General features: G+C 36.1%; 4 protein-coding genes and 1 long non-coding RNA gene across 11 annotated transcripts; 2 read left to right on the top strand and 3 right to left on the bottom strand.

The window, feature by feature from the left end:
- Window positions 1-10,124: 10,124 nt before the first annotated feature.
- On the top strand, window positions 10,125-11,956 carry LOC122300351 (probable WRKY transcription factor 48). The gene is made up of 3 exons (XM_043110933.1): window positions 10,125-10,719; window positions 10,997-11,140; window positions 11,285-11,956. Exons 1-3 carry the CDS (start codon window positions 10,301-10,303, stop codon window positions 11,700-11,702), a joined length of 981 nt encoding a protein of 326 aa, XP_042966867.1. The 5' UTR covers window positions 10,125-10,300; the 3' UTR covers window positions 11,703-11,956.
- A 21,100-nt stretch (window positions 11,957-33,056) lies between these two features.
- Window positions 33,057-58,098, bottom strand: LOC122300349 (flowering time control protein FCA-like). Of its 6 annotated transcripts, none has more exons than XM_043110926.1 (19): window positions 57,521-58,098; window positions 52,162-52,232; window positions 51,979-52,057; window positions 46,441-46,523; window positions 46,310-46,361; window positions 44,743-44,810; window positions 44,417-44,483; window positions 43,956-44,035; window positions 43,801-43,865; window positions 43,560-43,619; window positions 43,205-43,367; window positions 36,299-36,370; window positions 35,627-36,211; window positions 34,974-35,180; window positions 34,683-34,895; window positions 34,571-34,609; window positions 34,222-34,287; window positions 34,103-34,139; window positions 33,057-33,388 (listed from the first exon to the last, which is right to left on the bottom strand). In XM_043110926.1, the coding sequence occupies exons 1-19, from the start codon at window positions 57,657-57,659 to the stop codon at window positions 33,381-33,383; spliced, it is 2,154 nt and encodes a 717-aa protein (XP_042966860.1). In that variant the 5' UTR covers window positions 57,660-58,098; the 3' UTR covers window positions 33,057-33,380. The 6 variants fall into 6 exon arrangements, with proteins under 6 accessions (XP_042966860.1, XP_042966861.1, XP_042966863.1 ...); XM_043110927.1 differs by having other exon boundaries at window positions 34,103-34,148; window positions 34,222-34,263; XM_043110929.1 differs by having other exon boundaries at window positions 34,222-34,263.
- On the top strand, window positions 38,042-39,758 carry LOC122300350. The gene is made up of 2 exons (XM_043110932.1): window positions 38,042-39,268; window positions 39,544-39,758. The coding sequence occupies exons 1-2, from the start codon at window positions 38,329-38,331 to the stop codon at window positions 39,579-39,581; spliced, it is 978 nt and encodes a 325-aa protein (XP_042966866.1). The 5' UTR covers window positions 38,042-38,328; the 3' UTR covers window positions 39,582-39,758.
- A 1,565-nt stretch (window positions 58,099-59,663) lies between the features above and the next one.
- Window positions 59,664-61,685, bottom strand: LOC122294588 (protein SINE3). 2 transcript variants are annotated; one of them, XM_043103472.1, is made up of 3 exons: window positions 60,894-61,684; window positions 60,665-60,790; window positions 59,664-60,306 (listed from the first exon to the last, which is right to left on the bottom strand). In XM_043103472.1, the coding sequence occupies exons 1-3, from the start codon at window positions 60,987-60,989 to the stop codon at window positions 59,869-59,871; spliced, it is 660 nt and encodes a 219-aa protein (XP_042959406.1). In that variant the 5' UTR covers window positions 60,990-61,684; the 3' UTR covers window positions 59,664-59,868. The 2 variants fall into 2 exon arrangements, with proteins under 2 accessions (XP_042959406.1, XP_042959414.1); XM_043103480.1 differs by lacking the exon at window positions 60,665-60,790 and having other exon boundaries at window positions 60,894-61,685.
- Window positions 61,686-66,261: 4,576 nt separating this feature from the next.
- Window positions 66,262-68,077, bottom strand: LOC122300348. The gene is made up of 2 exons (XR_006239987.1): window positions 67,838-68,077; window positions 66,262-66,570 (listed from the first exon to the last, which is right to left on the bottom strand). It is a non-coding gene; the product is annotated as an uncharacterized LOC122300348 (long non-coding RNA).
- Window positions 68,078-72,089: the final 4,012 nt, after the last annotated feature.

Raw genomic sequence — 72,089 nt, 5'->3', positions numbered from 1 at the left:
TTTAAAACAACTCTGTCTCCCAAATGCAGAACAACTCATTTGTCATCTCCATCCATTACTGACTCCCCAATTGGTTCGTATGCCACTAAAGGGTGGCCAACATCACCAGAACTAGAACAATATATGTTATTAACTTAAAAGGTTTATGTGATGATTTAATTAATAATGTTTTAAAAATAAAATACTAAACTATATTATATGCTTTAAATACTGTATAGTTGTTGTAAGTCATCGTTGAGATCGAGGTATTACTAAAGGTGCCTATATAGAAAAAGTGCGAAAATAAAAAAAAAATTAAAGTTGATATTCTTGATAATCACATCGGTAGCTCTGGGGATCTGGCAGCTTGGTTTGCTTCATTTGTTGGTACCCTTGCCCTTACTAGAACTTTATGTCTTTTGATTTATTTTACCTTAATGCAACATTTAAACATTTGTGATGTTTTAATTATAATATTTGAATATGGTTTTCTTATTTTAAATTTGTGGTTTACTGTATGATGATTACGGTTCGAATACATTTTCGTCACTGTTCAAACGAGCAACCCAAAACCATTTGAAAGAAACTGAAAATTCATTACTTCAGTTCTAATAGATTAATGTAGGTTCAAATGCTATGCATTTTTTATTATTGTACACATACTATTATGTTCGAACAAATTCGTTATCATTTGAACGAAAAATGTACCGTTCGAACAAAGATTGTCGAACAAATTTTTTAATTTTAACATTTCTCAAGCACATTAGATCAGATTACTTATGTTTGAACACTAACTGAGTTGTTCGAACAAATGTAAAGCATTCAAACACTTTCTTCATTCAAACAAAATTAAATAAATTTGTGTCATTCGAATTAAATTTCTATGACGTCTGACCAGATACCTGATTTTTCAAACATGATTTTTTTATGTTCAAACAAAATTTTGATTCGTTCTAAAAAAAAAAAATCTTTAACGGGTCAGACACATTTCATCCTTAAAAGTATTTTCTTGAGATAAAAAATTATCTCCAAAAACTTTTTTGAGACTGACTTTCTTAGATGAATTAGAGATAAAAAATTTTATGTTTCTGGCGACCTTATAGGACGAAAAATGGTATTTTTTGGAATGAGATTGTTCGATCCAAAAAATCGGAATTCTTGAGTGGCCAGAATTTCTTGAGTGGCCCAGAAAGTTGGCCGGGCCTACCCTTCTCATGGAAAACAAAATTTATTATAAGAATTAGGCTACTTTTAATCATAAATTAAAAATTAAATAAAATATTATTAAAATAAATCAATACTTAAAACTTTTGACTCTTTCTTTAATAAAGTACAAAAACATGCATTGAATTTTTCCTAAAAAAAAAAAAAAACACATGCATTGAAGAATCTTAAACTTCATCTGCTTCCACGCGTGGACTAGGTTAGTAGGTTAGGCACATGACTGACTACGTACCAACTAGTCTAAAGACAAATGATACGTGCATATTTTTTTTTTTTAAGCAAATGATACGTACATATGTTGTCAAAGTACTTAATTTTACTAGACTCTTCAATAAAATTTTTATTATTATTTATTGAATACAAATTCATTGAAAGTGAAACAAAATTTTAAAAATAATATTTTCTTGAAGATCTGTTTAAAGGTTATAAAATAATTATATCTATAGCAATTTTTCTAGCTAGTCTACGAGGCTGGCCAGCTACGTGCACACGTCGATGCATACCTACTGCAAAATAGTTTGCAAAATCATCCATCTCTTTCGAGGATGAAGACGAAACTCTTCGTTGGTAGGATTTTCCATAGAAGAATATTAATTTGATATGGAATAATAATATATACAATTATAAAGTATTTAAATATTATATAATTAATTTAAAAAATTAATTTTATTATTAAAAAAATTAATTAATTTTTATATAAATCTCAATTTTTTTTTAAATAATTATACGATACTTGCATACTTATTACTGCAACTATTATTTTTGTTTGACATAAAATTTTATACAAACATAGCATTCTACAAAGAAAAACAATCGCGTGTGGATATTGTATGGGTTGGTGTTTTAGTCTATAGAGAGAGAAACTCTCTCATCTCTCTAGAATCAAAAAGAAAATCTCCCCGAGGCTCCTCCCTCCCTCCCGCTCATTTGCTTTTTTTTTTTAGTTTTAGTTTTTTCCAATCTTTTTTAGCTTAGCTATGGTGTTGCTAATAAGATGAGACGGTCTCTTGTCTTCATGGCTGTGGCACCGTGGCTCAAGGTGAGGTAAAACCTCTCAAGCGCAACTCAGTCATAGACCTCCCCAGATCTTGATGCGGCTGCCATTCCAAGTATTCAAACACCCCAGTGAGGGCTAAACTCTTTTTTCTTTCATAAAAACAAAGGTGGAATTCATGTTGAGTGCTAGGAGGCACTTCACATGGAAACAGAGGTGGAATACACGGGAATGGCTGCAGCTGGTGGCTACCAAGGAATTTCACGTGGGGGTTTTTCTGGATTGCGGTGAGGGTGGCAACGTCGTGTATTTCTGGGATGTCGGCGTAAATCCGTGGTGGCTTCTGTAAATCTCAAGACTGGGGTGGAGTGCTTCGGTTCGGCACAGAATGTGGAGGAGACTCGCCTGAAAACATAGATATTGTTAGGTGCATACGACCAAAGTCCATCATTTTGTGTGTTATATTGTTTTGCATTTAGTTGTGTTGCGAGCCCTGGGCGATCTCACGTGGATAAAATATTCGAAGAAGTAAGTGGTGCAGTACCAAACTAGAGGAGAGCCCTAAAGCTCAGACTCAACCGTCGGCAAAGTTAACTTCGTTACCAAACTTCAGAGTTGAGATGGACAATTGAACTCTATTTTTAGCAAAGAAAACAAAGGAGATCACCAAAGGTTAACTCTAACGTTTATGAAGGTTGTCGTCACTAGCCACGAGCTTGTAGCAGGAGATACGTGTTTGTCGCAACCGTGGAAGGTGGTGGTGACTCTGATTTACTATTGGGCTTGGAGTCAAGCCGTGAGGTGTGGAGTCACGTTGTGAGATGTGGAGTGGACGTAGAGGAACGTTGGGTGTTCTGATTGAGGGAGCTGGATTGCAGCCTACTCACGCATGCTTGCTGCAGAGAACGTGGTTGTTTGGCAGGCACTCACGGATAGAACCTGATGAGCAAAAGATAGTGGCAAGTGTTGCGGCGTGGGCTAGACAAAAGACATCACAACTGGCAACCAGTTGGCAGGACATTATGAGTGTTTTAATATTTTAATGTTTAATATTGTAATATTTTTTTTCTATTATAGTTAGGTTAAATAAATAGAAATAAGTTATTGGACTATCTGTTCACAGCAGGCTTGTCCCTCTCCTCTTTTGGAAGATGAGGGTTTCCCTCCTACTCTTCCTTTGGAAGGTGGGGTTTTAGATGTGTCTTTTTAAATAAGTTGAGATGGACATATCTATTATTTATAGAGTCTCACATTTCAAAAGGTATTGTCACTAGAGAGTTTATTTGAAATTTTAGATAATGTCTATTATAAAAAAATTTATATAGAGTGAAACGTCAAACAGATAAATAATTTGGATTGTAATCAAGATTTTTTTTTTCTTTTATATTTATTAATCATAGCTGTCAGTTATGTAATGAATGAATTGAAATTTATTTTTAAAAAAACAGTCGCATGTGTAATTGAAGAGAGAAAAAGTGAGAGCCAGGGATGTAGCCCTACATAATAGTACGAATAGCGACCTTATATCAATCGTGTACAGAGTACAACCTGAGGACACCGAGGTTATGGGTTTTTTTGTAGCTTTTGCCCCCATAGGCTAAGGTGGTGTAGCACACTCATGCCAATGGCCCATCCTTGAGCCTGCTCATTCTCACTCGGTAAATCAACCAAACCCGTAAGTGTGAAAACCCGATCCGGGAAATTTAGACATTATGTTTAGATGAGTTAAATTGATACGAAAGTATAGAATAAAATAAAATATTATCAAAATATTATTTTAATATTATAATTATTTTAAATTTTAAAAATTAAATTATTTATTATATTTTAGATAAAAATTTAAAAAAATTATAATGATTAAATAAAATGAATCGAGATAAATTAAAATGTTTTAGTATTCAAATTGGACTTAGGCTTGGTTTTTATTCAGAAATGAGATAATATAGTTTTAGATAAAAATTGAATAAAATATTATTATAATATTATTTTTTAATATTATTATTATATTAGTATTTAATAAAGTTAAATTAAGATTTAAAAATGTTGAATTGTTTATTATATTTTGTATGAAAATTTAAAAAAATTATTATAATCAGATGAGATAAAACGTTTTTCAAATTCAAACGGAGCCTTAATTGCTTTTATCTATTATCTATTGTATTTGTGTTCTTTGCAAAAACAAAAAAAATGATTTGATCATGGTCTTAAATTTCTACTATTTTATTTTAGATTTACACATACACTTTATTATGGTATAAATTATTACTCTTCATTAGGATAATCTCTACCTTTGATGTATTTCTCATCATTTATAACTTTATTTTGGAAAAGAAAAATAAAAGATGAAAGATATATATTAACCCACCCACACGTGAATGTACATTCTTTATTTATTGAGCGATGTCTGAGTAGTATCGTTCTATTTAATTGTTAATATATTTTATTAATTTTATTTTTTATTTTTATTTTTTTATATTTTTAATATATTTAAATAATTTTAAAAAATTAAAAAAATATATCAACATATTAAAAAATATTTTTTAATTATTAAATAAAAAAAGTTAACTAACTATCACTTTTGATAGGTAAAGTAGTATTTTTCTTATTTATTTGTTCATTTTTTAATTTTTATGTCTGGTGTCGCGGAATAAACAAGTTTAGTATTCAAAGCTTTGATCTTTGACCACTGCATTTCAGAACTTCGGATCCCCATGGCCCATGGTTCCGTGCGAGACGCAGGAGCCTCGGTCACATCAGAACCAAGCCCTACTATAGAGCGTGGGGTATACTTCACCGAGGGTCGAGATTAGGTGCCTGCCACATGCCCAGTACTTGCCACGTGAAGTAACATGTGATAGGAATATTAGGGTACGATTTGACGAACAGGTTAGATGATGATTTTATCCAAAAATTAAAAAATATATTATTAAAATATTATTTATTAATATTATTATTATTTTACAATTTTAAAAAATTAAATTATTTATTATATTTTCTTTAAAAATTTAAAAAATTATAATTATAAAATAAAATAAAATCAAAAAAATTTACTATTCAAACAGGTCCTAAAAGATTTTTTAAAGATTGAGTTACTCTATTGACAAGTCATATCAAAAATATCTTATATACATCATTTAAATAATAATATTTAATTTAAAAAATTTATAATTAAAATTTTTTTAAATTAAATTATGACATACAAGCAGTGTATGGTACAGAGATTTTAGAATAGTTGTACCCTTATGAAACAATAATTAAATATAATTTTAAAAAAATGGTATTTGCAATCTTGTGCAAGTTTTTAGTATTCTATTTTGAAAAGACGAGTAAATCTTAAACTCACAAAAAAAAAATTGTAGACTTCACAGTTTTCATAAGAAATATAAAAATTTGAATAGCCTAAAATTATATTTAGCATTACCCATAATTTTATTGAAAATTTGCAAGCCATGTTTTTATATGAAAGAGATTTTTATATTTTAGTTGCTACTTACAATGGTTGACAACTTCTTCTTCTTCTTTTCCATTTGTGGTTAATTGTCTACTTACATCTATATAAGCCTAATTATTAGTTGGTAATATGAACTTATCAATTGTCCCATTTTTTTTCTCTCTTTAGTATTTTTTTAGGGGTTATTTTGAAATAGTTTTATTTATCTAATCTTATTTCATTCTTAACATCATTCAAACGTAAATATTTTTTTAATTTTTTATTTTTAATTTTTTATTTAATTATTACAATTTTTCCAAACTTCTTAATAAAATATAAAAAATAATTCAAATTTTTCAGATATCAAAACAAAAATCATATTCTAACAATATTTATATTTTATAATATTTATTTAACTTATTCTCTCTTCTTTTTTTAAAATTTTATAAAATATCATAACTCAAATTATTTTATTACTATTCACATACTATTTCACTATTGTTCACAAATTTATTATTTAATTATGATCATTATCCAAGTATCCTCTAATATAGTTATTCTTTCTATTTTTTCTATAACAAATATATAGTGTATATATAAATAATAAATAGAACAATTCAATAAATTTAATAAGAATATAATAAATTTAAAAAATAAAAAATATATTTAATATATAAAATGTGTAATATAGAACAATAAACCTCCCTCATATATCTATTTAAGGTAAAGTTTCCACCCGTAATAAGGAAGCACACAAAATATTAATATAATACTGAGAGAAAAAGCTCCCTTATCACCTAAGCGATACTAACCAAATGTACCGCTCAGGTAAAAAATATTTTTTTATTTAATAATTAATAAAATAATTAAAAATATATAATAAATAAATAAATAAATAAAAAATCACTGGACGGTATGTCCAGCGGTATGAATGGGCGGCATAATAGCAGCACCCACCGAGTTGTTCTAAACTGTAGTACCTGTAACTATTACTACAGGACACGTTGCGCCAAAGCAAGGCTGGAGCTGTACTCGATCGGTATCCCCCAAACTTGGCACTCTCTGATCATGATTATTACACGTTGAAAGCTTGATTAATGGAAAGAAAATGAATGGGGAGAGAGAGAGAGAGAGAGAGAGAGGGCGTGTATCGTAAGCAATAGTAGTACAATATACTAAAACGGCGTAAAAGGTCATGCTGTTGAATGAAAGATAAACTAAAGAAAGAAAAGGCAGCCATTCGATTTGATACGTGCGACTGAGAAAGCATTGAAAGAAGATATAGAAGGGTACTGGGAGTGGATCACTCGATGTTATATATACACGTGTGAAAAGGGATTTGTTCCCACATCGGACAACGGGGATCATGGGCCGCATATCGTGGTAAAAGTTTATTTCATTCACGTAAAGTCGACATTCATAATTTTCTTCAAAAGACCTCGCGCGTTTATGTTGAATACCACGTACGCAATGCTATCCATCCCCACAAATCTTTTCTCGTGATTGAATCGACTTACTGCTTTTTGGAATTTTTCTTCCTTGCATGTATTCAATTTCTACCAGAAGGTTCATAAGATCATGATTAATTATTAAAGCTTTTAATGTGCTATGATCACAAGGCGGACAGGAAAATATTATATATGTATATATTGATACACATATAAATAAATGCAGTTGGCTAGCTCTATCATTTTAGAAAAGAAAATATTCATAATTTTGTTTATTAACACATAATTAATATAAAAGCCATTAACATCACTTGGTACGAAAAAATATTATTTTTTTAATAATTATAATAAATTTCATTAAGTAATGTGTTTTATAATTATTAGCATAATTTTCTATATAAGATCAAAGAATTATACTACATACAGTTATTTTTACGTTCTCTTTACACATTTCACTGATGTGATTTTCTAAAATGGTTATTTTATAATTAATCAGTACATCATGCATCCTAGTTACTTAATTAGTAGTACTAAAAGTTAACTAGCTAGAAACTAATTGCAAGCGTCTACTAATATATATATATATATATATAAACGATATTCACAGTTCTAAAATTTATAAATCTTGTGCATTTAATTTGAAAAAATTAAATAAATCTAGAATCTACATGAAAATATCAATTTTTTTAATAGTTGGCCTTTTTTTCAAATAGAGTATGCGAAACTTACGCATCTTAAAATCACTATATCTAACATTGTTTTTATATATAATTACACATTTCTCATAATCTTTATACAAGTTGCTGCTTAATTGTTCGAGTAATATTACTTTTAGTAGGTATGTAGTTATAAGCCAAAGACTCATGGCATCGTGATATGAAAATTGAACACACTATAAGCATTCTTAGAGTTCAAACTTTTAATTTAATTTGAATCGTAAATTAATTATATATATATATATATATATATATTCATGCAAACTGAAATTGAAACTGACTTAATTAGAAATATGAATACTTGCAATTAATTGAGGGCCGGCATGCAGATGATAAGTTATTAGGCTTAGGGTTTTAAGAATCAACATATACAGTAATCGCAATGAAATTGGAAACAGCTAGTCCAGATCGAGCTAGATCGAGGGCGCCGATGGTCCATGCAGGAGAAGATCATATTAAAACAAAATGATATATGGATAATGGATGAGATGGAGTCGTCAATTGATGACGGCGTTGGCTGGTCGGAATTATGAAGTGGGGCGGCTATATATATATATATATATATAGAAGTATTCATATAAGGAAGAGTCGAGGGTGACGCAGAGTTTATGTCAGCATGCGCACAGCATGTCAGGCACGGACTTTACACGTGTAGAAGCTTCGTAATTAACGTACAGTACTCTCACCTTTTTCAATCTTTTACTTTCCGGGAAAATCTTTACCTCTTCAATCCCTCATCATCAGTCTTCTGCATTTTGCGCATTTGTTTTTCCAGTACGATGAAATTATTACCTGCAGCTATATATATATATATATATATTAATTTTTAGTTTTACCGATGAGATTCCCATTTTATCAAATTAAGGTAGCTTCTTGGTTGAAAGAGTTGCCCTAATTTGTTACATACGTAACATACCCCCCCAGAGAGAGAGAGAGAGAGAGAGAGAATTGGCTTTGAAATATTAATATTCACTGCAGTCCTCATCACTCGATTCATTGTTACACCATTATATAATATGTTAAGATAAGTATTGACTGTTTTATTTTTTTCATACACTTTGGTTTAAATTACAATTGGCCTCCATTAATATGGGCAGCAAAATGGTGGATCCCTACCACCTCCACCCATATTCAGCTTTCGTCAGCTCAAAATATTCTAGTTTATATATATATATATATATATATATACACACATATATATCGCTATCATCATTTAAAAAAAATAAGAATAATAGGGGAGTAAAAAAAAAAATTATATTAATATCCATATATATATACTTTTGTGGAAAGAATACCATACATATTAATAAAATGATGTTAGCGATATTAAAAATTAGTGAGTATTTAGATTTAAATTAAGACAATCACCTACGTACAAAAATGCTGTACGTACACTTTTCACATGTTCTTCCAAAATTTTCTTTTTTAAACATATTTTGATCCGATCCCACCAGTACGTATAACGTCTTACATACAATATATAGGAATCTAAGGCCACATTAAAAAAATATAAACTTCTGTATATGGTTATATGCAATATTCACTATATATATATATATATATAAGTACTGGTTCTAGCTGTATAGTCATGTCATATATCACAAAACATTATGGTAGTCTTTGTTTTCAAATATTTTTAACTCCAATGATTTAGTGTGTCCTACTATTCAATTATTCAGGAACATCTAATTCTTGAAAACATTGAAATAAAAAAAAGAAGAAGGAATATTCTCGACAAAACAATAATTGCTCTAACTCAAATTTAGTGCTTGGAGCGGGTACATATCCAATCCCACACCGTTTTAATTTTAACCAAATATGGTTTTGGAACATACAAGCTGAACCAAACGCTATGTGCGTGCTTAATTCTGCCTGCCCTTAATTTTGGCGATTTCATAACCGTAAATTTTTTAATTAATTGTGCTAATATATATATATATATATAAATATTATAAGCTTGAGTCATATATAATAATGTAGGTCCTATTTTTATGACATTAACTGATCAAAATTTTGGTTTCGATGGTATCCAACTCACGTAGCCTTATCCATCCCAATTTTCGTGAACGAAAAAATAAAAAATAATTTACAAGATATTTAAAATTTAAACGAGACAATTTTTATGTTGTGTTTTTTTTCGACCCACGTGTAAGCAGAAGAGCCCGTATACACGCAACCGGTGAAACAAGTCAAAGAGCCGCGTATGCCTATGTGGACGCTCGTAGGCTGTCCTCACTAGTATTAAATGCAGGCACCGTCCCTTCGATATGCTCCGTACGAAGTTAACCGGCAACTACCGGTCAATTCCTAGGTGGGAAACCCGCCTTAGCCAACCTGTTCTCCAAAGTCCCAACTTCAAGCTATCCCTCTCATTCAAACTCGATCCCAAAGCACAAATCTCTCTCTCTCTCTCTCTCTCTCTCTGAGGTAGATAGACAAAAGACTTTGTAATAAAACTTGTTGGAGGAAAAGCTCAGATGGTGAAGAATATGCGCTACTGATCGAGTCCATGGAAAAGAAACAAGAGCTAAAAACTGATAATTCAATGGCAAATTCGGCATTTTCCGACGAGATTCCGGGCAGTTTATCTTTACCAAGCATCTTCGACATGCCATGTGATCAGAGTGATCATCAAAAGGGGTTGTCTTTAGGCTTCATGGACATGCTGAGCATCCCTGCAGACTATAACCCATCTTTATTCGATTTGTTTTCAACACCGACGATGATGCCTCAGCCCCAAGTTCAACCGCAACAACAACAACAACAACAACCGCTTCCATCTCCGGCCTCTACGGTTCCTGAGTCCTCCGAGGTGGTGAATACTCCGGCGACCCCGAACTCTTCGTCGATTTCTTCGTCCTCAAACGAGGGACAAACTAAGGCTGGTGGAGGAGAGGAAGATCAGGACCAAGAAAAGACAAAGAAACAGTAAGTTCTTTTCAGCAGACTATAACTGCTAGCCTTTCTTTCTTTTCTTCCAAAATCTAGCTGCTTTCTCAGTCATGTCTGGAAATAGTAGTCGTTTAGGCGAAACGTGAAAATGAATGAAAACGCAGTCAAAGTGAAAAAGGAATTGGTACCTGGGGAGTTTTTATTTGTGGTGTTTAAATTAAACATGATTTTCACGAGGCTGTTGTTTTCTTTATGAAATTAAATTAATTAAAAAAAAAAGTGAGAAGTGTTTGTTTGTATATGCGGGTTTTAGGTTGAAACCCAAAAAGAAGAACCAAAAAAGGCAAAGAGAACCCAGATTTGCGTTCATGACAAAGAGCGAGGTTGATCATCTTGATGATGGGTACAGATGGAGAAAGTACGGCCAGAAAGCTGTGAAGAATAGCCCATATCCAAGGTAATAAATAACACCCCCCCTCCCCCCTAAAGGACTCCAACAAATTTAACCAAAGTTAATAATATCGATGACTTTTCATATGGTTAATTAGTATCAAACTTTGCTAACTTTTTGAGGTCACGTACGGAATTTCTTTGTGTACAGGAGCTACTACCGTTGCACCACTGCTGGATGTGGAGTGAAGAAGAGAGTGGAGCGTTCCTGTGACGACTCGTCGATTGTGGTCACGACCTACGAAGGACAGCACAAGCATCCGTGCCCGGTGACACCTCGCGGAAGTATCGGAATTGCGACGGAAGCCGCTGGCTTCAGCACCTTTGCTTCGCCATTTGTTGTTCCTCATCCTCAGTATCAGCAACAGCAACATCCTTATATATATAGCCTACAGCCGCGTTTGAATGTTAGCACCAGTACTACTAATTTGAATCACGCGTTTCCTAGTTTTGTTCAAGATCAGAGACGTTTCGGTACATCCTCGGCAACTTTCCTTAGAGACCATGGACTTCTGCAGGACATCGTGCCATCGCAGACGCGTAAGGATCAGTTTAAAGAGGAGGAGTAGATTAATTAATGCTTGATTTGTCTGCTAATGGTATGTAATTCGCTGACTCATGAGGGTTTGGTCTTCAGAGAAGAACCCTGTTCACCGTTTCATATAGATATCTACTAATTATGGATTATCATGACAGTAAAATGACTAGACTTTGGCGGGACTCGTGCGTTTTATGCTGTTTCTTTTTCTTCTGTAATTCTTTAATTTGTACTTAAAGATTCTTCAATTTTAGAGATATATATTTGTATCTTTTCCCTCCTGGATCTTCATCTTCTTCTCGGGTTATATCCATGCATTGGCATTATGGGGGGGTATGTAATATATATATATATTTGCCAGAGTATTTAGGGTTAGGGTTTTCCCATTCCAAAGTTGGTGGTAAAGATTCATTTTCTGGCTCAAATCCGTAGGACTTTTATCTGAAAAGGGAGCATTAATCTAGAATGAATTGGGGAACTTGATCCTACGTACTTATTATTCGATACTGAAGGGTGGGGAACCCTAAAGATGGGATATTTGTTTGGAAAAGTTTGTGTAGGGAGTTCGGAGTTTAGTGTAAAGTCTTGGAAACTGCAAGGACGTGCGAGAGCATGTAAAGAGAAATGATATTTGCAATCGTGATTATGCAAGCGGCGTGTAGTCGTTTTGAAAAAAATTAAATTAATATGGGATCTACATGAAAAAAAAACTAACTTTTTAATCGTGGATTTCATTCTTTTTCAAAGCGATTGCACGGCGTTTGCAATTTTACGACTGTATGTAGCATTACTCTCATGTAAATCATGTAACAATACTTGGCATCCGTTAACCTTTCTATTACTACTTTATTTTTTCCTCTTTATATATGCAGTATAAAAAATGGAGCTTGAGGCGTTGAATGGAGATGTGAGCTTCTCGGCAAGGGAAATAAGAATGGGTTTTGGTTATTCTTAGGATGGAAAATCTTGGTATTTTATACACGCATACACACACACTCGAGCTACGGTTGCTTTAATTAAGCAATGTTGTGGAAATATATATGGGGTTGAGTACCAATTGAAGTTATAAACTCCCTAAAATGGAAATCATTGAAGTCCTTCTCCAGATTACACTGTCTTCGCTAGCTAAATTAGAATGTTCTATTTACTATTTACTAGCCAGTTTGAACATATATGAATGGCCACGCTACTTACTTGCAGATATACATAACTTGTTGGCAGAGTTACGGGAATTGTACCTAAGAAGCTAAGCAAGAGAAAAAAATGAAGGGAATGCGTGTTGAATTGTACTTATTCATGTAGGCTGCAGCATGCGTACTGATCTAAAGCTAGAATTATAAAGTGTGGACTGTGGAGACCTTCAATATCTCTCTCTCTCTCTCTCTCTCTCTCTCTCTCTCTCTCTCTCTCTCTCTCTCTAGCTCCAAATTAAAAAACCCCCCACCGGCCCCCTTCTGCCAATCAATCTGCATGGGCTAGCTACTCACTCCCCTCCTCTCCCTCTTCCCGGCCTTCTCCGGCATGCAAGGGCCTATATATATATATATGGCCGTAGCTTTAATTAGGGTTCTTAGTTGTTTTTCCCTCTCTTAGTCAGAAAACTAGAACCGATCCATTGCTTTTCGGCCACGTCCAATTCATATGTGCCACCCTGATCTTTAAGTTGATGTCAAAATCATATCATACAACCAACAAGCTGTGAGTCCCCACGCCGCCATTGTTCAACCACCAAGCGTGTGGAATCTCAACCTCATGTATTTGATCCACGACACCCCTCCATTGCCGGCCAGTAATTATTCCGACCCTAGCTATCTCTCTAGTTTCTTACTTCACTTTTTGAAGAACTTAAATTCTAGAGTGGATTCCTCTATAAAACACACCACGTACATCAATTGATTGTAAAGCATCAATTGCAGTTTCCAACCATAACTATTGATTATAAAAAAAATCCGTTCTTAGCTTTGCTAGGATGCTTGCTTGGATTCATAGTGAGGGTCCACCACGTAGCCTTTTGTTTTTCCTTGCAATATATTGATTGGAACGGGGCTTATAATATTGAGAATCCCACCCCTATCTATTACATATCTTCTTCAGTTTTAAATTCAATATCAAATTACTTGGGAAAAACTTTTAGGTGTACATGCATGAAATTATAGCGTGTAAATATCGATGATCATTAAGAGTCTATATTTGAATCTTACAAGTAGCTAGCATGCACCTTTGCAGCTAGTGATGCCGCATGTACACAACCATGCTCATGCATATATTTGATGCATATGAGCATTCATGTCTAGTTTTGGTCTCGAGAAAAACATATTGAAATTGAAAAAAAAAAAAAATTATTTGCAAGTATTTCTATTAAAACATTAGACACAATATTGATGTGTAACCTTCCACGTCAGGCAACATAAAAAAGTATCGGTATTTTTTACTTATTTTATTATTGTAATTCGTTAAAAACTGAACTCACTCATTAATTTACTTGTATACATGACACTACAAGAAAAGATTCCTCGAAGTTATTTTTGAATATTACCATAGAATTATCGTACCTGAATATATATATATATATATATATATTTTAAAAGGAAAAAAAACAAAAAACAGTTCGGTGGAGGTAGAACCAAAAACGTTGACAATTTGTGAGATTAGGATAAGATCATGATCATCCTGCAAGCGGAAAATTATCATTCCTCCAAAATGTCTAGTTATGCAGTTTTTTTCTTTCTTTTTTTTTTTTTTTTTCCTATACAATTATATTATTCTGATCAGCAGCGAGCGGAAGTGCGGCACGCATTCCAACTAGAAAGTCTCCTATGCATGCGGAAACTATGCATAAAGGCATGGCTAGCTGCATAAAAGACCAGCATACATATTATATACAGGCAATTATATATTAGAGAGCTTCAAACACAAGCAGCTAGTTCAACGTATGAACATAGTTGTGTCAGATGGGAAAATGTCAATAAAAGTTGGAATATATTATTACTCCCCATATTTGCTACAGTACTTTGCAGGCTGTGAATATTCTTTATAAATGGAAAGAGCATCCATACATAGCTAGCTAGCTAGCTTGTGTTTGTTCAGAAGAAAAGGTGGCAGCATTTGTGATGATCTTGTATTCCAAACTTTCCAGCCTCTAGGTAGGCCTTTTCATTTCAAATTGCAAAATATCTAAACCTTTCCAACTGGAGTGCCCACCTCATGACAACTAGATTCCTGAGAAAAACTCAAATATTAGACGTCACGTACAACTTACGGCTAATTTAGATTAAGAAATGAGATGAAATAAATTGAAATAATTTTAGATAAAAGTTAAATAAAATATTATTAGAATATTATTTTTTAATATTATTATTGTATATTTTAAAATTTGAAAATTTTGAATTGTTTATTATATTTTAAATAAAAATTTAAAAAATTTGTAATAATAAGATGAGATGAATTAAAATATTTTTCCAAATTTCAATCCTAATGGCATTCAAACTGCAACAAGATTTGGGTCCATTATATATACACGTAGTGAAAATAAGTTTTTAGGTATTTTGCATGCCTCGTTAATTTCCAATATTTATTTCCATAGGCCATGTCGAGTACTACCGGATCGGACTGCATCATCATGTATTAATGTAACAAGAATAACCCTAATTTGTTGTTACATCTTGATCCCGGTTTGTAAATTCTCTCTCTATGTGTGTGTATATATATATATGTTAAATAAGGTTATTTCAAATTACTTCAAGAAGCAAGATTCCCACAAGGCCGGATCTTTTCTTGTCTTATAGTCCACACCACTTTGTTGTTTGCACTTCTATATCGCTTAGGAGGCTACTAGAGACTCCTAGAAGATTCCACGCTTCATGATCAAGAGATCTAGATGGTTTCTTTAGGAAAATGTAGAGAGAGATGAGAGTTTTTCTCTTTTATACGTAGACCTTTCTCTTCACATAGAAATTTAATTAACTTCCCTGAAGTTGTGGTAGTGGTGGGGAGTTATAATTAATAACTTTCCACCCACGTGGATACAACACAGGTCATGGGGGGCTACCCATTGCCAACAATATATATCCATGATGTTGTCCATATATTGATCCCAGTCTGGAACAATGTGTCATGAATATATTCCTGATGACTCGCGGGGCCAGATCTCCCTAACAACCTTAGATATAAATAAATAAAGAAGAAAATTGATCAGAAATTGCCCAATTAATTAGCTAGGTCATGCATGCAGGGGAGTGATTCTTGATCATCAGTAGGTGATCAATCCCGAGATACAACCAGATTTTAGAGGTAGATCAAGTTGATTGAGTCCTTCCAATTGTGGATTTTCTTAAATTAATTCTTAATACCTATAGCTAACTAGCTAGCGTTTATTGTACTTAACAAATGGGTTACAGTTGATTGATGAATTAAGGAATTGATATGATTAATGTGTGACAAATTAAAAAAAAAATGCATTATATAGAAATTAGACATTAATATCCCATGCAGTTTATGTCTCGATCTATAGTACGTAACAATAATTATTTGCTCAATCTTAGAATAATTTTCTAAAGCTAAGTTGTGGATCAAGTGAGAGATGCTGGTAACATAGATGTTCCAATTTCTAGCGATCAATTAATTGGATTCCCATTCCCAATCTTGTGAAAGTAAGAGGAACCAGAAAATCTTGAAGAAGAAGCACGTAAAGCATTCGGTGCATGTTTGCACATATTATATTATATATAGTATTCACTACAACATGAGTGAATTTTCATCTAAAAAACTGTGATTTCGTCCCAAAATACTTCTTGGGATAAAAAAAAATTGTCCCAAGCTCGTTTCAAAAATAGTGTCTCTAAAGGCATTTTGGGACAAAAATATCAATTTCCTCCCAAAAAATATCTTTTCTGACGAAATTGAGCAAAACTATTCGATCGATTTAGTTTCATCCTAGATTACGGTCAAATGGTAAAAACATAACGTTCAACTGTTAATTATTTTCGAGCGAATACTTAATGAGTGATTTCGACCAAAACAAAATATTTTCAAATGAAAACCGTTCGAATGTTAACTTTAGTGATCAAACAGACAAATATGTTTGAACGCATTCAATGTATTCAACAAGCATTCGAATGTTTTTTATGTTCAAACGTTTTACAATTGATGTTCAAACATCTATTATGGAGAACGTTTAAATTGTATGTTTCTTTGTTCAAATGGTTTGACTACTTTTGTTCAAACGGTTTTTTATCGTTAGAACAATAACGACTGGATTTTATGCAATAATTAAAAACAAATACATATATAATAATTAAAAAAGTACATTTCAATTTGTTCAATACACATAAAATTAGTCTCAGAAGTGGGAACAAAATAAATAAAACAGTACTAGTGTTAATCGTACAAAAATAGAAACAAATAAATAAGTCAGTTGCTTTGAGGCCTAAACTATTGTTTAAGCATATGCATTTGGACTTGTATCTCTCTCCTAAGCTCCTCTTGTTGTTGTTATTGTTGTTTCATGCTCATCTTCATGTCTGTTTGTTTCCTCAATTGAGTTTCTAACTCATGTTACATTGTATTCAATTCTTGGATCTTAGAATTCACTTCCTCAAATCTCTAGAGGTGTTGGTGGCATACGATGAGGAAGAGCTAAATAGCTTTACTCAGCGACCCAAACCCTTTAAATATCCTGAATGTGAACTCAAAACTTGTGTAAAAATTTCTACATTACTTGTTGAGAAATTTTGATCTAAAGCAAATTCAGCACACACTCAGCATTTCATTGGTATCCCATGATTGCACATAGCGTATTCAAACTTAGTACCCATGATTTCTTCAGCTACAGATGATGGGGGAGGTGACTGAGGAAAATGGCTCTAATAGAGATGTACTCGATGGCCTCTCTAATCATGAGGTGAGGCAGTTGGTTGTTGGTCCAGATGCTCCTCCCTATAATGGGATAAAGAGCATCGAATAAACAGATCTATCTAGTTTCTTCAAGATCATGAACTCAATCATTGCAAACAACATTGATCCTCAGCAGCAATAGACAGAGGTTGGCATGGATCGAGTGAAATTTATGATACGCATCACTTGTGGGGTGCCTATCGACCTAGTGGGTTATATAGTCACTAGGATTCGATCAGAGACCTAGTACATTATGATAGATATATTGTCATTTGGGATCCTGATCACACGATTTCTACTACATGTTAGGGTCTTGCCAGATATTGCAGAGCATGTCCTGGAGCCGATTGGATCGATCAATTCTTCCACCCTGTCACAAGGCACGGGTTACTCAAGACTTCATTTTCATGGTCCTACTCCAGAGCTGGTTGATACTCAAAGAGATGCACACTCGAGGGATCATCGACTGAGTATCGGCAGGTGAGACATTCACGCAAGCCGAGGCATCATGCACATCTACTCATGAGGAGATGTTAGCTATAGTGTGTGCAGAGATCTGCAGATAGACATTAGTGGTGATTGATGCAATGCGTACAAAGATCCATAGTTTCATCTCTAACTTACGTACATAAATTAATGCTACTATCTTTGACTTACATACAGAGATTAATGCTAACATCTCTGAATTGCATACAAAACTTGATGCCATGTCTGCGACTTAGGTCATGACTAGAACTCGGCTAACACAGTTAGAGACATGCCTCGTTGCAGTAGATAATGTGTGTAGAGAGTTGGAATTGTAGTAGTTTGTATCTTTTATTTGCATTTGTTCTGCTTTTTGTGTAGACAATATTTTTTATTTTGTAAATTTAATTTAATTATAAATTGTATTTGTATTTTCTAAAATAATTATTGATTTCTTTTATATATATTATTTAATTGCTATTTTTTTTCATAGAAATTAAATATTTGTCGATAATTAAGTAAGGTATTCTGTTGCCATAAAAAATTGTAAAAATTATGACTATTCGAATGGAATATATACCATTCAAACGTTTCTCCATTCTTACTAGATATTTCTGTAATAAATCACCATTCAAACTCTTTATTGTACATTCAAACATTGATTAACCTATTCATTCAAACATTATAATAATCTGTTCAAACGATAAGTCAATGTCCCGCTAAATTTATTGACTTAACCTACCAATTTTCCATTCGATCATATATAATATCTGTTCAAACATTGATTAACCTTGACACGAATTTCTCTTGTAGTGATCAAATTGCTCATGATCATGCACTAGTCATGTCATTCTGATCTCATGCCTGACTATATTATATATATATATATATATATATGTCTTCCAAGGCTCAACCCTAGCACTTTATTTAATATGGAATCAACTACGTACAATAGAAATCATTATCTGCAATGAAAAAATTTGTTGCAAAAAAGTCCACTTTTCATTGTGAAAAAATATTTGCAACTACTACTTTTCGTTGCCCTACTTTTGCAAATGAAGCCACTATGAAAGTACATTCCAACAATTATTTTTTTTGTTGCAATTAACCATTTTTAGCCATGAAATATCATCGTTGCAAATACAAACCTTTTCATCAGTGTTGTACAGAAAGTTTAAGTTCATTTTCATTGCAAATACTTGTTCTTTACTAAATAGATTACTTTATAGTTGCAATAATCTTTTATTTCCAACAATCCTTTCATTGCAAATAACAATTTATGTCGTTGCAATTGTCCTCGGAGATTATTAGAGCGTTGCAAATGGTTAGCCTTTTACAAACGAAACACATTCTCCTAGCAATTCTTTTTTATTCCCAACGAATATGGTGTTACAAATACATAAAATCCATTGTAAATATTGACTTGCAAAGAATTGAAAAAATAGTTGTAAATATATTTTAGCAACGATTTGCAAATATCTTTTAGCAATGGATTCATAAATCGTTGCAAATATTTTAGCAACAAATTAGCAAATCGCTACAAATATATTTTAGAAACGTATTGAAAAATCATTTCAAAGATCTTTTACCAAGGAATTGATAAATCATTGCAAATTCTTTTTTCTAATGAAGTTCAAGTTCGAAGTCATTGCAAATATATTACTACAACAATTGAAAATGGTTGCAAATTCCTTCTTGCAACGAATTGATGAAAATGAAAAATCATTACAAATTTCTCCTTGCAATGAATTGAGAATTTGTTGCAAATATATTTGTGCAATCACAAATATTATTAATTGCAATAAATTATGTAATTTTTTGGAAATAAATTTATTAATTGCAATGAGACTCATCGCTAATTTATGAACTGCAACTTATCGTTACAACTATGAAGAAACAAATTTCTTTTTGCATTCAAATGGGCTTTGCAATTGTTGTTTCTAATTGTGTGTAGCATATGAATGTTAGATCTAGCCAATAAAAGTCCCCAATTGCTCTACTAGTACTGATTTTCTAGGATAAAACTATATGCCAATTTCCAAGATTTTCAATAGGCACGGGATGTACATATACTGCAGTATATTTTTTACATACATTTAACACTATATATTACATGTTATTCTTACATGTACTACAGGAAGACCAATGCAAGAAAATAATCTTGAACACTTTACAATTTCGCCCCAAAGCTTATAAACTTAAATACATCCATTGCACAAGAACCAATTTATTTGCAATTGTCATCAACAAAAGTTGCAATGCTTAAAACTCCATCAATCACTCCAAACAATTGGACTTAAATAAGGTGGCTCTATTTGAGGCAATAATTATCAAGTATAGTCTATTGCACAAGCACAACCTATAATCACATCAAGGCTCAGTCATGCTTTTGCACTATACATTGCTAAACCACTTTTCTATTACCACTTAAATACAATGACATCCATTACAATATTATAAAATCATCATTTCCAAAAGTACACAAAAACATTAATATGCAACGAGAAAATATATAGTTTGAAGAGCAATTGCATACTAATGTACATTGTTGAGGACGTGTTTCACTGCCACCTACCACACGGATCACTTGCAACAAATGAAGGGGTTGCACTGGTTGTCATGTGGAATCTCCAATGCCAAAGTCAGAAATATAATATGAGAGTAAGAGTGTATAGTCAATCAAGTTAACGATTTGTTACCTCCTGTAGACTAATTATAGAGGCTATTTTCTTGAAGTGATAGGAGTCTAATGAGCCTTATGAAACATTTTCCTGGTAGGATTGTGAGTCTCTCTCTTATTAGGAACCTGAATCTCTTTCTTCTTATGATTCTGAGTTTATCTCCTGTTAAGAGTGTGAATCCATCTCCTGCTAGAAGTATGAGTCATATCCCGGGCCGAATATTCAAAAGGCAAGCACTGAAATGAGAAAGGCTTGTAGACTCGTGACGCTGAACGACACATTCTAAAACGAAAGCGCACACTAGAAAGTGCTTCAAAAGGTGTTAGCAGGTGCGCGGAGCCGGAGCCCGGCATGTTCGCCCGCTTCAGAGTCTTCGCCTTTAGATAAAAAAAAAAAAAAAAGTGTCTGCCCCTTAGGTCGCCAAACTACGATGAGAGTTTCGCCTTTTGAAGCGCCAGTTGCCCTACGAGTTTGAGTCCCTTCTTAACTTTATCTCTTAGCTAAAATTCTGGGGGCTCAAATATCCCTTCCAGTTATCCCACTAATTTTCTTTGTGATCATCATGTCGAAAATTAAATATACTACGTTTCCTTTCACCCCGTTAGTTGTTGGTACAAAGACTTGTGGTGAAGTCACGATTGCCATGGCGGGAGGCCTTGGTTGATGTGGAGCTTTGCAACATAAAACTTTAGTTGCCATTATGGTAGGTGGTGAGGAGACTCTAGTCACCATCATGGGTGAGGCAAGGAGAGTTGATCGCCACTGTGGCGTGGGGACTTTAGTCGCTATCAAGTTGTTGCCCGCCTCGCCAGCCTTAGAAGAATGCCAAGAATACTTGATTGCCATTATGGCGAGGAGCTTCGTCAAAGCAATCTTATCTACTACTTCCTATTTTTTTCGATTGTGATTTGTTTGTTGTTGATGTCATAACCTAACTTCTTGCTAATCTTGAGTCTTCACCGGCTAATAAGTACAATTATATATTGCAACTTACATTTACATTGTGCAACAAAAGGAATGTTTAACAACCATCACCTTTAGAAACCCATACCTAGCATAAACTTGTAAGTTGCTTAACAATGTATACAATCATCCTATTTTTGCTTTTTGCCTGAAGGGCAAACATGCCCCATAAAAAACTAGGCTATGCTCAAAACTATATTTTCATCATGCTCCAAACTAACTCTGTCCATGTCAATATACCTATATATATTTACATGTACAATAAAAAACATGTCTCTGTCTCAGCCAACCTAAGGATACCTTGGCATTTCTCTTTGACACTCCATCACTATGAATCTCATGTTTATCCATTTTTTATATAGCCTCTAACTCTCCATGACTGCTTCTAACCCCTTTGGGAGTTGCTCGCACTTGTTTTTGTACATCTCCACTTACTGTAGTAGATTGTTCAGTAAAAGAGAGCGCATTGAAGGTTCAGGTATGACCAAAGGACTCATTCCTTGTGCATACCAGAATCTGTGCTCTAGTACCTCATTAAATACCTCTTTGGCAACATCTTTATCCGTTCTAGTGAGGCCTTTCTCTTTCCATAAAGATAAAATTTCATTCTATCATATAAACAATAATACTCGGTAAACAAACACTAATACTCTGTGAATGCACAACGTAACATTATATATCACAAATTAACTCTACATGCAAATAAACCAACTAATACTATTGTCTCCATTGCTCACATAGTTTGCTTCATTGTGCTCTATCACAAATGTCTATTTCTTACGAGACCACCAGGATAAATAATAACTTTATCTTCTTAAATTCTGGTATAAAATGATTTACTAGATAGATATATTAGAAAAAACAATCATAGTATACTTACATTTTCAACGACTAATCGAACAAATGACTTTGACCGCGCCTTCTCCATATTCATTTTTATTTTTTGTCTAGATAATTTATGGGTCATCAAATCAGTGTAAATATATAATATTAAACCCTAAAGCGTATCATAAATCATGTGGGTTGCATACCAAAACAAGATTTCAATGTATTTCCCACCTACGAACAAGCTAAATCAAACGCAATATACATATCTGGGCTCAGATGTACAAAACCATATCACCATTGGTGTACAAAACCATTATAGTTTGCTTCATTGGGTTTTTTTATAAAGAGATAAATGTGTATTTGATAGTTAAGCGAATGTGTTAGGCGATGTTACGTGAAGGGTAGGAGATATCCATTGTTTACATAACTTTCCCATGCTCGTGTTTTGAGCCTTTAGCCAAGGCTGCTTCATGTGTAAGGTTGCTCTTATATTCCCATATAGTTGATAATGGAAGGTATTGTAACTACTTTGTAGTTGTAATACAACACATTTTCAATGATTATGGTTCTCCCAGTCTAGGATGAAATCCGCCTAATAACATATCAACCTGAATGTTACTCTCGTTGGCATATGCAACAATAGAAATTATCGGGACAATAATAGAAATTGAGTCACCCTCACACACTAACTCAACTCCTTTTCCTCATCCTCTAGAACAAACCTCTAGCTAGCATGCATCGTGTTTACATGGTGCTTGACAATCCATGTCATCCTCCAGCTATATATCTTGGTGTTTTACATGAGGGTGAGGTATGCCCCTCATCAATCACTAGAGGCATGGGCCCCAACTTACAAAACCTTGCAAACATCCTCCCACAAGCTACCCCACAACCTCACTTCCTTGTTGGTTACACTAGGCATAATACACAATGTTCAAGGTTAAACAAGAAGAACCATGTATGCTTACCATTTGCATCCAAGATGGGTATTTTTTCAATATTTTATTTAATTACCAACTATTGAACCAACATGGTTCAGGAATTAGCTCGCCAAAGGTTGGGGGATTAGATGTACTAGCTTTTGCCAAAGGAGCTTATGCCAGAGGAACATCATAATTACTCTTGAATACAATACCAAGTGGCAAAGTGGAGTCATTATCAAATAAGGACTCAAATTCAATCCCTTGAACAGTAGCAACATGTGGCCTAACGGGCCACATGTGTGTAGGTCTCTTCGGTGGCTTTTGTGCTACACTAAGCTAACCTCAACAGTAAGCTCTTTCCCCTTGGGCATTATGCACCACCATACTAGATGCCTTATGTATTCATACCATATATAAATTTCCTCATGTCAAACACCTTAATTTACATGAACTACAACATAAATGCAAATTAAAGACTTGTCCATGACTATATGTGCTTACCCCACGCTCATATATGTGCTCACCCCACTCTAATATATTTCATCAGTCAGCACATCCCATCGTTTATTTTGTTCATCCATTTCACTTGAAGCATTTGTAACCCTATATATAAACATCCCAAACTTGTTTGCCAAGATTATACAACTTCATCCTGAAATACAGATCAACAATTACACAAAGGCATTTTACATAACCGTAGGTCTAATCCCATACCAAAATGAGAAGTATCGTTTATACAAAATCTCATAATGCCCATTATAAACGAGGACCTGGTAGACCATCAACATTAGGCACCTCTGTTCTTACAAGCATATGATCAATACAGTTATAAAAAAACCCAATAACCTGTCATACGTGTGAGAGGTTAATTGAACTGAAATATTACATATCTTATACATTTAAAACTAATGTATTTTAATTCTTTTATTACATTATTATTGGTTTTAGATGAAAAATGGTTAAGATGCATAAATTTGAGTTGTGATTTAAATTGATTAATAGCATGAATTTATGCTTAGTTTTATAACTTGTGATTTAATTGGACAATGTTCATTTACATGCATAACATAATTTTGATATTCTATTCTTTATTTTTATTTTATTTCTAATTCTTATTTTTAATTTTTTAATCTAGGCTAATGAATGAAAATGGGACTTTGACCTTGATATGCATTTATTCAAAAGAGACTTTGACTTGGAATGGGACTTCAAGTGCTACACGACACTTTTCTTTTATTTTGAAAAGTTTGGATCTATGGGACATATGGAACACATTTTTATTTCATTGGGAACTTTGAACAGGAGGCGGCAACAATTCTTTTCTTTAGGAGCATTTCGGCCGCGCACTTAATTCCCTTGGACATTTACCCAGCACCGCATATACCAATTAATTCTCTCAAGCATTAATTCAAGCCGCAGCACATATATTTTTTGGGAGATTTTTTAGTACCATTGAAAAGCTCTTTAAGGAGTCCAATTACTGCTGCAGTCTAACCTCCTCCACTACTTTTCATCTTCATTTCCATTTATTTGGCTTGCTCTTTTTATTCTCTAATTTTTATTTAATTTCAGTTTAAATTTTATGGAATATTTTTGAGATTTTCGGCTTAGAAGTTTAGGCAATTTATTTTCTGTTTATTTACTTTATGTTATTTATTTTTCTCGCTTCTTTAAGCTTTCATTTAACAGTGATTACAATTGCTATGGATTAATTTTGAAAATTTGTGATTTGAATACAAGGATGAACTCTAGAATCTTGAAATTGGGGCTTTTCAATTTTCAGTTCATATTTTGTTGATTACTTTCTAATTTAGTTTAATTCTTAACTTAGTTTTATTAATCTCTTAGTTCCATTGCATATTAGATTGATTAAAGTTTAATTAAGATTCAAATAATTTCAGTTTTATTATTTAATTTTCAGATTAATTAAGATTGTTCAGTTTAGTTAATTCTTTGATTGTTAATTTCAATTTATTAGTCTTTTACATTTCATTTTGACACTTAAAAATCTAAAAATATGAATTTAGTCCATGACTAGTGCCCTTTTCATTCTTGTTGCACTCTTCCATCCATTGCACATACCATCATTTTTATTTTCTCTTTGTGAATATTTTCACCATTTAAACGAGTTTGATTTTAAGTAACTTTCCCTGAGGAGATGATTTAGGAATTTACTCCTAATTATTATGTGACATCCTCTTGCACTTGGGATAACCTTTGTGCTACTCATTTTTGAGTGAGTCAAAGGTGCAGACTCTTTGCCTAGGTCCAAGTTTTTGTTGCATAAACCAAGATACCTTTGAGTTCACAAAGTACTAGAAGAAACAAAAAGTAAGGTTTTTTAACCATGGATGTGATAGCAGATGAAATAGAAGTGAAAAAAATTTGGTATCGTTACACAAGATATGCATGGGTGAACAAGTAAAAAATGGGATTGAATTTTACTTTCTTGTGGTTCATGTACAGCTTCTTCCCTAGAATAAATAAGCCCCAAGAACCTATCTTCGTGGTTAAAACCATCAAGGAAATGAACAGGTTAATTCCCACTCCCACTGCTCTTGGTAAGTGTTGTTGGCTCACAAGAATTCTCAATAAACCTTAATTTGTAATGGAAAATCGGTCCTACCAATGGTTCCTAACAAAAACTGTGATATCGTCTTGGTTTAATGGCCTCACTCCCACGCCTTCGATCTATATTTTGTTTTTTAAAACAAAATTAGGTACCCACACAATAGGTTTTGTCTAAGAGCAAAATACACGATCTTACGAGCTGCACAATCCTATGAAAGAGAAGGAAATTTCCAACCTGTCCAACGCACGTATAAGATATTTTTGCTCCCTAATTGAAATCCTCCTAATCTGGACATGTGCCTCAAGTCTCCTGCCTTCCCAAATAACTTTGGAAAATTACATTTCCCCAAATATGCATAAAGCAAATATATTTTAGGAAATTGGGATTTTCCATTATTTTGATCTTTATTTTCGTTAGACTTTTTAAAAAAATATATATTTTAGGTAGACTTGTGCAACGTTATATATTTATTCCATGTCTAGAGAATTCCCTAAGAGCCCTACCATGCTCTTCCCCACCATCAAACATGCAATAACAATGTTTTCCACCGTATATCAACCATGTCGATGCTGTATCCATGTTATACACAGGACATGTTAGTTTTCTTTTCATACTCCATTCAATTTTCCTTTCATACTCCATCCAAAGAGGTTTGCATATATGGGAAAGTCAATAATAGTTCATAATAAAGCTGCATGTAAACAAGATTATTGGTCAAGTGAGGCATCATATGCGACCACACCTAATTCCCACAAATGTTTTAACTCATTAACCAAGGGTCTTAGATAAACATCAATGTCATTTCCAAGAGCTTTTGGACTAAGGATTAGCAACGTCAACACAAAGTACAATTCTTTCATGCATAACCAAGGAGGTAGATTATAAGGTACTGGCCAAATACTATAAGTCATGCTCATATTATTAAACGGGTTGAATCCATTGCTTGCCAAGCCAAGTCGAACATTGTGAGGCTCGTTCTCAAACCAACTATGATGGTTATCAAACTCTTTCCATGCCAAAGAGTCAATGGGATGCCTAAGATTATTAGGGTCGTCCGCTCTATTCTCCTTATGTCAGGTCATATGTGAGGTTGTCTGTGATGTCATAAATAGCCTTTGGAGCTTTGGTGTTAGTGGAAAGTAGCGAAATATTTTGTTGGCATTTTTTTCTTCTTACTAGCTTTGGGGTTCCACCTTGATGTACCACATGTCAAACAAGCTTCTAGATTAGCATTCTCTTTCCAATATAAAACATGATTGTTGGGGAAAGCTTCTGTCTTTGTGTAACTGAATCCAAGACCACGTTCAAGACTCCTTGATGCCTGATATGAACTGGGAAATAGAACATGAGGAAATGCATCCTTCAACAACTCAAGCATCATGTCAAATGACTTGACAATCCAATAACCAATATTTTATATATGGAGCATCATTAGAGTAAATGATAACTTTGAGAAATTATTGCAACCTGGATATAGTGGATGTCGAGAATCTTTGAACAATCTCTCAAAAGTTGTTTGTTCAGATGGAATAAGCATGGGCCCATCATCAACTCCGGTTTCAACTGGATTAATGTCCATATATCTTCCAAAACGGACATCATCTAACATGTCTTCCATGTCATCAACATATTCTCCATCCTTATGTCCATTTAGCTCATTGTTATTGTGAGCAACCATTCCAAAATCATCAGTCTCACCATGAAATATCCATTGTGTGTAGTTCTGATCAATGCCTCTTATGAGACAATGTTCTTCGACGATATCGATAGGATAATAATTGTTATTAAGATATCTCCTACACTGACATCTAATAAGGTTGCTTTCAAATGCATTATCTCCTACCATAGAACGAAAGTGACAAACTCCCACGGCATAAGCTTTATCTCTAAACCTCTTAGTAATATTCATCCAAATCTTGTCCATGTTCTCGTCCCTATACAATAGTGGGAAAAAAAAGACTATAAGCATATATAGCAGCGGCAGAATTGGTATAGAGTTCATAATTAATCCACTAAGTCGGGCATTTCATATATAATCCATAGTATATCAACATAGTTTAGGACACAACAAAAATAATGATAGTTTGTGACAGATAAGGAATTACATTTCGATTTTTCGATATAGTTTACTTCCTTTTTTTATAATAAAGAACTTCATATATATATTAATTATGAACAACCTCAATCAATACAACAGATTGAATATATCCAAGAATACTTTCTAGATCAATAACTACATCAATACATAACAATGCATATTTTGCTAACAAGTGAGCAGCTTGGTTGCAGCCCCTCTTCACAGCTTGAATCTTCCCATTTGCACTACCATTGAATAAATGTTTACTCTCTTCAACCATATGCCCATACTTGCTCAAGTTTTCGTCAGTTCTGTTTACAGCATATACAACCGCTAATGCATCATCTTCAATAATCACATTAACCAATCCCAAATCTATACAAAGATTACATCTCATTAGAGCAACTCAAGTTTTTGAGCAAGTGGACTAGGACAAAACTCAATTGGAGCTCTCATTGTTGCTAGTATTGCACCTTGAAAATATCTAACTACAATGCCTAAACCAATCAGATTATGTTCTTCTTTCACTGCAACATCGCAATTTATTTTAACCCAATCCATAGTAGGAGGTGACCACAATGTAGGTTCATGAATCCTCATACCACTAGTTTGCCCCATCTCTCCCTGGATTCTCTAAAAATCATTCAAGTTTTTCACTGCTCTAGTAACCAAAACATTTGGATGAATGAAAGAGTCCTCAAATAAAACAAAATTTCTCCTCAAGCATAATTGTCTCATAATTACAGCCACCTCAGCCAATTCATTTGGATAAAGAAAAGTGCACAAATTCTCCATAAGTTGCAGAAAATCCCCTATATTAACTCCCAATTTCTGCACTTTTCTACAACAAACACACCATACATTAGTAGCTACAACACACAACCACAATACATGAAGAACATCTTCTCTAGCCATGCAATAGATTGGACAAAGATTAGTATCCATAGCTTTCTTCAGTCTTAAATTTACTGTTATAGGTAGGACATTATGACATGTTTTCCACAGAAACACCTTAAATGCCATAGGAGTATTCATTTTCCTTAGTCTCTTTCATAACATATCTGAAAGCTAGCACTTAGAGAACCCACCAAACTTCATGTCCAACAATTTCTTTTGTAAATGATAAGCATTTTTTACAAAAAAAACTACCTAGTATTTGTGTACTGCTAAAACAGCTTATCTTCACAATGTAACATACCCAGAGGAATTTGCATTATAGCAGCAACATCTTCTTCATTAAAAATAGATTTCACCATATTCACATTCCAATTCTAGCTGTCTAAATCAATTAGTTCTTACACTTTTGCTGTATTGGGAAGCTGATTAGGAGGAGTTTGAACTACATAAGTCATTGGTTTAGGAAACCATCGATCCTGCCATATGGAAACTATTCTATCATTTTCAATTCCCCATATTAGCCCTTCTTTTAATAAAGATATAGCACCTTGAATACTTCTCCAAGCAAGATAAGGTTGATACCCCAATTGAGAATTTAGAAAATCCCCATTCTAATAATATTCTTCCCGCATGACCCTTGGTACCAATGACTCAGTATGTTTAACAAGTCTCCATTTTTGCTTAACTAGAAGGGCCTTGTTAAAATATGCACAATCTCTAAAACCCAAACAACCCACCCTTTAGTTTAATTTACACATTGTCGACCATTTGATCCAATGCAACTTGTTCTCCTTCTACTAATGATCCCACCAAAACCTTTTCATCATCCATGTAATATCTTTTAACAGTCCCTTAGAAAGTTCAAAATTAGACATGCTATAAGTTGAAATTGCTTGAACACAACCTTAATTAAGACTTCCTTACTAGCCTGTGATAGAAACTTCTACTTCCGCCAATTACTAACCTTTTGCCACACTATCCAAAATATATTTAAAATTATGTTTCTTCCTTCTACGAATCATAACAGGCAATCCCAGATATTTCTCATAACTATGAACAACATGCACAACAATAACATTAAGCACATATAACTGAGCTTCTCTTCTGGTACTTTTACTAAAATAGATAGCAATTTTTTCTTTGTTCAAGAGTTGTCCAGAGGCAACTTCATAATTATGCACAAGTTGTTGCAGACTCCACCATTCTTGCATGGAGGCTTTACAGAAAAATAGACTATCATCCGCAAATAAAATATGAGTAGTAGTCAAACCCCTTCTTCCAATTGGAACACCACATTGAATGAATTAGAACTTCAGCACAGAGTAAAAAGATAAGGTGAATGGGGGTCTCCTAGTCTCATCCTTATCGAAGCCCTTACCATACCATATGAATGAGATATGGTTTACCTCCTTTGTACACTTGCAAAGTTAATATTTTTTTTATAATCATGTGCCCCATAGATATTTAATCATACACACATATAAAATATATGCTGTCTTCTAACATAAATTTGTTTTGCATTCCACAACTTAACAAACAATTGGAAGGCAAAACTGGTATATGCATGGTTCTTGGAAGTCACATAAATGAAAACATTATCAAGGCTGACAAACACTTGGAAGGCATGAATGGTTGACCACTCTTCTACAATGTCTAAATTCTTAAGCATGCATGTCATAAGGATTTAGAAAATAATTCAACAAAGTTCTGGACATTTAGGCTACGATGGAGCCAAAAAAATGGCTACATAATTCATAATACTATAATTGCAACATGAACAAACAAAAGTAGTTCATACATCATAACAGGGCAAAAATCTGCAAATGTTGCATATAACCGAAGGCTCAATAGGGGAATCAATTTCATTCTCAATGAAATCAACTTGTCCTAATCAATTCCAGACATACATGCATGATAATGTAAATCTGGCTTACCTTGAGGGTAGTTTATATATAGCCTTATGATTGATGGATTTCACTAATACAAGACTTGGTATTTGAGGTAATTACTATCTGTGAGATTGGGAATGAGAAAATGAAGAATTAGAGAGATGTACTCGATGCCCTTTTGATCCTTGTCGTAGGAGTGAGCAAAGTAATGTTTAAAAGTTTCTGGCCTTGCCGAACAAAGGTTAGGATCGATTTAATTACCTGCGGGCACATGATCTTGGTATCCTCGATCATGATAGTGGGTAAAAAAAACCTTGAAGTGACTCTAAACGAACTGGGAAATAAGAATTTATAGTTTTCTATTTACAACGAAAAGCCATGTCGTTGGTGACATGAAATATACCTATCACTTTTACAACAAATATACTTTTTCTTTTTCTCGTTGGTGATACTATCACTTTTGCAATGATTTCTTTGAATTCGTTGCAAATTCACTCTAACCTTTTTGCAACAAATGCAAATGTTGTTGGTGATACCATCACCTTTGCCACCAATTCAAATATTCGTTGCAAATATACATTTCACCTTCACTTTTGAAACAAAGTTTTTAAATTCCACTATATTTGCAACGAAAAGTAAATCTCTTAGGTGATAACCAGATCACCTTTGCAATAAATTCCACTATTTGTTGCAAATATACATTAATACATTGAATAATGATAGCCTTACCACTATTTTACTACTCTTTTATCAATTTTTTTAATTTTTTAATTTTTTTTAAAATTTTTCTTTTACTTAATGATTAAGCAAGTGACTATCATTAAAATTATATACTTTTAAAATTTTTTCTTAATGGCTAAAGATGTTAAAAAGTTACTTAAAAGAAAATGATAAAAAAATAAATACACTACAAGTGGTAAAATAGTGGTAAGTGTATCATTACCCTAATCGGCAATGTTACATACAGTCGTGGAATTGCAAATGCCACGCAATCGCTTTAAAAAATAGTGGGGTCCACGATTAAAAAATTAATTTTTTTTTCATGTGGGTCCCATATTAATTCATTTTTTTAAAGTGACTGCATGTCGCTTGCACAACCACGACTGCAAATATCATTTCTCTTACCCTAATACATTATTTGCAACGACTAAATCTCATTACAAACGTTCACAAAACTCAGTTTCAAATTCTTTTTTTTTTTTTTCTCAAGTTATTTACAACAAAAGAGTAAATTGTTGAAAAATTGAGGTTGGTCTTTTTGCATCAAAAAAGAATTTGTTGTTATTTGAAGAATTATTTTCTGCAACAAAACCGAGTTGTTGCTAATTGAGTAGGTATTCTTTACAGCGAAAGAAAGTCAATGGCAATTGAGGTGGTACTTTTTGAAACGAAAGTATTCGTCGGTACTGAATTATGATCATTGGAAAGTAAGTTCATATGCTAACTGGAACGATACTTTTGCAAGGAAAAAATTTCATTGCAATTGTAACTACTTGAAAAGAAATCAACTAAGTCCTTGAGCGTATTATTTTGCAAGGAAAAAAATGTTCGCTGCAAATAGACATTGCAAATACCCAATTATGTTGTAGCTCTAGATCTCTCACGTCGAACCTTGCATGTCTCATTGTTACTAAACACAACTCAGGGGATTAATTATCTCTACGTTATAAGCATCTTTCACTTCCACAAAGAAACACGACCACTTCCCATTCAATAGTACAACACAAAATTGGCAAAGCCCGTTGCCCAAATATTGAGCTTTCGACTACAAGGAACCAACCAAAATGTTGCAGGATATTAATTAATATTGATTTCGCTCCTCACTGCAACAACCAGGGTCAGGATCAGACAACAGCACCACACTTGCTCAACTTGACCTGGTGACCCCGGCAGCATTCGATATCCAGTACTACAGGAGAGGGTTAACTGTCATCCAACCAGGTTCTTGTTAGTGGCCACTAGCAGATGCGTGAACTAGTCGAAACTTACGCGGAGTATTCGGTTCAAGAAGTTTAGGGGGTATACGTTTAATAAATACTAATATAGTTAAATATTTATCATAGTTGTTTATGGAAATATTAATGAATTAGACCATTACTAATGTTTCATTTCCTCTACATATCAAACCTAATGCACATTACTTGCCGCAATAAACTCTAGGGTTGGGTTCACAGATATGGTGAACATTATAAACAAGATGATGCAAAATCGAAAGCTGATAATGGCGATGAATTATGTTACACAAAAATAACATTATAATACTCGGTCAAGGCGAGTCATTGCTCCCATTGACTAATGGCGCACATGCTTCTAATTCACTGAGCTACTTCCTGTGAGACAGTAAAACCTCACAACAAAGGATAGAAAACTGATGGCTCAAATAGCATTAAACAATCCATTTAACATTTTAGCTTGGAAAACGTTGCATGCCTTAACCTTTGAGCGAGTTTCACAGATTCTTTAGCTCAGTATAGTCCACATGCCCATGTGCCATCTTTACTTCTACTTTCTGCTCAGCCACTTCAAGTTCCTGAAGATGAAAATTTCCGAGTATGTCAGTTGACGGCATGAAAAGCAATAAAGCATAGGACGTACAGTGCATATGAGATAATGTAGTCTGTTCAGAAGTAAAGAATATAAAGGGTAAAATTCGCCTAACAAAATAAAACTAACCATAGATCATCCTAAAGAACATAACACCCCCCCCCCCCCCTCCTCCAAAAAAAAAGTGTAAATGCCTCAGTCTTGGTGATATGCTCCCTCCAAATCTAAGGTTGGAATCCTCTTGGATGCAACAATTTCTAGGGGCCATCAAACTTGGGGAACTTCCCTTGAATTACCCAAGGTGCATGGCTTCAAAATTTTCCCATCAGACATTTTATTTACTGGCACCAGATGTCCAAGAACAGCACCCCGATTAATCCCAAGGGTGCACTAGCCCTGGAAGGAGTTTCCCACAAGTGCACCTAGGGTAATTTAAGAGAAACCCCCCCCCCCCCCCCCCCCAGGTCCAATGGCCGCTAGAGATTGTTTGCACCCAAGAGGATTCAAATCTTACCCCCCCCCCCAGGTCCAATGGCCGCTAGAGATTGTTTGCACCCAAGAGGATTCAAATCTTAGACCTTGGAGGGAGCATACTACCAAGACCAAGACCTTTACCGCTTGAGCCAACCCCTAGGGGTTAGACTTCTTCATTTTGATGAGCAAAGTAATAATATCAGTCATTAACGGAAATAATTAGAACCTGCTGGCTTATTCTTCCACATCCACTCCTGAGAAGCCTGGAGGCCCTACAGCAGATGCAGACAATTAGAATAAGGCCATGGAGAGAAATCCGAGCACATCAAGGCATCAACTTGATACCTGTTGGAAGCGTGTAGGGTCACTCACTGAACCAGCTACAACCTGTAATTGTGTATAACCAGGATCCTGTAAAGTCAAAAGATTGCAAAGTACATGACCAACCATACATAACCATATACACAAACCTACTTGAATGCATAATTAGTCTATCAAATCAAGAACTTTATATACATTGCTGACCTATGTCCCGAAACAAATGATTAAAGTATAAACTAAAAGCCGTACAAACTCTATTCAAAAAATAGTGCAAGAAGCCAAAACAATCATTTTCAGTATAAGCTCTTTGCAAAGTCCAGGACCCACATGAGGCATTTGACAGGGAGTAGTCTTTCGCAACCATGAAACTTACCTGAACATTTTGGTGACCCGTAACTCCAGAAGCCTGGTACTGGAATTCCAAATTATTCAATTAGCAAAAACCTAACTAATAACATAGAAGTAGCTAGGTTAGAGAAACTGACCAATGATGACAGAGTAGGCTGCTGTAACTGCTGCTGCTGCTGCTGCTGCTGGTGGAGCTGTGTTTGAAGCTGAGCTTGCATCTGCAACTGCTGCGTTTGTCGAACTTGCTGGGCAGATGGAACGTGAGGGATAGACTGGGATTGAGGCTGCTGAACTTGTGGTTTTTGATGATGCTTCTGTTCTAATAATGCCAACTCTTCAGGTTTCTCCCACTACAGGTCAATTTAAGCCAACCTTAGATAAATTGTAGACAAATCCCAACAATAAGGCAAGTCTGATAAAATTCTCACCCGGCTTTCGCCAGTTACACCATTATGATAGTACTTGTATCCATCAGGAGAGGTGTGCTCTGTCCAGTTGCATTTTACAGGAGCCACAGCCTGGGTAAGTAAAGGTACAGCAGGAGCAGCAGATTTGGATGAAGGCACATCAGTAGCTGGTGCAGTAGTAGCAAGGGTACTGGCAACTATCTGTGGTACAACCCCAGCCCATTGAGTCTGCAGCAACAAATGACATTCTCAGCATATAATCTTTAGAAGTTTGATATAAAAAATAAACCGAAGGAACATTGCAAAAATAAATTTCTACAGAAACAGTTCAAAACTGCCAAAAATGATAAAAAAATGTATCCTGACTTCAGAAGCAGATAGTTGGATGTTTATGAGTTGACAGACAAGTCAAGGACCCAGATCCACTAATGTGGTCACATTCTCAGAATACATCCCATCACTGGAAATATGAATAAATACCATCTTTCACATCCCAAGTTTTCATATATATAACAAGTTATTTAGGGCAATCAGGTTAAGGTTTAAGAAGTACTTAGGTGAGATCATCAAATGGTAGCTCCAACTCTTAACATCATGACAGCATATGTTATAATTGTCAAAAACAACAGATATTCCAGCATCATAACCAATGCACACCCTCGAATCCAGAATACCTGTGGTTTAATTGCCTGAGAACTCTGCTGTGACGTTAAACCTTGATTTGATGGCTGCATCAGCTGCAACTGTTGTTGCAGTTGGGAGAATGCTTGCTGAGACGACTGAAAGCTTGCCTGCAGAGTTTGTGTCTGTTGTGACAGCATCTGAGCTAATTGAGAAGGCGGCTGCTGAAGAGGTGGGAGCAGTTGCTGTGACATAGAAGCAGGAGGCCGCAGTTGGTTGGGAACGATAGATACAGAATGAGGTTTTAGGTTAATATCCAGAGGGGTTGGTAGGACTCCAGCAGATGAGGCAGTCTGGTGAACCTGAGGTTGAGAAACAGACAGCTGTCCACCCAAACCAAGCAACTGTTGAGATGGTAGTGCTTGACTAAAGGGTGTTTGACCAGCAGAATGAGGAAGCTGTGGCTGACCAAGCTGCTGTAGTGATGCACGGGGCATCTGCATTTGTGCGTAGGATGCTGGAGTTTGAGGGTGATATTGAATGGAAGGTGGCAAGTGCTGAGGTGACTGAACGGGTTTCTGGAATGGTGATATTTGCTGGCTGACAGGTTGAAGTTGTGGCATTGACTGGTTAAAACTCTGAAAAGAACTTGGAACAAAATTACTAACTTGCTTCGGAAGTACTAGGTACAAATTGAAGAAATCAGGAATCAATCTACATTTTACCTGTTGCGATGTAACTGCCTGTCCCAAATGGGAACCATCAGCAACGCCATCAATCCCACTCAAAAGACCAGCCTGGAATTTTTTCCAGATATGCAAGGAAAATAAGTTTGAACCATAAAAATTAATACAAAACAATTAAACACCATGAGAATCTTGCAAAACACAACATGAAAACACAATCATAAATTAGAGTTGGTGCCAATGGGTAATGTTCGCAATATCCGGCAGTTGGCTAATACCCTTGGATGTAAGGTTTCCTCTCTTCCCATGAATTACCTTGGTCTTCCCTTGGGCAGCTACAACGTCTATATCGATTTGGGATACAATGATTGAGAAGATTGAACACAGATTGGCAGGTCAGAAAAGATTGTATCTTTCAAAAGGTGGCAAGATCACTCTAGCCAACATACTTTTTATCTATATTCCCAATCCCAGCAAGTGCGCTTAAAACACATCGAGAAACTTTATCGTGATTTTCTGTGGGGTGGGTTAGGAGATGAATTTAAGTTTCATCTAGTCAAGTGGGATCAGGTATGCTCTCCAGTCTCCTCCAGTGGGTTGGATATTAGAAAGTCGAAAATTTTCAATCAAGCCTTGCTTGGGAAGTGGATGTGGAGATACAACATGGTACTGGGGGCCTTAAATATGGAGGTAAGTCGGTGATTGAACTTATATATGGAGGTATGTTAGGGGGGTGGTGCACTAGAGAAGTTCATGGGGCTTATGGAGTAGGAATTTGGAAACACATTAGAGATGGGGGGATTTTTGTTAGGCACACTCACCTGGTGTTGGGTAATGGGTCTAGAATAAAATTTGGACTGACTGGTGGCGTAGAGATCACGCTCTAAAGGATTCTTTCCCTTCAATATTTAGAATTGCACATGAGAAGATGCATCAGTGGCCTGATTGTATGGAGTGCTCTGGGGACCTAGTCCAATGGAACGTGAATTTCACCAGGGTGGCCCAAGATTGGGAAGTTGGCAGCATTGAAAAGTTGTTTGGTCTTCTATACACCATGTTACCAAGAACACAAGGCACTGACACGATATGGTGGATACCCACCAATAGAGGTATATTCTCAGCTCACTCTTTTTATAAGACCCTCACACAACCACAGAACACTGAGTTCCCATAGAGAAGGATTTGGCAAAATAAGGCGCCTCCCAAAGCGGCATTTTTGTATGGGCAGCAACATTGGGTAAGATCTTGACTTTGGACAACTTAATGGAAACGAAGGGTGATCATAGTAGAGGGTTGCATGTGTAGGAAAATTGGTGAACACTGTGGATCACTTGTTGCATTTGACAGCATGATACGTCTCCACTTGCCTTATTTTCTGTTATGAGTTGTATATATTTACTTCCTTATTTAGATAGCAGACTTTCCATACTTAGACAGATTAATGACAGCATGATACGTCTCCACTTGCCTTATTTTCTGTTATGAGTTGTATATATTTACTTCCTTATTTAGATAGCAGACTTTCCATACTTAGACAGATTTTGTACATAGTCATAGTTTCCTTTCTTGTAAATAGATTTAATTCCTGTAATTTAGCCTTGATTTCAGCCTTGTATCTTGCACACTTGTGCCTATATAATGAAAGGAAACCCTCACTCAGGAGGTATTGAATCATCTTGACATGGTATCAAGAGCCAGGCCTTAAGGAATATTTCTAGTTCATTCTCGTGGGATAATTTTTTTTCTGGTTGGAGGCTAGTGTTGACTCTGTCGGTGAGTTGTTTGCTTGTGGCTGGGCTGCTATTATTTTTTTCTTGGTGGTGGGTGTCAGTTTTCATCCCGTCGGCACTGTCTGTGCTGGTTTCTTGCTGTCGTTGTTGCTGGGCTGTGCTATTTCTTGGAGTTTTGTAGCTGTCGGCAGTTTCTGTGACAGATTTGGGCTTCTCGGCAGTCTCTGTGTAGCTTTCGGCAGTTTACGTGCAGGAGCTTCTTGGCATTTCTGTGAGTTTAATTTTTTTGGTGCTTAGTAGATACGTGCAGCAGTATTATTCTTGGCTGGTTTCCATTTTATGAGCATCATGTCTTCAGATTCTTTTACTGTGAAATTTACGGGTAAAAATTATTCTGCTTGGGAATTTCAATTTCGCTTATTTGTTTTGGGGAAAGATTTATGGGGTCATATTGATGGTAGTGATCCCGCTCCTACTGAGCCTCCTAAGTTGGCTCAATGGACAATTAAAGATGCTAGGGTGATGACATGGATTTTAGGCTCTGTTGATCCCCTTATTGTTCTCAATCTAAAGCCTTATAAGACTGCTCAATCTATGTGGGAATACTTACGGAAAGTATATAATCAGGACAATACTGCCCGGCGTTTTCAATTAGAATATGAGATTGCCAGTTACACTCAGGGCGATCTCTCTATTCAAGATTATTTTTCTGGTTTTAATACTCTGTGGGGAGAGTTTACTGACATGATTTATGCCAAGGTTCCGGAAGCTTCTCTCTCTGTTGTGCAGGCCGTTCATGAACAAAGTAAGCGTGATCAGTTTTTAATGAAGTTACGACCTGAATTTGAGGTCACTCGCTCCAATTTGATGAACCGTGATCCTGTACCCTCTTTGGATGTTTGTTTTGGGGAGTTACTTCGTGAGGAGCAGCGTCTTGCCACCCAGGCCACTTATCAGCATGACAAAATGATACCCAATGCTGTGGCTTACGCTGCTCACGGGAAAGGCAAGGGACGGGACATGCGGAACGTTCAATGCTTCAGCTGCAAGGAATACGGACATATTGCTGCCCACTGTGCCAGAAAATCTTGCAACTACTGTAAGAAGCCGGGCCATATTATTAAAGATTGTCCTACTCGTCCCCAGAATCGTCAGGCTAATGCTTATCAGGCTACTGTGGGTTCCTCTTCTTCTGCTACTACAGGAGATTCTTCTACTCTTACTACAGAGATGGTTCAGCAAATGATTATTTCAGCATTTTCAGCCTTAGGGCTGCAAGGTAACGGTTCCCTTACATGGCTTGTTGATTCGGGTGCATCTAATCACATGACTAGCTCTTCTGATACTCTTAGCAATGTTCGGCCTTATAATGGCTCATCACACATTCAGATTGCTAATGGTAGTCAGTTACCTATTCATGCTATTGGGGATGTTGATTCTACTATTCAGGATGTTTTTGTATCACCTCAGCTCTCTACTAGTCTTATATCTGTTGGACAATTGGTTGATAACAACTGTGATGTTCGTTTTTCTCGTGATGGTTGTCTTGTGCAGGATCAGGTGTCGGGCCAGATACTCGCGAAGGGGCCTAAAGTTGGACGTTTATTTCCTCTACATTTTTCTCTTCCTACTGTTATTTCGTTTGCTTGTCACACTGTGAACAATAAGTATGAAGTATGGCACAAACGGTTGGGTCATCCTAATTCCGTTTTTTTATCTCATGTAATAAATTCTGGTTTGTTGGGCAATAAAGATAATTTTTCTTCTCATCTTTCTTTTGATTGCTCCACATGCAAATTAGGTAAAAGTAAGTCTCTTTCTTTTCCTTCTCATGGTAGTCATGCTGAACATTGTTTCGATTTGATTCATAGTGATGTGTGGGGCATTTCTCCTGTTATATCGCATGCCAATTATAAATACTTTGTTACTTTCATTGATGATTATACGAAGTATACCTGGATTTATTTTCTTCGTTCTAAATCTGAGGTCTTCTCTGTTTTCTAACAATTCACTGCTTATGTTGAGACTCAATTTTCTTCTCACATTAAAATTCTAAGGACTGATTCAGGTGGTGAATATATGTCTAGTGAGTTTCATGATTTTCTTCAACAACGTGGCATTGTTTCTCAACGTTCTTGTCCTTATACACCTCAGCAGAATGGTGTCGCTGAACGTAAAAATCGACATTTGTTGGATGTTGTTCGTACTTTATTGCTTCAATCATTTGTTCCTTCTAAATTCTGGGTTGAAGCCTTGTCTACGGCTGTTTATTTAATTAATAGATTGCCGTCGAGTGTTCTGAATTTTGAAACTCCTTACTTTCGTCTTTATCATCGGCATCCTAGCTACCTTGATATGCATACTTTTGGCTGTGTTTGTTTTGTTCATTTACCTTCCCATGAGCGTCATAAACTATCTGCTCAATCGGTCAAATGTGCTTTTATGGGTTATAGTACTTCGCACAAAGGTTATGTTTGCTATGATCCATGCTCTAACCGATTTCGCATTTCTCGTCATGTTGTTTTCTTTGAAAATCAGTCATTCTTTTCTTCTCATGTTGAGTCTTTGCCTGAGATGCCTGTCTTGCCTAATTTTGATGGCTTGGCTTCTTCTTCTGTTCGCTTCAAACCTGGCCTTGTCTATGAAAGACGACATCCTACTTTGCCCCTTCCTGAGCCTGATCCGCCATTTGAGCCTGCTCCGACTGCATCTTCTACGGGTGATCCGGACACTATCACAGTTCCTCGTCGTTCGACCAGAGTGTCTCGTCCGCCTGATCGGTATGGTTTCTCCCATACCTCTCTTCATACTACTTTGTCTTCCATTCCTATTCCGTCCGGATATTCTGCGGCCGCTAAACATGATTGTTGGCGTGGGGCGATGGCTGATGAACTTCAAGCTCTTCAAGATAATCATACATGGGATGTTGTCCCTTGTCCTGCTCAGGTGAAACCTATTGGTTGCAAATGGGTTTATTCTATCAAGCTGCGTTCCGATGGGACTCTGGATCGATATAAGGCCCGTTTGGTTGCACTTGGCAATAGGCAAGAGTATGGAGTGGACTATGAGGAGACTTTTGCTCCGGTGGCTAAGATGACTACAGTGCGAACTGTCCTTTCTGTTGCTGCCTCTAAAGGTTGGTCTCTTCATCAAATGGATGTCAAAAATGCCTTTCTTCATGGCGACCTTAAAGAAGAGATATACATGACCATTCCACCTGGTTTGTCCTCTTCTTCTCCCTCAGATGTCTGTAAGTTGAAACGCTCGTTATATGGGTTGAAACAAGCTCCTCGTGCATGGTTTGATAAATTCCGCTCCACTTTGCTTCAATTTTCCTTTAAGCAGAGTCAATATGACTCTTCTTTATTTTTCTGCAAAACATCGATTGGAATTGTTCTTCTTCTGGTTTATGTTGATGATATTGTTATTACTGGGACGGATTCTGTCTTGATCACCCAACTGCAGCAGCATCTTCAAGCCTCATTTCATATGAAGGACCTTGGTCCTCTTACATACTTCTTGGGGTTGCAAGTTCATACTGATCTATCTGGCATTTTTTTGAATCAACATAAATATACTCAGGATCTGATTACTTTGGCTGGTCTCCAGGATACTTCTTCTGTGGATACTCCTTTGGAAGTAAACACGAAATATCGTCGGGACGAGGGTGATCTCCTCTCTGATCCTACTCTGTATCGACAATTAGTGGGGAGCCTGAACTATTTGACTATTACTCAGCCTGATATTTCATTTGCTGTCCAGCAGGTTAGTCAGTTCATGCAGGCTCCCCGTCATCTACATTTTGCTGCTGTTCGTCGTATTATTCGCTATCTTCGCGGCTCTCCTAGCCGTGGCCTGTTCTTTCCTACTGGGACTTCTCTTAATCTTGTGGCTTACAGTGACGCTGATTGGGCGGGATGTCCTGATACGCGACGCTCTGTTACAGGCTGGTGCATGTTTCTTGGTGACTCCTTGATCTCTTGGAAGAGTAAGAAACAGGATCGTGTTTCCAAATCTTCCACTGAATCTGAATACCGTGCGATGTCTGCTGCTTGCTCTGAGATTCTTTGGCTTCGTGGTCTCCTCGCTGAGCTTGGTTGCGCTCAGTCTGATCCTACTCCTCTCCACGCTGACAACACTAGTGCCATTCAAATTGCTGCCAATCCCGTTTTTCATGAACGCACGAAACACATTGAGGTGGACTGTCATTCCATTCGGGAAGTATTGGACACTCACATCATTTCTCTTCCTCATATTTCTACTGACCTCCAGATTGCTGATATATTTACTAAGGCCATGACACGACACCGTCATCAGTTTCTTGTGGGCAAATTGATGCTTCTTGACCGACCAGCATCAATTTGAGGGGGGATGACAGCATGATACGTCTCCACTTGCCTTATTTTCTGTTATGAGTTGTATATATTTACTTCCTTATTTAGATAGCAGACTTTCCATACTTAGACAGATTAATGACAGCATGATACGTCTCCACTTGCCTTATTTTCTGTTATGAGTTGTATATATTTACTTCCTTATTTAGATAGCAGACTTTCCATACTTAGACAGATTTTGTACATAGTCATAGTTTCCTTTCTTGTAAATAGATTTAATTCCTGTAATTTAGCCTTGATTTCAGCCTTGTATCTTGCACACTTGTGCCTATATAATGAAAGGAAACCCTCACTCAGGAGGTATTGAATCATCTTGACAGCATTGTGAGGTCGCTAGAACGTTATGGAATGATGTGTTCAACAGGTTAGATCTTGCTTGGGTGATGCCTGCCATAGTGATTGAGCTCATGGCCAGTTGGACCAATCTACGAGGTCTCCCACAAATCTCAGAGGTGTGGAAAATGGTTCCGATATGTATCATGTGGTGCCTATGGAAAAAGTGAAATGAACGGATGTTTGAAGACAAGGAGCGTTCATTGGAAGAACTTAGATTATTTTTTGTCAGCACTCTTTTTCTATGGGCCACAACCGTGGATTTTCCTGGCCGCAATTTTCATGAGTTTCTAGTATTTCCTCTTCCTAAATAGGTGTTACCTTTTGTATACCATCTTTTGTACTTGGGCTATGCCTAATCATATCAATATAATCGTTTACTTATCAAAAAAATATATATTTTGAATCAAGCATGTTATCATTAAAAATAAGTTCAGTTAAAAAACGTACAGATTAATACATAGCAGAATATTCAAATTTCTTCATACCGGATTCAAAGGCACTGCCATGTCACTAGACCTAGGAAGCAACTGGCCCCCAAAGCCGCGAATGTCTGCATTGGAGGGTGGCCTTAAATTAGGTGGACTGATTGGATGCCAAGCATTGGGTGGAATTCTATCACCCATAGGGTCACCAAAATTCTTTCCTGCTCTGCAAAGGGCATGAAAATAGAATTTGTTTTCTAAGTAATCGAAAATTTTATTGAAGAACACATAATGCATAACCCAACTACATGATATACATGAGAAACTCCTAATAGAAATACAATAACATACAAGAAAATAATGAAAGCTTGTCCCCTTAAATCTAGCGTGAAAAGAGGAAGCAACAAGGAATTAATACCTAGCCCCTGGTGGCTGAAAACGAGGACCTACACCTGGACCTCCAAACGCAGGGACACCCCTAAAAAAGAGAGAAAAAAAGTCAAAAACTGCAACAAGAGGATTACTCAAGAGTTACTCTAAGCAGATGCTGAACTTTATCACTGACAGCCACCAATGCCGCCCCGGGGGAAGGAAAAAATGAAAAAAAAAATCATAATTGCACATAGAAGACTGGAGGCAATGTTTTAAGACGTCAAAACCTTGAATCTCCAGGCCTGGGTCTCTTAGGATCAGCAAATCGGACCGTCAATGGTTGATCACAACCCTAAAAACCAGACAAAAGATAGTATATAAACACCCTTTAAGAATATAATCCTTAAAAAAATATTGCAAGAAAAGGGAAAAAAAGACTAACTCTCATTGTATAGATTCCGTTAAGAGCATTTATTGCTGCCACTGCCATGTCTCTGTGAGAGTATTTAACAAAACCACATCCTTCAAAATAAAATACAGTAGATCAAAAAAAAATGAATACAAAAACATCACTAACAAATAAATGACAAGCACAAATGACTATAACCTATAATCTGTTCTTCAAAAGTACATGAAATAGACTAATGGTACCAACCACACTTATCAATCATGCCTGCAGATTTTTAGTCTAATTCCTACAATCTATCAAAAACTAAAACGTTTGGCACATGCTTTTAACAATCATTTAAAATTATCTAATTGAATCAAATTTATATCCAAGTTAATAATAAGGGAAATTATAATATCGCCAAAAGAAGCAAGTCGCACAGCCTTCAGCAAATCCTACAGTTCTGATCATACTTTTTTTTTTGCTACAAGAGCAACTAAGATGAGAGGACACACCACGACTCTGCTTCATATTATCACGCATGAGGTAAACATCTTCTACTCTGCCATACTTGGAAAAAATCTGACAAGGTAAACATCAATCATTAACTTGCACTACATTAACTTAAAAAGAGGATAAAACAAGTACACATGGTGCTCGTTAGGAAAAAAGACTTGGGAGGCAAAAGAGTTTTTTTTTTTTTTTTTCTTTTCTTTTCTTTTGTGCGTGTCACACTGAGAAAGAATTCTCTCTTTTTTTTCTAATTTCATACTGAAAAATAAATTATGCACACAAAGTACTGATATTAGAAAAGGGCAGCTCAACTATTTGATCAACATACTTCCTCAACTTCCTTTTCCGTAGCATGTTTGTTCAGCGAGCCGACAAACAATTTGTACTCAACAGCACCTACCATTAAAAGTAACAACTTCAGCAATGAAAGATTTTGATGGTTTCCAGACAAAATTTTGCTTAAATTAAAGAAGTTAAGGACAAAGTTTTCCCCTTATATCTAGTTTATACTTCAGTCTTGGGGTAAAAATTGGAGAGAAAGGACCATGAACAGGAGGGATTACGTTTGGGAAGAAAGGCCAGGAAGGAAAACTAGCACTTCAATATTTAATGTTTGTGAGGTATCAATGGTATCAAATCATCGCGTTTCAGTACCAGCCCAAATTGCAAGCGGTGATACAATTGACCATTTGAGGTATTAGTTACTAGGTGGCTCGACCAAGTTCCTTCTATCTCATGTCAGTACTGGCCCAAATGACCATTTGACGTAATTTTTACTAGGTAGCTCAACAAAAATGTTTCCACAACAAGGTTTACAAATAACATGCCTAGAGAAGTCAGAATAATAATAATGATATTGCCTGTTTAAGAAAACACCCTCAATCGAAAGATGCAAACTCGACGGAAATGCCAAATGATGGGATTTAGTTGGGAAATGTTGAGGTCCTCAATTAATGTAAAATAATTAGGTTAGTGGTTGAAACTTTCTAAGAAATAAATATGATGCATGTTAACATGTATGAGAATATTACTATCTTATTTCCTGATAATAAATAAATAAATAAAAAAGAACATGTATGAGAATGGTCTGAGCACGTGGATGTTCTATCCATGTTGAAAACCTTGTTTCTATGACTGTTAAAATGCTATTTGAAGACCTCTCTAAACTTCTTCCAGATTTGGCCCATTCTACCATTAAGCCAACGCATTCTAAGACAAATAAGTGACAAAATAATAGTAATAACAACAACAACAACAACATAATAATAATAATAATAATAATAATAATTACATTTTATAAGTAAGATAAGATGTTATAAAAAACTAGAGAGGGTGAAACCCCGATGCGCATACAAGAGCTCCACCTAACTAGAAAAGGGAAAATATAACAGTAATAATAACAACAACAATAATAATAATAATATTTCTAAAAACTAAAATCTCCTTAATAACAACTGGTGTACTGATACTTTGTTACTGTTGACCCATGGCCCAGATGATGTTCCTTTTATTTCCATCATTACCTACTCCTAAAATATTTCACTTTTCACTTTTATGTTCTACCCTTTCTACACTCAAAAGAATCTTCAGTCAACAAGCAAAAGCAATAAGAATGAGAGGAAGTACACCATCTCTGAATAAATTTACACACAGGACTAGTCAAAGGAAGTTATGCCCCACATGCTGGCATCGTAATACAACCTGTCCAACAACTGTTTTGAGTTTTTCTTCAGAGAAAAAAATTAAAGAAATAACAGACTGGGTTTCTTACAAGTCATCATATAAATGTCCAGTATTATTTTATATAGCTTGTAATATTATCAAATGAATTGCAAACATGTAATATCATGACAAAATTTCTAAACCAATATATTCTCAAATTTATGGATAATTACCAAGGCGTTCTCGTTCTCCATCAGCATATCTGACTTGTATAGGACCCGCTCCCTGGAGAACATGAGTGCATGAATCTAGCATAAAATTAGTTTGCCTACAAGATTGAAAATAATTCCAGCATGAAACTCACCCCGGGAAGAGTATGTTGATTGTGCAATGCTCTTATGGCCCTATCAGCTTCTTCTGAGGTGGCATATTTTATAAAACAACAGCCTGCATAAGCAGAGTTTTTACCCTAGTTCCATTACAATACATACAACAAATTTGAGTATAAATATCCACACTCTGAAAAGAGCAATAATATCAATTCCTTAATTTTAAAGCATAAGCCTCTGGTAGAGGAAACAATGTCACCAGAAGAAACCATAATACGTGGTTTGATGACGACATAATAGACCAAATGTACCAATAATTGAGATTAATCTTTGCTACACATAGCATGGCTTTCCATCACGAGGTAGCTAAATATTAAATTTAAATTCAACTAGTTGTTCACAAAAAACTAAGAAAATAAAATATAATAATTCAGATACTTCCCAAAAATACATAATTATAAAAACTTACAAGCTGGAAGTCAAATATTAAGAACTCAACACACTATTGAAAGTTAAGCATAAATCTGAACTCCACAGTACAGGCCCAATATTGTCTACTTTGAGCACACATCTGGAAAACCAGAAGAGCGATAAGAGTCTATTAGAGTACTCATTGTAAGGATTTATGTGCAACCACAGAAATTGGCCACACATGCCAAATATTATCTTTGTCCCAAACAAAAGCAGAAAATGGATTAAACCACATCCCAATTGCATATATTATGTCCAATACTCTTCTTTGGTTCCTTTCTTTTGATGGCAGACAGCAGTGAAGCAAAGAAGCAATGCAGTGGCTCCTGGCAATAAGCCCAGCAGATATCCATGTTTCCAAGATGCTATTACTGTGGGCCTATGGCTACACAGCATTAAGCCTCATTAAGCATCTTCGTAAATTCTAAAGATATGTACAAGGGTTTCCAAGGTTTTGACTCAAGTCTTGCAACAAAAGCCATCGACAAAGAAATTACTTCAATCTGAATTATATAGTCGCCTTAGTGAAATTGTTGATTCGCCCACACAGATACATAATAAGAGATCTAGGGGGAATTAGTTGCACAAATAAGAAACACATTAAACAAGGTTCCAGTCTCCATAGCGGCATAGATTTACCGAGACTCAAGAACTTGATCAAAATTAAAAGTTCCTCCGAGCCAAAAAGTTCAACTATCATACTCTGGTTGTAACTCTGTAACATCACATACGTTCATATCCATCAAAACAATACATGTATATCAGCAACACACATAGGGCTTCAGATACACCAGGGTGTAAGATTATCAATTCCCAACATTCACACAAGCCATAATAACAGAAGCGTACTCTGGGAGAAGACTGCCATTTACTAATAGTTTTCCCCATAACAACTTGCACTCAAACCAAATCACATTCTGTAGCTCCACCCTGCTAACATCTAAAAAAAATTTCAACAACTCAACAAAATTTTATCGCTGAACTCAACCCATAGGTGTGAGTGCTCACATCCATTTCTTTAGGTCAATGGGCAAAGTGTAAAGAGTACAAAAAAGGACAGCCCATATCCATTTACAAAAAAGAAAAAACAGTTTAAATGGCTATCATCAGTAAGAGAGAAAATGAATCAAACAAGGCACCTCCAATATGATAAGTTTCACTGAAAAAAGTCAATAACCATTCGGTAACATGATGACGACAAGGGACAAGGGTCTCAGTTCACCAACCATTTAGAATAAAAAATCATGGAGCATATGGGCAGTATGTAACTGTATTATGCAGTAACTGCATAATCAAACACAAAAACTCACTCCCAACAGTACAATCATTTCACAAGCACCAGCGTTTTAAAAAGGATGTCAGATGAAAACATCTTTAGAAGATTTCCCCATCAAGAAATTACTTAAAAATTAGCCAAGTCAGCCGTTGGAATTTTAAATCTGAAACTTAAACAAAAACCACATCCTGATTGTATCACTGGCTTACCTCTTGGTTAAGCCAATAATGCCCCTTCAACACCATTACCTTATCAAGTCTAAAATATATATTCAATGGACAATACATACAAACACAAGGTATCTATTACAGAACTAAAAAGACAAAAAATTATCATTATCACAGCCACAGAAAAAATTGGCTAATGCTCTACCACTATGCATAGGCACCTATGCAGTATGCACCAATAGAACTCCTAGTAGACCCAACATATATCCACAATGCCAAGAATTCTGACAATCAGACTACAGCGCTCAATGTGCAAATTAACAACGTATAGTCTCGCTTGAACAATATAACATCAACCAAAATGTTTTTTTTTTTTTTTTTTTTGATGTCAGGGAACCTCTCCAAGGTAGGGCCCTTCGGACCCACCCCTGCAAAATAAACCCCGGTCCCGTGCACCATACCCTCGAAAGTTTCCCTACACAGAACTGTTAAATTGCTAGCTTTTCACCAGGGGGTGTGGCCCCAAATGATTGTTTGCACCTATGAGGCGTTGAACCTTGGACCTTGAAGGGAGTGATACCCCAAGACCAAGGCCTTCACTACTTAGCCTCCACAAAGAAAATCTGCAAATCTGAAAACTACTTGCACGCAATGATGCATATATATAAGCCCCACATTTCACTAGGGCTGTACAAAAAACCAAGAAACCGGCCGGAACTAATTAGACTGGCCGCCAGAGCTGGCAACCGGCAGAGAACTGATTGGCCAGCAATAGGATTTAAGCCAAACCGATGTCGGCTGATTCGGTTCACAGTTCGACCCAGTGAAAAACTGCTGAACCGGCTGACATCAACTTATCTATATATGTTTTCAAATATACTTATATGAAACGACATCGTTTTTGGGACACAATGTGTCAAAAAGATACGTATTGACACCACCAAACGGTGCCGTTTTGATTTAGGGTAAATATATCCTCTTGAAGTCTTCGTTGTCTACCTCTTCATCGTCTTCAAGTTTCCATCTCTCTCTCTCTCTCTCTCTCTCTCTCTCTCTCTCTCTCTCTCTCTCTCTCTCTCGCGGCGTAGCCATGCCCATTGCCATTGCCAACCTCTCCCTTCCAGCGACAGCCAACCTCTCCAGCAACCCTTCTAGCGACGACGCAACGGCACCATCATAGATTCACAAATCTCCCTCGGTTCCTACTCGATCCCTTTCTCTCTCTCTCCCCACTTTCAACGGCACCATCACAAATCCACATCATGATAGATTGTATAATGTATTTTTAATTTTGTCATTTGTGATTTGTTACATCAAATTTTTACTTCTAATTTTTTTTTTTTTTTTTGGATTGTTTTTGGAAAGCCTTGGTTTATGGATTGTGAAATGTGAATGGGGAAACTGATTCCCAAACTGCAGAACCGATCAATGCCGACCGATCAAACTCCAGCCGGTTCCCTTCCTCCCTGTGATCGGTTTCGGTCGAGAAAGATGTAGATTTTAGGTGTCGGTGCAGTTTCGGTTTTGGACCGAAACCGCACCAAAGGCATTGGTTTTCAGCCCTGCATTTCACAACCAAAACACAAAATGCATGAAATCCCACACAAGAATATCCAAAAGCTTTAAGCTTACGGGGAATATTAATTGACTCTCATTGAGACCCAATTTACAGTGAAAACTCTGTCAACAGTTGCACTTCTCAAATAAGAGTGCTCTGAGAGATTAGTTCGGCCATTACATGATAGAGAAAACTCAACCCACATGCAACTAAAAACTGTGTTTGCCCTCGGGTCTCAAATAAAATCTCCCCCCTCCAAAAACTAAAAGAAAAAGGAGTATTTGCCCTCATATCTCAAAATGGAACCCCCTCCCCACAAAAATAAAATACAAGAAAGAAAGAAAAGAAAGAAACCCACCACACAAAAGTCCATGCAACACTTAATAACTTAAATCCTCAGCTGTACAAACAAGAAGCATATATAAATAACTTCTGTAGAAGTGAAGTACGCAAACTAACAAGCATTAGCCTCCTCCAACAGAGGGCCCGAGTTAACCACTCAATACACAATCTGGACCGTTCATAAAGAAATATCTAGGCCAAATGCCATCTCATAAGAATATTCTAGCAGCACCACAGAGCCTAATTATATGTAATAAAAGAATGACCAAACACATTTTTCCCCAGATTTGAACATACAGCACCACTGCTAAACACATCGCTTTGTACAGAAACCCATGCATAACTTAATTTGCTAAATTCTTTGTTGTACAAACTACAAGAAAAACACATCAAAACAATAAAACTAATAGGAAACCCCACAAGGCCATCTCATGAGAAAATCGTAGCAGAAACTCGGGTTCTAATTACATAATAAAGAACCTCCAAGCACACTTTTCTCAGATTTGAACATGCAGCATCACCGGTATGCACATCTGCCATGTACAGAAACCCATGCATAACTTAATTTGTTAAACCCTCCGTTGTACAAACTAGAATCAAAAGACAAATAAGTGGGAAAAAACTGAGGAAAACACACAATTCAAACCAAAATAAGTAAGATTTGGTATTACAATCGCACAAAAATCTAGAAGTATAATCAGCAGCGTCAAAGAAATGGTCCATGAATTTAACCACACAATTAACAATATGGCCCATAAGTCAAAGCTGATCAACGAAAAAGGTTGTCCTGTAAATACATAGCAGATGCCGCAGATCCTAATTATTATGAAGAGAAAAACACCCAAACGTACACTTCTCTTCTAACTTTCTAACATACTCCATCACATACCTGCCATGTAAAACATGAAATGGGCAGCATTCTCCACATATTGCACTCATAAATGCAAACCCATGCTCAACAACGAAAAGAGCCAAATAATCAGCTCTGAGATAAAAACACCTTAGGACCATGTACTGATTACATACTTCGCATCATTCTCAAGCAGAAAAAGCAATAGAACCCAGTAACTTGAATAATATAAACAAAAGAGCAACGAAAAAACAGAAAATCACGCCAATAAAACATCTTTCAACGTGCAACAGATCTGTAATTTAAATTTAGCTTTTGGGCAACACACTTGTAACCCACAGTCCATTAAATCTAATTACCATACATCTCTCAGAGATAATCTAACTTCACCCAGTCAATATGAAAAGTACTGATATAAGACATTCCAAGACATTTGAAATACGAACTCCCAGGTTCACCAAGATACGAAAAACCACACGCTCTTCAAATTACAATCTTATTAGTTCCATTCAAAAGCAATAATCCAAGGATTACGTGTCAATCTCTGTACAATAGCTGCACTTCTAAACACCCTGACATAAACAAGCTACAGATATGGCAATAGACACTCCCATTACAAATGATTTGTTGGGTATTGCCCACACAATAGCAGCATCTATTTCACTTCCAATATCCCCCAACTGCTTTACAAAAACTGGTTTTTAGAAGGTTTACACGTCTTGCCACCTTCTTGTTTGACAGGACGGACAGAAAAAAGGATTGCAACCAAAACCAACAAGGCCGAAACTTGTTTCAAAATAAACTGAGACGGAAGATGAGCTTACACTTGCTCCCATCAGCCTCTCAGATGACCTGAAATAAGATAGGTATGGATAACAATTATTTATTCGAAATGGTATTCACACATACCTTGTTGTAGTCCTGTTCTCTTATCTTTGATCAGAGCAACCTCTACAACATTTCCATGTAGTTCAAACAAAGGGCGAATCTGACATCAAATACACATGATATTAACAAGATAACTTAGAACAAAATAATAATGGGACAAAATTAGATTAAGACATAGTGTTACATATGAAATAATTGACTTACATCTTCCTCAGTGGCTGTCCTTGGAACAGATCCAACAAAAAGCTTGGCAAAACTGCCACCATCAAAATGCTCTGAAAAAGTAGACACAAGAAAATACATTGAAGCAGGCATATAGGAAACACAGCGAGATGAATAGAGAAAAGGAAACCGGAACTACTTTCAAAGCTGAATTCAACCACTTTCAGTAGACAATATCACTGAATGTTTGAAATTTTTCAAACATTGGACCCTTGGATTCACAAAGAAGTTATGAGATGAAGTGAATTGCCCATGACCATTCAGTGAAGTAAGATAGCTATGATACGCTTAAAAACCCCACAAGTCCAGCTCTTTACATGGGCATCACATTGATAACTAACCATATAACTAAAGCATGGTTCTTCCTTTTTTTAATGAATAAGAAGACATACGAACGAAACAAGCGAAGCCCATTTACACAAGACAATTTTATAAAGCACGGTACTTTTTTATATAAGACAATAGTATTGTTGAGCAAATCTCTCTCGATGACCTGACTTTTCCCTCCTGATTCTCTCTCGATGCCTGTACTCCTCTCCTATTTCGAGCGCTTCTCAATGAAAATAATCCATTAATGACTGTTATTTTGTTGTTTTCTTTTTCATTTTTATTCATCTTTTATTCTCTTCACATTCCTTTCTTCTTTTCAATTTGTTGGGTTGTCTTTGGTTCTGGTTTTTTTGACGGGTTCATGTCGGAAGCTTCTTATTGATCAGAAGATTTTGAGTTTAAACGTGATAATGATCAGTGATGGAGGATTACTGAGAATAGTCAAAGGGTCACTAAGTTCATCTCTATTGATGTTGCTACTATGAAGTGGTTGGCATTTGCGGTGGGAGCTTTTGGAGTGTCAATTGGTTCCTCTGAGTTTTTTAAACTTGAAGGAAGGGGAATCAGGTGTTGGTGGCTCAAAGATGTCACAATAGTTTCGATCGATTTTTGTCACTGTCGGAGTATGGACAAGATAAAAGGCACTGTTTCATCACTGTACCAGAAGGTTTAAAGAGCGAGGGGTGGAGGAGGTTTGAAGAATCGTTGCGACAGGCGATTTCTCCTTCCTCTGTTTTTGAATTACAGAGTACCTAAGAAGGTTGTATCATCTTCTCATGTTGCTGAGGCACAGAGGGGGACCTTTGTAGAGGTTTTGAAGAAGTCGCCACCGAATATGGAGGGCAGTAGGGATGTTTGTGGGGCGTCTGGTGGAAAGATTTTGCATTCGAGAGGGCAATCGATGCAAAAGACGGTTCATATTCTCAAGGGTGATGGTGTGGTTCCCAATAAGGCATGTCAAGAATTGGGAATGATTCCTCACTGAAGGCCATGCAGGAGGCGTTATTGGATATAAAGCTTAAAGTGAATTTTATGATGAAATGGGTAGAGTTGGGTGTGGGCCTTGTGGGCTCTGATGGTTTTAATAATGGGCTGGTGGATAAGCAAAAGGGTATAATGGGTGGTGGGCCGATATCAAGTGTGGATTGTAAGAAGAAGAATGATCAGAAGGGTAAAACTATAGTGAATGGACCGGGCCTGGTTAAAAGCCCGAAACGGGTATGGAAGGCTAAAAAAAGTTTCAATCTCAGGAGTTACAATTTCAGCTTCCTCTTCAAGCACGCCGGCACCAGTTCCTGCTCTGATGGTCTTTGAAGTGGCACAGACTATTTCGCCGGCCTCCAATGACTACTCTGGTGGTGTGATAGAGATATTATTGTCACCAGAAGTAGAGGGTGAAATAGAAGATGTTGAAAAGGAGGTGCTAAGTTGAGGGGGAGTTTAACCCGTTCAGGTCTTTGGCCCCTGTAGCTAATTGTGTGCACCTATTGGACTCGGTTACTTTGTCATTAAAGCCTATTTTTCCAATTGAAAATTTGTTGCATACCAAGATGGTCGATAGCTCAGTTTTGGCTGATTCTGGAAAACTACATCAGAAAGTTTCAGATGGAGAGGATTCAGTTGAGCCCAATTTACAGTTGGAGATATGTGAGGGGGAATGAGTTGATGAGGATGTGGGTAGTCTTAACTCCTCTTCGTACCCTCCCGCCTCATACTTCAACCAAAACTGCCTCGGAATGGGTTTTAAAAGAGGTTGAAGAAGTACAAGCCTGTGTGGGGATATCTTGTGTTGGTTTTGAAGAGCAATTTAAGGCTCTTGTGCTATTGAAGATGGTCATTCCTCGACTTTGAAGTCAGCTTCTAAGAAGGAAAGGGAGTTAAAAAGATTAGAATGTTCCATTAGTTAGGATACAAAGAAAGGTAGTGTTGGGAGGGACAAATTGAAAGGAAGGGCATCTCATTTTTCCCATGAAGCCTGAGGGTGTGTTTGGTTAGTGAGGTAATATAAAATCATCTCGGACTACCTCACTATTATTCACTATTCACTACTTTTTTACTCCTATTCATTACTTTTTCACTACTATCCACAAATCATTTGAGATCACCTCAACCTACAAACGTAGCCTAAGATTCTTTCTTGGAATGTGAGAGAGATCAATGATGTTAACAAGCATCATCGTAGTTGCAAGATTTATATTGTTTCTTTTCAAGAAACGAAGCTGGGTTTTATTGTTAGAAGTATTATCCATAGTTTGGGTTGGGCTAATTTGGCTTCTTCGGGAGCTTCAAACGGTGTTCTTTTAATGTGGGATAATAGAGTGGTGGAGTTAATGGAGGAGTCTATTGGGCATTTTACTGTAGCATGTTCTTTTAAAAATATTGAAGATGGGTGGAAGTCGGCTTTTGCGGGAGTTTATGGACCAAATTTGGATAGGGATAGATGTTTCTTGTGGGAGGAATTGGCAGGTTTGTATTATTTGTGGGATTTGCCTTGGTGTATGTGTGGGGATTTCAACCTAATCCTCTTCCCTAATGAGCGTTCAGTAGACACTAGTATGTCATCTGCTATGGAGGATTTTTTGGAGTTAATCTTTGATTTGGATCTTTTGAATGCTTCCCCTTGTAGGGGAGCATTTACTTGGTCCAACAGTAGGGGCTTGTCAAGACTAGATAGATACCTCCATCTTGGGAGATTCATTTCCCTTAGTTATGTCAATAGAGACTACCTCATGTTTGTTAAAATCTCTTGGGAGATTCATTTCCCTTAGTTATGTCAATAGAGACTACCTCGTGTTTGTTCAAATCACTTCCCTACCCTACTAGATTGTGGAGGTATACATGGGGCTTGACGGTATTTTAAGTTTGAAAATATGTGGCTTGGAGTTGACATGTTTGTGGATAGGGTTAGAAGTTGGTGGACTTCTTATCAGTTTATGGGAACTCCTAGTTTTATTCTTGCAGGTAAACTTAAGGCCCTGAAGTATGATTTAAAGAAGTGGAATGCTGATTGTTTTGGGAATATTGATAATCAGAAAAATTACCTTTTGGAGGAGTTGCATGCTCTAGAGGATGGGGAGGAGACTGAGGTTGAGGTTACGAATGAGGAGGCAGTGTTGAGAAAAAAGATGTGGTGATCGAGCTTGAAAGGATTTTATTGATGGAAGAGATATCTTGGAGGCAAAATTCTAGGGCCCTTTGGTTGAAAGAGGGTGACAAATGTACTAAATTTATTAGAAAGGGTTGGGAGAATTTTGTTAAACATATTAAATTTTCTGTTGGTGAGGATTCAAGGATCTGTTTTCAGTTTGATGTTTGGTGTGGTGGTCAGGCTCTTTTTGGTGTGTTTCTGGCTATTTCTTGTATGGCAGCCCATCGGAATGCTTCTGTTTCTAATTTGTTAGTCCGTTCTAATGAAACTCAGCAGTGGAATGTTGGTCTTACCAGAGCTGCACAGGATTGGAAACTTGATGAGATTTCTGGTTTTTTCAGCTTCTTAAGACAAGCTTGGGGAGTGAGATGAGATAAAAATTTTGTGAATAGAAGCAAGATAGTTTATGAATAGTAATGAGATAGTTTAAGTTAATGTTTTACGGGGTTTTGAGAAAGGAGAGAGAAAAAGTTAAGTAAAAAAATATTATAAAGTTAAAATATTGTTAGCATATAGTTTTTTAATATTATTTTTGTTTGAGGATTTGAAACAATTGAATTGTTTTTTATTTTTTGTTTGAAAGTTTGGAAAAGTTGTAATTGAAAAGGTTGTAATGATTAGTTTGAAAGTATTTATGTTCAAGTGATGTTGGGAGGGAGATATGATGAGATGGGATGAGATGAGATAAGGTGGGAATTTTGGAATGAAAACTTTTTTCCAAATAAGCCCTTAATATTCCCTGGGGTTTGGGGGTAATGAGAGGGACAGAATGATATGGAAGCATGCTGGTAGTAAAAGGTTCTCAATATGGTCTTATTTTAAGGTGTTGACTATTTAGCATTGTTCTCCTTTTACTCAGAAGCGTATTTGGAGGTCTCATGTGCCTTCCAAAGTCACTTTTTTTAAATGGACAGCATCACTTGGAAACATTTTGATGATCGATAATTTGAGAAAGCGTCAATTTGTTGTTATGGAGTGATGTTTCATGTGTAAGAAACATGGTGAATTTGTGGATCATTTACTTCTGCACTGCGAGGTGGCAAAGGCATTGTGGGATGGTCTTTTCAGTAGAGTTGTGCTGGTTTGGGTAACGCCTATGAAAGCAGTAGATTTACTTGTGTACTGGATGGGGTTTCAAAGTTCTCCTCAAGTGGCTGCTGTGTGGAAGATAATTCATTTGTATCTCATGTGGTGTATTTGGTGGGAAAGGAACGAGCGAAGCTTTAATAATAAGGAGCCCGCTATGGAGGAAATCTGGAATTTCTTTGTATTTTCTTTCTTTCAACGGTTTTCTGCAATAGTGCTTAATAGAGCTTCAGCTCATGATTTTCTGTTTTCATTTTCCTCTTCTTAGAATTTAATTAGGTGTTTTCTTTTGTATACTTCCTGTGCACATGGACTTTGCCTACATTCGTTGAATAAAATTCTACCTTACTTGTGAAAAATAAAAAAAAGTATTGTTGAGCAAAAAGGAGCCATCCAAGTACACCCGGTGTACAAAGTAGATACAACTCACTAGTGGCTCCAACCCTAATCTTCGAACTTAGTGGCTCCAACCGCCCATATTTACAACTCTAATGGGCAATCACTCCAGCTTACTCTACATACGTGAGTCCAAACAATCGTTATAGTCATGTGCATCTAGCGAGGCCCGTATCCATCAAGGAACCGGCAAGAGCAGATAATCAACACTACTAGGCAGAAAAAAAAAAAACCAATTCTTCAACAATTAAACAACAAGAACGTGTAGGAAGTAATGATCTAAACCAGAAACAAGTAACGCACCACTCGTAGGCGCACGGAACAGAAGCAACATACAAAGCAAGAGTTATAAAGATACACTAAAACACAAGAATCGAGAACCTGGTGACGAGCCTCCGCGGTCAGAGAAAGGGAACCCTCGCTTCTGACCCGAAAGCAGCGGAGCTTGATGATTATTTGCACCGAAACCTCCACCAGCGCCGCTCAGTGGCCTGAAACCTCCTCCCCCGACGCCGTCCATGGGCCTAAATGGTCTTTCGCCGGGGGAGTGGCGCGGGGGGCTCTCAAAGGGCCGTAGATTTCCGCCGCGAAAGCTGGTAGGGCTGCGGCGGTTGTGATGGTTCAAGTTGTCTGGAGGTGCATCGGAGAAGCGAGACGGGCCTCTAGAGTGACGGTAGGGGTGGGAGTCTTGGTGGTGGCTGTCGCTGTTGTAGCGGTCTCCCCGGTGCCTATCCAGCTTGACGAATTGAGTACGTAAACCCTAACCCTAGGATTTGGGAAGAGCGTGGACGTTGACGAGGAAGCGTGCAGTCCTTCCCTGTGAGAAGTGCGCACACAGAGAGAGAAACAGAGAGGAAGTTCCTGCCCCTGGCTTTCCGATTTGGTACAGGTGCGAGTTTCAAATTTCGCCGAATAATACTTTCCCTTTTCTATGGACTTTTATGTGCCCTTTAGAGTTTAAAGTCTACCGAGTTTTTCACGTTGCAGGCCTACGGCTGCCATTTCAGCAAGCAGATCTAAAACAAACGGGCCGAACTTAGGGCCGCGTAACAAATAAGGAAAACAATACTCCCACTTGATAAAATGTATCGATAAAATGTACGGAATAGTGTTTTTTTTTTTTTCTTTTAAGTATGTGTGTGTTTATTTTTTAGTATTTAGTATTTTTTTAAATATTTAAAAAAAAACACCAAAAAAAAGAAAAAATTGCTTTAGCAGTACCCTTTTCTGTATTAACAAGTCGTTAGAAAAGACATCCAATTTATTTTCGGTTTGATGATTTTACATTCAATGAATATTTGACAGTAAAAAATTGTCCCATACATCCTAGTTTCGTGGTACAAACTATTACATTTACGTTGCCAATTGCTGCTCTCAATATTTAAGGATGTAAACTAGAAAAAAATAAAATGTAGTCTGTAAAATAGGGAAAAAAAAATGTAGGTCCTGGTTTAGATTTAAAGATGAGATAAAGATGGTTTTAGAAGAAAATTTAAAATTGAATAAAATATTATTAAAATATTATTTTTTTAATATTATTATTGTTTTAAGATTTGAAAAAGTTGAATTGTCTATTATATTTTATGTTGAAATTTAAGAAAGTTGTAATGATAATATCAGATAAAATGAAACGTTTTCCGAATTCAAAAAATTTGATTAAAAATATATATAAAATGCTCAAATCCAAAGGTCCATCGGCGTACTAAACATGTTTGTGGTGCATCCAACTAAAACGATGCCCCCCTATAAAGCTGGGCATGCCAATCCTTTCCATCTACTTAACGGTGACTCCAATCTTTCCATCACTATTACCTCTCTGTTTCTCCCTCTCTTGGCTGCATTATCATTTATCACTTCTGGGCAATGTCTCTGACATACATTGAGTATATTGGCAACTCATGACAATGATGTAACTGACCAAATTACCTGATACCTCCACCATAAAAGGGCAAGGTTGATTGGATTTGGGTGTTGAGGTATCTTATGAATAGTAATAAAAAAGTATGTAAAAATTAATAATAGAATATTGAATAATAGTAAAAGGTAGATGAAAAATAATAATAAAATAATGAATAGTAATGGAATATGTTGAGTACTTTCATATCCAAACAGATAGGCTCTCTATATCTGTTGTTACTTTATCCATTCTTTGTAACCATATTGCGTCTGCTCTAACAAAATTGGGGAGCTCAGCCTAGAGTCGCTAAATAAGAGTACGCACAGCTAACTTCTCGCTGGACACGTGATATAGCTTCCCCCTGTCGAATACACCTATAGAGTTATACTTATCAGCACGACAAATATGTACGTACGTACGTATGTAGATATTTATGTATGTATGTACGTGCAATCATCAATTGCCTTAGTGCATAAATGCAGCTATTTTAAGAAAGCCCAGAAATGTCCATGGCCAATGGATGTCACCATCAGAGGCAATGGCAATAGAGTTCGAATTTATGGTCTTGAGGCATCTTGATATGTACTGCACAAATCAATTGAAACGATTTACATTATCTTGATCATATAGAGCCAAGGCATATCATAATATCATTCAATTTTGTGAGATAGTACTCAACCAAGTCATTTCGATTGACACCTGTTGTCAATCAATGCAGGACTGCACAGTTCAGATCAGTAAAATGAGAGTGCAAACCATCTCATATTGAAGCAAAATTAGACCTACTATATATGCCGAATTAACAGATCCCTTACTACTTGTGCTTGATAATTCAGGTTGGAAGAGGTCCGCTGGAAGAGTTTTGGATCGCTGAACCGAAGAAGAAAGCTACTGCCACGGCAAGGATCCACAAGAAGAAACAGAGGAGAAGAATCTGAGTTTTCATGATAACGAGTTCGGCGAAGTGGTCTTTCTCTTCTGGCCGAAGGTGTAACTCGTCAATAACGATCTCGATTATTGCATCCATAATCCTCTTAGATTGAGGATCTACATCCGCCGACTTCAGGACCTGAAACCGACTTCTTTTGAGAAAATCGACCGCGATCTCCGCCTCCACAGAGCTTATCTTGGAACCGCCCAGCTCGAAGGTTTCGTGAAGGTGTCCCGATCCCTCCATGTCAACTGTGACTGTGGACGACGGAGTAAGGGCGGAAGTTACCAGTGATTCTGATGAAGCAGAAAGAGCCGGGTTCACAGCCATCAAGAAGCTCTAAATAAGATAAAGAAAATGCTTAATGGATCAACCACCTTATGTGAAATTTATTATATGAGAAAAGCTTTACATACTGCAGCATCATAATCGTCGCGATGATAAAAACCTCTAAAACTACGAAAAATTAAGATCAAACTTGTATGTAAAAGAGCACGTGTACTGTTCATTTTGCAGATAATCAATATTTAAAAAATATATATATCGCATAACCGCATTTCCTGCTTTCTTTTCTTCAGAAATTGAGAGAACCTAGAGAATTTAAAACAATAAATTGCCAACAAAGCACAATTGATTTCGTGAAATGCGACAAACGGCAATAAATATAGGACCAGGTTGGGTCTAGATTCAATTTTACTTCTTCTCCAATGTGATCAGAGCCAGCGATCTCAGAAATCGAAAATAAATCCAAAGATTCCTTTGTAGATGGTGTAACATCTTCGGAAAGCGACGTAAATGCTGCGTTTAAGCTTTTCTTCACGGTCTTGAGAAGAAAAATAAGAAAGAAAGGAATGAATGAGAAATCGAATTCGGATACGACGGAGGGGAACGCATAAATTAGAAAAATCGAGTTCAGATTTTTGTACCTTTGGTAGCTTCTTCGACGAGGATTCTTTGGATCTCCGATCCAAGTGCTCTGAGGGACGAGCCTGTTCCTTCCGTGGTGTTGGGACCTCCTTCATTTCGCTCTGTTTCGCGGGAAAATTTAGCAATTTCAAAATATTTCCGACTGGTCAGGAAATACACGTAGACGTTGCATAAATAGCGTGGGATGAAAGAGATTAAAATTTTAAAATAAGAAGAATGTGATGTATGGATGATAAATATAATAATTTAATTAGTTTAACTAGGGGTGAATAAAATAATCAGCAAACCGATTTTCACCGAAAATTCAACCTGACCCGACTCAAATTAACCAATCCAAAAACAATTAGTTCAAAATTCGGAATCTTTTATAACCGTTGCAAAAAAAGGGATTCAGAATCGGGTTATTAACCGATTTCTATTTTTTCCTGTTGTCTTCTTTGTCTGGGCTTTTGTTTTTAAGATTTATCATTTAGGTATTGTACTTGGGAAGAGATTCCAAACCAGATTCATTCAAAGAGAAAGAAAGAAATAGATCTGGATTCAAAGAGAAAGAAAGAAACAAGGGACCCATGCCTTGTGGTCTTAGAGAAGATGCTCTGTGTTTGATCGTGGTGCTATAGAAATTTGAAGGGGGTGGTACTTATCTTTTCACAGGAAATAACTTGTGTTGCTCTGCTTTGGCAATGAAACCTCAAGAAGAGTAGGTGTGCACCCCTGCTTCGATCCTCAACTTCAATTTTTTCATACATTGTCTTACAAGACAGATTCCAAGATCATGTTCTCTGTCAACCCAAAGATAAAGAAGCAATTATCAATGACGATGAAGAAAAGAGAAGCAAACAATAGGTTAGACTTTATTTGGATTTTATATCTTGTTCTCTGAACTCATCTTGTAGTGTTTGGAAGGGAGAGTTTCAAAGGAGAGCAATCTGTGAGGCAGATTGGGTGAGAACTACAAAACCAAAGAAGAAGTACAGAAGGACCTTATAGATGATAAGACTAGTTTCTGCCATAGCTAGCCTTATCAATCTTAGCTATATATATTTATATATAGAGAGAGAGGGGACGAGATCTGCTGTTTGAGTTGACGAGACTTAAGAGGAACTTCGATCACACAAACATGAAAGACCTTCTTAAAGATCCTGCAATAACTCACTTGAAAGAGAGAGTATAAAAGGAAAGAATGAGACCAAAAAAATAAAGTAGATTTGTAAAAGAATTGCATTAATGGGCCACGTGACTTAAAGCAAATTCAATTACTCAAGTACTAGAGGATTCCATTAAGAAAAAAGTATTGATTACTGACTTCTATTAATGAATGATGTATTTATTAAAAATAAAATAAAAATTCGGGTCGGGTCGTAAACAAAATATATCCGATTTAGACAACCGTTTGCGGGTCGGGGTCGAGTAAACAGTCCCAAGTTTAACAAGAATAAAATAATTTTAAAATATGTAAAGTATGTAGTGTAGGCTGATGAGTAACATCCTTCTTAAAGAAAATGATCAAAGATGCTACAAGAGCTTGGTTTTGCTGGCTAACTTGGGTTGGAATTTTTAAAAATAAAAAATTTAAGGTGAGAGAATTATATAATTTAATATTTTTTATTCTATGCTTTATAATTCAAACAAAAATTTTTAGAGATGTTGGCTTGTCGGGAAAGCTAGTTGTTGGGAATGATAAGATAAAAATAAACAAAAATAAATAAAATCAAACATGCGATATAAGATTTACGTAGTTCGGCAATGTATATACATCTTTGGAGTTGTAGAGGATTTTATTAAGAGGAAAGTCGAAATACATTGTGGAGCAATACTATAATTCTCTCTCTCTCTCTCTCTCTCTCTCTCTCTCTCTCTCTCTCTCTCTCTCTCTCTCTCTCTCTCTCTCTCTCTCTCTCTCTCAATACAAAAAATGCTAGACATAGTCATTGAGTGTGCAAATGTCATGCACTCTTATTGAAAAATAGATAAATATAATATCTATATAAAAAATAATTTTTTAAATGATGGATTCACTCTTTTTCAAATGGAATGTGTGGCGCTTACACACTCTATGATTATATCTAGCATTACTTATACAACACACATATATATAGATATGTGTGTGTGTGGCGAAACCCCAGCAAACTCAATTATTGAGATATTTGCTCAAGGAAGTTGTAGTTTGCTCGAGTGACTATCGAGCAAGTATCGAGCGAACTTTTGACCTGCCTTTCATTCAAGTCACAAATCATGCTCCACAAAACCTAACAATTCTCCTACTTGAAGATTGGTAAAACCACTTGCCTCCAAGACTAAAACTCCACATCTGCAACTCACAGCCCTTGTCCTCAAGTTAGAAGACTAATTGAAGTTGTGCAAACATTCAATTTCTCAAGTGTAACACCTTTAGGGCTCGTTTGAATCCTAAAAATATCTTAGAATATATGTGCATAGTAATGAAATAGTTTGTAAATAGTAATAAAATTGTTTGAATTAAAATGTTTTAATGAACTTTGAGAAATGAAAGAGAAAAAGTTGAAAAAAATATTATAAAATTAAAAAATTGTTTAAATATTATTTTTATATGGATGTTTGAAAAAGTTGTAATGATTATTAGGAAATGATTAGATGAAAAAGTTAAAACTTTGAAATTGAAAAGTGTTTTGTGTTTGAACGTATTTGAAAGGAAATATGTAAGAATATCTGAAAATATCTGAGAATGTCTAAGAATACCGAAAACAGTTGTGTTCCCAAAAAGGCCAAATATATCTGCAGGGCAATTCTCAACTCCCACTGTGTGGTCAATGTCTGATCTCATACAAACCATAGCATATATTAGAGAACCAATAGCTGAGGTCTCATCTTTTTACTTTGATGATTGTTCCCTGCTAAGTTTACAATCACTTCCCAAGGTACCCACTGGTTTAGCTTTGTCCAATTTGAACCTACTAAGCACCCTCGTCTACCGAAACTCTTCCACAATAAGTCTAGCTTTATACAACTTGCGTCCATCATGCTCAATCTTTAACCGATATACCCACTTATTGTGCAAAACCTTTTTTCCTGCTAGAAGTTCAATCAACTCCCATGTCTGATTCCCTGACAGAGAATCCATCTCATTTTTCATAGCTGACTCTCACTTGCTCAAATTCTCATATTGCAAAATTTCCTCATAGCTTTGTGGCACACCACCATCAATCAGCAAAATATAGCTCAAGGTGGGTGAAACCCACTGTGGAGGTTTGGTAATTTTAGAAGACCTACGAACAACAACTGCACATGTAGACGACTCTAGATCTACTTGCAAAACAATAAGGATGGGCACATTAAACCCACTCTCCCCATCACTAACACCTCTACTCTGCACTTTGATCTCAAGAGTTCATCTAGTCTTACGAACTCAGACTCGTGAGAAACTGCAACATTGACCCCTTTTTGCTTCCCCAAATCTAGATTTGTCAAACCTACCTTCGATCCCTTTTAGCTCATTGACCAGGCTAGCAGTGCCATAATGTTGTATTATTCTTTGCTTCAATGATAGTAATCATATCACTCGATCCAGATGTCATATACAGAGTAACTAATATCTGGCTACGAGCCAAAACCATTGCACTTTTTGTAACCATCCATGTACCACCCAAAAAAACTATCAAATGGCCTCCATCATCAAGTTGTTCCATAGAGATCCAATTTTTGTTCAGTTCAGGATTATATCTAACTTTCTGCAAAGGCCACACATTCATGTTTAGGAGTATATTGCACACATCTCCCACTCCCACGGCATCCAATACTTCTCCATCAATCAAATACACCTTACCAAAATTACCAACAATATACTTTTATATGATTTTTTGATGTGAAATAAAGCTCCTTGAATCCAACACTCAATCATCAACCGAACTGTGAATTGCAAGAAACAGAGCATCCTGCACTTCCTCAATCACAACATTTGTAGCGTCATTCTTAGTCTTCTTTGTATTTTTGCAGTTTTTTTTAAGTGACTCGTTTTACCACAATTCCATTGTTTTGTTGCCCAGACCTTGACTTGCTCCAACCCCTATTTCTAGACTTCTATGCTATCCGGCTTCTTCCCCATTAGAGAGATGACGTCTCTTCCCGTATAGATAATCATTGATCTGCATCCTCCAATACCCAAAATCTGTATTGTCAAACTTCTCGATTCTAAACACCTTCCTTTCTTCTCCGCCCATCGTTCTTATTAAAACCTTAACATTGGCTCATGATACTAGTCGTTGGGCAAGCTAGTTATTAGAAACGATAAGAGAAAAGTAAAGGAAAACAAACAGAATCAAACACATGACACAAAATTTACGTGGTTCGGTAGCATGCCTAAATCTACAAAATTGCATAGGATTTTATTCAAAAGAAAGTCAAAATACATTATGGAGCAGTACAATATTTCTCTCTCTCTCTCTCTAGGGTTGCCTCTATCACAATCTTGATGCTTGTCTCACTATGGTCGTACATATACAATACATATATATATATATATATATATATATATATATATATATAACTAGTATGGATGTTACGTGCCTAATGCACGTATGCCTAGTTGAAAGTACTACTATTTTCATAAGCATATTTATTATTTTTTGTTAAAATTTTTTGATTTGATTCAGCCATCTTTTCAAAGTTTTCACAAGTAAATATCTTATTTTTATTAAAATTGTTTGATCTCATTCATCTATGTTTTTTAAAAATTAATTTTTTTGAACAGAATCAACCATTGAAGGACTATATATAAGTTTGATTTTGCATATTTTCTATGTTTCTATTTTATTAACTATCCACTTCTCTAATTTACAAAATTTTCACAAGTAGATATATTACAAAATTTGATCTGGTTTAATAACTTTGCAAAGAAAAAACAACATGAAAAAAAGGAAAAACCTGAATAGAAGCTAAATCTATGCGATTTTCTTTTAATAAGGTAAAAACCAAACATTTTAATTAAATGGGTTTCATTTTGCAGCTATCTAGGACGCTTAGGCCCAATCATGTGTGTGAATCTATAATTCTAATTTTACATAATCTAAAAATAGCATATATACTTTTAGGCCTCATTATTATGCAGTTCAATTCAAATGAGATGAAATATTTTAAATAATAGTATAAATTTTGAATTAAAATAAGATAAAATAGTTTATAAAAAATATGTTTGAATAACAATAAGATAATTTTTACTTTTTAGAATTTGATAAAAGCGTGGATCCCACGAATGTTGAAAAATCGCATATCAAAAAGGGCAGAGCCAGATATCTCATCCCCTGCAATGCCTCAACCACAACATTTCTCTCTCTCCCAATCAAAAGAGGTCTTGTGTATGCTATATGCACTCGTAACTTTAGAACACTTTAATTCAACATTGGCAAAACAATAATTCGTACCACTCAATTATCATTTAATAAACTAAACATTCATCCCTTCTTTGTAAACCAAAAAGGTGGAAAGAAACTACCTATGCATAGAAACAAAAATTATTTATTTACTGGCATATTAGAAAACTAACAAGGAGACATGTGTGACACCTTATCTAGATTCGTAATAACTCCCAAATCACTACTTTGTAAAGCAAACAATCAAATGACTCTTGTATCAATCAACATTTAAACCAAGAACCTCTCGATTAAACTCCTCAATTTTAGCATTCAACTCTTCCCTGTTTTTCTGCAAGTCAGTAGAAATGAATTAGCACAATTCTTCATACAATGCAAGTAATTCCACATCCAATCATAATATTAGGTACCTTAAAGATTAGATAGCAATAACTGAACCATAGTGTATAGCCAAGACCCACTACTTCCATCAACTTGGGGAATTGATTTCATTACATCAAACTTAATTAAGCTTGCTAGACTATGAGAAAATAGCCTTGTTCATAATTTCAAGGAACTACTAACTTAACACAAAAAACATATAAATTCACACCAGTGGAATAGAATCAATAGCACCAACAATGGCTGATGCAAACCACAACGCAACCAAGGCACCACTACAATATGCATTCATGCATTATTGGCCCATCCCATGCGTCTGAGCTCATAAGCTCATTAGAGATAAAAACTCATTTCATATTTAACGACACTGTTTGCAAAGGAGTGAAAATTCCTCCTCATTTACCCTCCTGCTCTGCCCCATCTCTCTCACTGCCATTTTCCCTCTCCACTGCCTACGCCCGTTCGTCGAGAGGCCATAACAGCTACCGTAGCCCACACCCCCCACCACCGTCATCGCTTCCTTCATTTCCACTCTTGCGCCGCCCCCCTTCTCTCTCACTGCCATTTTCCCTCTCCACAATGGTTGGGTCTTTACACATTGTCGATCATCACACCAGCTGCGGTTCTGCAATGCCATCCTTCCAGCACAATGCCACTGCTAAGAGCAGATCGCCGATCTCTCTCTCTCTCTCCTCTCCAATGTTTTCCTTTTCTCGCTTTGTGCCACCGTAGACCCATAAAACAATCTTATCTGGGATCGCAAATCCCAAGTTTGGTTGGGTTGGGTTTCTAGTTAGGAGTTGAACAAAGGTGTTTTGGGTTTGTGATTCTCTCTATTGCGGTGTTGCGGGTGATTTTTGGGTGATTGTAACTGTGGGACTTGAACGAAGGTGGTTGGGTTTCTGGGTGATTTCTACGTTGGATTAGTGATTTTTGGGTGATTGTAGCAGTGGGACTTGAACGAAGGTGGTTGGGTTTTTGGATGGTTTCTGTATTGGGTGAGTGATTTTTGGGTGGGAGTTGAACGAACGCAACAACCAAAAACAAACAAAAAAAAAAATCTTAACTTGACACTCGGGATTCACATAATCTTGATAAGAGAAACAATTACAACAACATAGTGGAAAGTAAAAATACAATAAACAAAAAAAATGAGAAATATATGAAAATATATCTCCCAAGGAAGAGGGAAAAGACAAGAAATACATTTCACTAACCTAGAGATTACTGAAAGTGCTTCCACTATAGAATCTGATCAAAGTGCTTCCGCTACGAAGATCTAGGTTTCAAAGTAGATGCAAAAGCTGCAGGGCTCGGTGTGGTGAGCTTGGAAATGGTTGCCATGGTTGATCAAGCGCTACAATAGCTAGAGAAGAACAAAAACAAAGCAAGACAGAGGCAATAAATGACGAGACGAATGATGGCTAGAGGTATTGGACTATATGGTTTAAAGTAACCTAGCGAGCAAGTAAAGACATTGAGAGGCAGGTAGCGAGCAATCATTACCTAATTGTTATAATTTTTTTAAATTTTTAAATAAAATATAAAAATAATACTAATTTTTAAAATTTTAAAATAAAAATTATATTAAAAATTTATTTTTAACTATAATATGAGTCTTGCTACTTGTACACATAAAAAATGTAGTATGAATTACGCGCTAATATAAAAAATGTAGTATGAATTACGCGCTAATGTGACAGTAATGGATAGTCATCAAGTTTGACTAATTAAATGTTTTTATAATGAACTAATATAAAGTTACAATTTTCTCCCCGTTTATCTTTTCTTTCTTTCCCTTTCCCTCTCTCCCCATTTCTCTTCTTTCTCTCCCCTTTCTTTCCCTTTTTCTACAACTTCCAGTGCCCTCTTTTCTTTCCGTGGGCAACATAGATCTTTAAGAAAAGCCCTTGCATCTTACAGGTTCCCTACATCTCCAAGATCGCAAGATACTTGACACAAAATCAACAACAAACTTCAATAACATTTCCTTCTGCAGATGAGCTAGGACAAAACCAGCTATCATTAGCAAGCAAAATGTTTGAGGGCAACGGAATCTCAAGTGGAGCAACACCGAACTGAGTTCCTACCATGTGGAGTAACGAAGACTTGCAATCCATGAGCACATTGTTGAGCACTGTCAGATTTCTGAAACTTAATTTTACTATAAAGAAATTTACAAATAAATAGATACGATAACAAATAAAATATGGTGGTATTACAAATTATGTTTCAGCAATAAAGTTGTAATTTTTTCTCTCCTCTTTGTTGCACTAGGTGAAAAAGCAACGAAGAACTCTTTTATGATCAAAGAGAAAAAGCAAGAGATTAGGATATTGAGAGATGAATGAAGGCGCAAAGAACAGTCTATTAATTCCATTTTTACCCTTTGGTGGCTTTAATCTTATTTTTATTTTATTTAATTTTAAATAAAAATATAAAGCTGACGACATTATTACATCAGCATGTAAAGGAGTCCACGTTTTTCTTCCATATGTTTATCATTTTCCTTATATGATTATTTAACTTTTTGCCTTTCATTTCTCAAAATCTAATAAACATATTAATTCAAATAATTTTATTACTATTCACAAATATACTGAAATATTATAAATATCCAAATAGGCCCTAAGTCATTTTCCATATGAGATACATGAATTTTCTATTAACTTTCCATTTTCGCTCTTACAAATAGACCAAGAGATGTAAATGTTATCCCAAGAAATATTTTCAATTGAAACAAATGTTCCCAATCTTTAAAAAAATGAGTTTCTATTTTTATTTTCCTAATCCAATATTAGGAATATATATTTGTAAATAAATAAAAAAATCCTCATTATATAAAACTTACCAACCAAGGAATAACTATTCTATCACAAAAGGTTTATTTCACTTGTTAAATATATTAAAAAGAGTAGTTCAAACTCACAAAAAACTTTAAAAAAAACTTATATATCCACGTGGCTTTTTTAATCTATACACCACATTCATTCAAAACAATTGTAAAAAACCACGCGGAGATGTAAATTTTGTGTAAGTATATTTGGCATTTCCTATTAAATAACAATAAGAATGCCCATTCCACATTTTATACATCTTCTAAATAAAATTTATTTTATGGTTAGAAATATAAATGAGTCAAGTTTAAGTCAATAATTAGAGATCAAGCTTCTTTTATTTATTTTTTTATTTAAATACGAGTTAAGTTTGAGTTTATTACCAAGTTATGTTTTATATTTACAAATATGAAATAGCCAATTTATTTTTCAAACGATTAGATTGCAAATTACTTATATTATATTTTTTTTATAAATTGGATTCATTTATAGATCAATTATCATAGGAAGTACTTACACCATCCCAAATCTTTTTTTTTTTTTTTTTAAATCAAAACATCACCTCTTTTATTAATCAACTGTTTTCAATACAATTCTTATCCCGTAAAAAGAAACTAGAGTAACCCTCAGGGCCATCTTCTATCCATACTTGTTCCTCCTTTACATTGTAAGCAAAAGTTGCTAAAAAATGAGCTAATATGTTACATTCTCTGTATATATGCTGGACTTTCCATAAAGGTCTATGTGACGCCCCCAAATCCCCACGCATAGACACAGGAAAATCGAGACGTCCGGATGATGACATCACAGGTCACCACCCTAACGACGTGTGCCAAGTGTGTGCATAAGCAACGAATGTGCACGAGAAACACGCAGCGAAAGGTAAAGTCATAAACTAAGTACCAGAATTTTTTCTTGTTTAATACAAGCTGTTCAAAACATACATAAATAAATATTACAAAACACAAATATAGTTTTAAACCAAATACAAAACATAAACTTCAGCACCCTGGCGGAGCCGCATCCTCGAGCTCAGCCTCCTCATCCTCATCCTCGATCTCTGCACCAAAATCTACGGTACCAAAAATGGTGTCGCAGGTAAGTAAAATCCAAATACCACCAGATAAAAAAAATATAGAACTCAAACAATATGCATGAAAGGATGCCAATGCACAAAACCCATAAAATCATATTTTTTCCACGCACGCCAAAAATCTCATTTGGCCCAAAAACATAACCTTTCCAAAGATCACGCCAAAAGTCACATTTGGCCCATATCCAACTCAAACCATTAACCCATTAATCCGTATGCACCATGACCTCCCCTAGGGTCATCCGCACACCCTGTCTCCAGTGCTACACCGCAGGTGACGACCACGTATGTGACACCTAAACGAGCGATGCCCAGTTTCGCACCCCGTGCATTCGTAGCCAAGCATCCTCTAGCCCTCGCCAGCGAAGGGCCACGGAGTCGGTGCTTAGAGCGATGCTCGGTTCCGCGCCCGGCGCGTTCGTAGCCAAGCATCCTCTAGCCCTCACTCCCGTCGTCGCCCAGCGACAACCCAGGGGACGTCACTTAGTTTATTACGCTCCTGAGTGACCAGAGGAGCTCCACCGGGATAATACCTCATCCCGACTTGGGGTCGTGATACACACGCACCCGAAAATCCACTTACGCCAATAAAACAGGATTTTCTCAAATAAAAAAAAAACGCACGCGCATGCACCATGTAAATGCGATTTCAATGCACAAAACAATCAACCAACCATAAATCAATAAAACAAGCAACTCCGTCCTCCATCCATCCGACCCCTGAACTCCTCGGACTCAATCCGGAATCAGCCAACTAACAGATAAATATTTATTGAATGAGCAAAATATATTTAAATCTAAAAGTAGAGTTTGGAAAATACTTACAGCGCTATATGGTATTTTTAGAAAGCTCGCGGCATTGCAAACGGCAGAAGGAAATCAACGTAACAGTGAAATTTCATTGTGGTCGTGGGTTGTAAAATACCCACGTTTGAAAGGGGATAAATCAAGGCTCTGGATTTATAGGGAATGGTCTAAGGATGTTTATGAAGCTAGTAGAAGTGGAGTTTGGCCGTGAGTGGCGGCGAAAACGGCGGAGAAAGGGCTGAAATGCCCAAAACGGAAACTAGCTCGTGGGAGCTGTTCCGGTGGCTGTTAGAGGCGGGAAATGGGTGGGTTAGGACGGCAAGGAGTCGGTGATGAAGTGGTGAAGAGGTGGTGGCCAGAGGTGGAGCGATGGCGGCAGATCGGAGCAAAAACCGTGTGGCTTGATGGGCTTTTTCCGGCTAAATGGCAGCTCCGTTGGCGGTGAAAATTGGTGGGGTGGTTCACCGGAGGGAGGAGAAGAAAATGGTGAGGGTGTTGTGGGCCACGTCGGCCGGTGGCGGTGGTGCTGGGAGGTTGGACGTGGACGGCTTGAGGGAGAGGAGCGAGAGAGAGACGGACGGGGGGGGGGGGGGGGAGAATCGCGCGGGAGGGAAGGGAAAAGGAAGAAAAAAAGAAAAAGAAAAAAAAGAAAAAAAAAAGAAAAAAAGGAAAAAGGGAAAAGAAAAGATGGAGGGAAGAAATGAGGTCCAATCCTCACTCCGAAAAACAAAA

Source organism: Carya illinoinensis, chromosome 2 (genome assembly GCF_018687715.1).
Source record: "Carya illinoinensis cultivar Pawnee chromosome 2, C.illinoinensisPawnee_v1, whole genome shotgun sequence".
Taxonomy (NCBI): domain Eukaryota; kingdom Viridiplantae; phylum Streptophyta; class Magnoliopsida; order Fagales; family Juglandaceae; genus Carya; species Carya illinoinensis.
This window is presented reverse-complemented; position numbering and strand designations above follow the sequence as displayed.

Bases quoted from the DNA above. Each gene is read 5' to 3' on its own strand.
- LOC122300349 (XM_043110925.1), bottom strand. From the start codon at position 57,659: ATGGACGGCGTCGGGGGAGGAGGTTTCAGGCCACTGAGCGGCGCTGGT. The intron at 36,212-36,298 runs GTAAAATGTAGA...AGTTCTTTTCAG, and splicing joins AGGCAGTTACATCGCAACAG to AGTTTTAACCAGTCAATGCC. The intron at 34,610-34,682 runs GTCAGTTTCTCT...TTGGAATTCCAG, and splicing joins AGCCTACTCTGTCATCATTG to TACCAGGCTTCTGGAGTTAC.
- LOC122300351 (XM_043110933.1), top strand. From the start codon at position 10,301: ATGGAAAAGAAACAAGAGCTAAAAACTGATAATTCAATGGCAAATTCG. The intron at 10,720-10,996 runs GTAAGTTCTTTT...TGCGGGTTTTAG, and splicing joins CAAGAAAAGACAAAGAAACA to GTTGAAACCCAAAAAGAAGA. The intron at 11,141-11,284 runs GTAATAAATAAC...CTTTGTGTACAG, and splicing joins AAGAATAGCCCATATCCAAG to GAGCTACTACCGTTGCACCA.
- LOC122300350 (XM_043110932.1), top strand. From the start codon at position 38,329: ATGAGCATCATGTCTTCAGATTCTTTTACTGTGAAATTTACGGGTAAA. The intron at 39,269-39,543 runs GTAACGGTTCCC...TGTCTTGTGCAG, and splicing joins TTCAGCCTTAGGGCTGCAAG to GATCAGGTGTCGGGCCAGAT.
- LOC122294588 (XM_043103472.1), bottom strand. From the start codon at position 60,989: ATGAAGGAGGTCCCAACACCACGGAAGGAACAGGCTCGTCCCTCAGAG. The intron at 60,791-60,893 runs GTACAAAAATCT...TTTCTTCTCAAG, and splicing joins CGTCGAAGAAGCTACCAAAG to ACCGTGAAGAAAAGCTTAAA. The intron at 60,307-60,664 runs GTAAAATTGAAT...TATCTTATTTAG, and splicing joins CTGATCACATTGGAGAAGAA to AGCTTCTTGATGGCTGTGAA.